The sequence below is a fragment of the Lactuca saligna genome, chromosome 9 (assembly GCF_052625555.1).
Source record: "Lactuca saligna cultivar CGN05327 chromosome 9, ASM5262555v1, whole genome shotgun sequence".
Lineage (NCBI taxonomy): Eukaryota > Viridiplantae > Streptophyta > Magnoliopsida > Asterales > Asteraceae > Lactuca > Lactuca saligna.
The window spans coordinates 7080501-7144147 of NC_136425.1; the positions used below are offsets into that span (position 1 = coordinate 7080501).

Consider the following 63647-nt stretch of genomic DNA (forward strand, 5'->3'; position numbering starts at 1 on the left):
CCAACCCGAGTCCACCAAAAGCCTACTAACCATCACCAAAGAGGTGCTAACTAACTGTTGGGAGGTGTAACGCCCGTGTTTCTGGGTTAGGCATTAATAACGATGTAATAGTATAGGTTAACCTTTATAACTCATTTTGAAATAATAAGAATGTATTATTTGAGTATTGTGTGTTTTATGCTTAATTGTGTGGCCAAATTTCTTCTCTCTCCCTCTCTCTCGTATTACCTCGTTTTACGTGCAAGTTATACCCCCAAAGCCTCGGTATCATCCCGAGACCCGAAGCGAGTCCCAAAGCCCTGAAGATCCCGAGAAACAGAGTTCCCGGGCCGAAACTCTGCCCGCGAGTAGCTTGATTTTTTTGTGAAGGTCTCCCGGTTTCATCGAAGAATTACTACTTGAAGATCTGTAGTGCTGTCCGATAATCATCTTATCAGGTGAGTGTATAGTTACTTTCTTCTAACACATTAATACGAAGTATTTCCATGAAATACGTGCTATATGTTTATATGTTATGTGTTATTTGAAATGAGTATTGATTGAATGTTTTATACATGTTTTATGTTGTATATATATATATATATATATATATATATATATATATATATATATATATATATATATATATATATACAAAGATGTTGGGTAGAACATGGGTAGATAGTGGATGTGTGATGAAATAAAATGATGAGAGGCCTCGATATTGTTGTTGATCTAGTCATCTAGCGGAGTATGGATGACGACCACAGATTCTTTCTAGACAATCCAGTGGAACGTTGGTAGGTTCATAGCCTGTAGGTGTTGTGAACGATGTGCTCACCGGTGTACTCTATCCCCCTCATGGTTACCTTTAAGACATCTACTGTTGAGGAAACCCCTTTGCAGTAATGTCCGTCCCGATGAAAATCCTAGATTAGGTCCCTTGTGATAGTTGTTGTTTTAGGGACGTAAAGTGAGGATAACAGGAATGGGTAATCGGGTTCTTGTTGGTTGGTGAAAATTAAATATAATTATTTATTGTGGGTTAAAAACCCTATATGCTCACCAGGCTCCCAAGCCTGTCCCACTCAGTTTTATCTGTATTACATGTAGTGGCGCGAGAGCATAAGTTGGACAACTTGTGAAGATATTTTGTTTATAGGCCAGTAGTTGTATATAACTGTTGTAAGGCTTATAATGTGTTGTTTATGCTTTTGGTCTGTATCGGAACATGACATCCCGAGTTTTGTCATATATGAAAATATATTTCTTTAAGGAATGCTTTGATAACTTTTATTTATCATATTTTGTTTTGGGAACAAATTCCGCAACTCTTATAAATCAAATGATTACTCTGAAAATTATTTTAAAAGCATAAATTAAATCGGTCTTTTCTGGCCGTGATTTTGGGGGTGTCACAGGAGGTTCCCCGACCGCCTTCCTCTCAGAAGGGGATGCGAACTCATCCTAGTTTCACGCCTGCTTCTGATCCTGAATACCTGAATGATTCTTCCCCACTTTGATTCGACTAAGCTCTTACAACACACAAGGTTTGAAGGATTCCCAATCCCTCTTATCCTCCAATAATTGAATTGCTTATCAATGCTAGTTATCTATTACTAGCCGATCCCAAAATACCGCACTACCCTTGAAGACCAGATGAACACTCCCTGAAATCCTAGCAAAACAAATAACCCCAAAAGCTTTAAAAGATACAATACCCAAATCTTGAAGCCCTCTAAACTGATGCTCGGACTAAAACCTCAGCAATAGACCACTTCCCTTGGCACCTCCAAGAGGCAAGCAACCATAATTTCTAATACTACTAAACCCTGAGGATGCTAGAGAGCTAACCCGCTGAATCCTATACAAAGACCTACCACACAATACCCTTGAACCAATCTCGACCAAAAACCAAAACAACAACTAGACATATTGAAACATGCTCAACAAGATGCAACCCCCTTCTGACCCATTAATGATTCATGGCGTGCGAATGGTATATAAAAATTCTTGAAGATATAACCCAAACATGAACAAAGAATTAAACCAATCCTTCAGATCTTCGCTTCTATCAGCTTAACGGCCTCCCGACCGCCTTTTAGACCCTCAAAACGGCTTCTTGGGGGGTTTATAATAGTAGGAATCAATCTAGGGTGTAAGATCTCTCATTAGGTCTAACTTTCAGCTCTATTTATAGTTTTCTATGTCCACTCGACGAGTTTGGACACCGACTTGGTGAGTTCTTCATTAAAAACCCGTATTCCCCAAGTCAGCGTCAAGAATCGCGAAGATTCCATCCAAATCGATGAGTTTGTTGTGAATCACCATTTTCTTAAAACATAAAAGTCGTCCGAAATTATGTCTAGTTTTCAGAACAATTTGAATCTAGTCAATCGGAGTTACGACTCATGAGATATGGTCAAAACACTGAAGAGGGGTCAAGCTGTCCAACAACATCCTTTTTGTGTCTTTTTAGCTCCTTTCTCCTCCATTTGCATTCCAGCACCTATTTTAACTGCAATTTTACATTTCAAAGCGTATTAAGTAAATTTTAGTTCTAAATAGAATAAAAAATAGTATAAAATAATAAGAAAACATCATAAATATATGCATAAAATAGACGTTATCACTCTTGCATGTGTATGTGCTAGTAAGCTTACTTGGCGGTGCCCGATAGTTATTATGTATGATACCACTTTTGTTATAATTGTATTTTGTATGTTGGGAGAGGCTCTTTATGTGACTTAGGGCGAGGCCCGTTAGACTCAATGGGTGGGGCCCATTATGCGAGTCATGGCGAGGCCTGTTATACTCGGTAGACGACACTGTTATGCGAGTTAGGGCTAGGCTCGTTATACTCAGTGGGTGGGGCCCATAATGTGAGTTAGGATAGGTCCTGTTACACTCATCGGACAGGGCCCATTATATGTTTGATATGTGTGGTATGTGGTATTTGGGGGAAACTCACTAAGCTTCATACTTACGATATTTAGTTTATGTTTTGGGTACTTCTAGTGCAAAGGGGAAGAGCTTTGGGTGCTTGCACTGCACACACTAATTTGTTCCACATTATTATGACCACTCTAATGTTTTATTGTCTAGATAACACGTTTTGAGTTATCAAGGTTATGATGATGTTTGGATAATTGTTTTGGCTATTTAGAAATTGAAAAATATTAGTCCTAAATTTTGGGACGTTTCAAGTTGGTATCAAGGCCATAGTTTGAGGGATTCGGGCATACTCTCGGGTGTGTCTAAACTCAAACTGAGGGTTTGGTAGATTTTTCAAAAAGAAATGTTTTATAAAAGGGGTTTTCTAATAAAAGAAAAAGGGTGTGGTGCATGCAATCGACTGAGTTCAAGTAAGTTTTCCCAAAATACCTATGTGTGTTTTATGATATGATTTGATTTGTGACTCTATGAATCACATGCTAGTTAGGGCTAAGGATCTGCCCAGGATTTGCATGATAGAATGTTGGGAGAGATGAATTTATATTCCGATTACTTGATGCTCGAATGTTGCTTGCTTTGTGCTTTTAGGAGTTTCTATTAACCTCAACTATCTAGTAAGTGAGTATATTAAGTTACATATTGTTGAGACTAGATAAATTTCGAAGGTTAGGTTTTAACTCTATTACGTAGCTCTTATTTGATTCCAACCGTTGTAATGTGAGACCTTTCATTCGAAGAATTATCTGGTGTCGGCGATACATAATTGTATTCGTGAGCTAGTTGGAGGATGTTAGGGGGAGTTCTTTCTGTAACTGGTGGTGGGGAGTAGTATAGTCATTTTCAGGGTTTTGGCCTGGGTGGGATGTGCTATTATCGCCTGGATATTCCCGGGTTGTTTAGTTAGATACATAGCACGTTTCACGTCTCTCAGTTGTAGAAATTTTTGGTGGATGGATTGGCCTGATGCGTGATGCCTTGTAGCCTAAGAGGAATTAGATATTATGCTAGATTTGAAATCTTTCTTGGTAGGAAGTGAGATTGAGATGTCCTCTATTTGACTGTGACTTGGAGTGTTACTGCGCAAACGTTGCTTTCTTTGTGCTTTGTGGGACTCATGATGATGTGAGTTAACTATTAAGTAAATATGTTAAGTCACATGTGGCATAGGTTAAATAATCTCGGAGTGACAAATTTGACCCTACTGCGCAACTATCGTTTGAGTCTAACCATTTTAGGGATGAGTCTTTCAGTCGAATGATTATCTAAGCTTTGATGTATGTGATTGTATTCATGAAGTAGTTAACTGACATTATTAGGAGATCTTCAGTAGTTGATGGCAAGGTGAGGTCAGGAACCTAGGAGAGCCTAGTATGTATTGTAGTAGGTTGTCCTATGTTGTTTAATGATGGGTATTTATTTGAGAATGGGCGTATAAGAATGGATAGGATGGATGCAGACAAGAGTGGTTACTTAGAGGACCCGATATGATTCTTGAGGAAAGTATGGATAGGCGTGGAAGATAGTATTAGGCATGTACTAATGGAAACATAGGATCCATACTTAAATCGAGGAAAATTTGGGGGGTTTAACGAACTGGTTAAGGAAGGTGGCACAGTTTGGCACCATGATTTGTTGGCCTTTATCGGTGTATCGGGTATGATTATCCACGTTGAGGATGGGTCAGATGATTGTTCGGTCCTCAGTGGCTATGTCTTTTTTGTTTTAATGGTGTAGAAACATGGAAGGTAGTTGATTCTAAGATCTAGAGGGCCTTGCTCAAGTAGTGACATTTGAGTCGCGGGACTCAAGAAGGAAGCGAGTGTGATGAATGGCTCGAGGATTGCAGTCGGAGATTAAGTAATTGGCAGATGGATTGGGATGTCACTATCATCGACAAGGGTTATGTACTTCCATCTTTCCGTGACCAGAGGAAAGAGAGAGTAGTCATGTGATTTTTAGGGATGGGATGTAATACCGACATGAGTCTAGAAGATTGTGGTTTTCTTGTCAATAAGTATGGCAACATAAGAATACACAAAAGGGTTTATGCAGTGTAGTTGCTTTGAGATGAGATCAGGGGTCTGCACTCTTAGGACTAGTTAGGTCAAGTGCTAGTTGATTGTTTCAAGAACCAAGGGAATTGAATCAGTAAGAGCAACTTTTGTTGTCTCTAAAGTATATCCTGACTAAGAGAATGATGCTTCTTATAACTAGGGATAATTAACTGGAAGACTGGATTGAGACGTGATATGTCTGCGACGTCCTATGGTAGTAGTTTGAACCCTAAGTGGGGGAGAATCAGCTATTGTGGTTGAAGGATCATTGCTATGTTTGAGTTTATGATTTCAGTAGAATGGCTTACAGGAATTTGCAGTTCGGTATACGGAGCTTCATTTTAGAATTTGGTCAGGAATAAGGTGCAAAGCGAGTTATCATTAGATGTATGTGTTCAGGAATGTAAGAGTTGTCATCACAACAAGAAGATTTTGGATAAGGAGCTTGTTGTAGCCAGTGGTTCCTTTCAGAATGTCGTTGAATAAATCAAGAGGTATTTGGGATGCTCATGTTGAGATCGAGTGCTGAGGGATTCCTCCACTCATTATATAGATTATTATCCATGTTCTAGGGTGGGCAGTATTGATCTGTAAACTAGCTTCAGAGTTTTTTGGTTTAGTCACACATGGGTATTGTGAAAGTAGCGTATTGGGTTATTGGTTAGTTGTCAATGCAGTCTCGATCGTTGGTCTTTTCATTCATCACCAGAAGTGGAGGTTCTTCAAAAGTTTCAAGTTGTGTTAGTTGAATTTTCAATGGATGCGTCGACCTACCATCAAGTTATGTGTGTTTTATATTTTCTTTGGTTTATGGGTAGGGATGAAAGTGGGTCCAAACCTGGACTGAATAGACCCGGACCCAGAAAACCCGAAACCGGTTAACGGGATTTTGTAGAACCGGAAACCGGACCGATATATAGGAACCGGTTCCGGTTCGGTTCCGGGTATGGTTCCGAGTAAAGTGGTATAGAACCGGAAAACCTGGAAACGTCAAAGTGGGTTGTTTGGAACCGGATAAAGTGGGTTTATGAGTGATATCCATAGAGTTCTTGTGCTCCCCACACAGTCGCAGCAGCCATCAGCATCCCAACCCCAATGGCCTCCCTACTATCCTACAGATTACCCTTCACAGTTCCCTCCATATCCTCCGCGTGGTCCTCAATAGGACGGCTGCGCCTCTCTTCAAGCATCGAGGACGATGCTTATTTTAAGCTTGGGGAGGGGCATCCATCCATGCATTATCCCGTTGCATGTAGGTTGCATGTAAATTTTGTACATATTGCATTGCATTGCATTATTTTTCTTTGTCATTTTTTAGAAAAAATTTCAAAAACCAAAAAGATTTTCTTTCTACTCTATTTTTATTATACTTTTTGCATTTTGCATCTAAATTTTTGCATTTTCATTTAACTTGAAAAAAAAGAAGTAAATTTTTTTTTTTTGTTGATCCAATTTCAAGCAGCCAAATCTTCTCAAAACAGTTGAGATGGTAAGTGAGTTGTGTGCCTTGAGATTTTACTTGCTATTTTTATTAAAAAAAAATCTAAAAGCAATTTAATCACACGAGCACATCTCCCGAAGCTACTTGTGCAAAACAGAAAATGAGAAGATTGTCAACACTGGAGCATAACAACAGGTATGAGTCGATTCTTTGGGACATATGACCGGTCTTATGAGTAGTAATGCTCAATTGAACTTAAAATACCAAATTCAAAAGTTCATAAAAAGAATGCAAAATCTCATTGTCCCGCCTTCCAGCGCTCTTAAAAGTCTTTTCTACTCATTCCCTTTTATATACCCTGCTTGAGGACATAGCTTTCAACTATACTTACGGGTTTTTGCATGTTAACATTTAATCCCTCGAAAAATGTCCAGAAGTCCCTCACGGTAATAGACCGTGAGATGTCCCACAATAGAAAAGTCAAAGACGGAAATATAAAGAAATTGGCCAAATAAATAAATTAATAAGAGTGTTATGTGTTAACTTAGTTATTTGTATATGTGTTACATTAATATAAAAAAAAAAAAAAAAAAAAAAAAAAAAAAAAAAAAACTATTATTAAGTTAATCTGTGACCTTTGGGATTCGAACAAGTAAACTCTTAGGGGTGTTTTACACCTAATCACCTAAAGCTGAATAGTTTGGGACTGATTGAGTTGAAAGTTCGTTACACGGGTTCCATAGAAAGTCATGAACTTAATAATAGCAAATAAAGCTAATCTGTAGCCTTTGAGGTTCGGGCAAGTAAACCCGAGGGATCTCTTTAAATCTAGCACACTAAGGTCATTTGATTTGGATGTGTTGGTTGGAAGCCCGTTACACGGATTTCAAAGAAAGTCATGAGCTTTATTTGTAAAAAAAATGTAATTAGAAAGTTTGTACATAGTTGTGTTTATAGTTTAATTAGATGTTGTGTTTAGGAAAAATACTTGGCTGTCAAAAGATTCCCATGGACTTGGATTTGAATTTATGACATTGGACTGAATGTTAATTACTTCGACTGGTGTAAGTGGTTTGAAGTTTGTAACCAATCTGGATAAATATTAGGGAATTTTTAGAAAATATTTTTCAGAAAAAGATTGTTGTTAACCAACAAATAGCTGGAATCGGACATTGTTATATTTTATGAAACAAAGATGGTTGAGCATGTTTTGTCACATATAATTTCACGAGAGTAAGACCATAATTTGTTCCAAGAATTGACTTGATGATATCGAAAAGGAATAAGTGTTGTGATCTTTGATTCTGTTGAGTTGTACTAGGGAGTGGCTAAAATCTTGTCTCTATTATTATATAATATTTTGAGATTAAAGCCAAGTTAACTCAAGGCATGACAGGTATATTCTCAACTATGGTACAAAACAGGGTTAATTGGGTTGGATATATTTTTTTCATGTTTGTTTTGATTTCTTGCATCAAGTTTAAAAAAAAAAAGTTTAACTTTGATTTTCTTTTCTTCTCTTTTATTTTATTTTCTTCGGTTTGAATTTTCTTGATCTTTCTTGAGGACAAGAAAGGTTTAAGCTTGGGGAGATTTGTTAGGTGCATTTCATGTACCCATTTTGTAGCTTTATTTCATAAAAGTACATTGCATATAGGCTTAAACTCATGCATTTTGCATGTTTTTCGGGATTTTTCATGATGCAATTTCATTCAAATATTTTTGTGATATTTCAGGGACTTTTGGAGGTAGGATATTGTTGGAGGAGGTAAATAAAAGTTGCGGACAAAATTTCAGGACTTGCGGAGCACCGAGGAGCAAGATATCAAAGAAATGAAGATTTTGGCTTTACAGAGATTTACACGGCCGTGTAAATTCAAGCCTTGCGTTTACGCGGGCCGTGTAAACGTAGATTTCTGCACAGTATATTTTTGCGTTTACGCGGGCCGTGTAAATGACAGTGTTAATTTACGCGGGCCGTGTAAACGTAAACGTGGGTTTTAAAGCAGTTTTTCACCATTCTTAAAGGGGGGAACCGACTTTTTACTTTGGGGGTCGACTTTTGGAGTAGAGAAGGCGAATTTCTTGAGGATTTTGAAGTTGATTAACACTTGGGAACATTTGATTTCATTTTGTAAGAACTTTAATTTCATTTTCTAGATTTGTGATCTTGTTCTAGCCATGAGTGGCTAGAACCCTAAATTCTCCAACTTTATGTCTTGACATTTGGATGTGATTTCAATCATATGACTTGATGTTTGCTTTCAATTTTCTATCTAGTGAATTTGATTTTTGTCTCAATCGAATGTTTGATTCTAATTGTGATTCTTATTGGCCATTTGAATTAGGGTTAGATCATTCAAGTTATCTAATTGCAAAATCCGTAATTGTTTTGTAAATTGGACTAGGTAACAAGCACTAATCTGATTTCTATTGAATGAAATTAGTGTAAATCTATTCACACATTCTTATGCTCCCGAGCTTATGAGGAGTATTGAGTATTGTTGGGAACATTCACATAAAGTTTAATGCAATCTTTCAACCTAATTCTAAGAGCTTGTTTAGATTAGATTGGTAAGGTTATGATTAATCAAAGAGCTTTTTTTGGTTAATTATTGTGGTGAATGGGAAGTGTTAGAGCTTGTTAACACTTTCAAGTACCAACTTAGATAGAATTAAACAAATATCTTGTCATCCATGGAATCACATTGCTAATTTGTCTTGCATAGAGTTGGAGTTCTCACAAATCCTAAATTTGTTTCATTTAATTGATCATTTACTTATTGCTTTATTCTTTTGTTTAAATCATTGCATACCAACCCCCTATTTATGTGACCCTTATTGTACCTTCCGCAAAAAGGTATAAACATTTGTTCCGTGTCTCTGTGGATCGACCCTACTTACCTTGTAATACATTTCTAGTACAAAGTAGTAGTGTTGAAGGAGTTATTTTACCCCTTAATTTGTTGGGTTTGACACGCTTAACAGTTTAGAACCGGAAAGCTCGGAAAAACTAGAATTTTTTGGTAATTACTTACTACTTAGTGGGTTGAACTTTGAAAATTTTCATATTGATATCTCGACTTTAGGGGATTGCAACTCATTGAATATGAAACCAAAATTAACAAAATTATAGTCAAAAATCATGTACAAACTCTAAAATACACTCTGGAAAAAACCTCATGTCAATCTAACTTTAAACAAATGTGATATGCATGTGTTAACATTTTCACATAATACAAAGTACAAAAACAAATAGTTGAAAAGTTGAAAATTTTCAGTTTTGATATCCCGACTTTGGAGGACTGCAAATCATTGAGTGTTAAACCAATAATGACAAAATTATAGTCTAAAATCATGTATAAACTATAAAATACAAGTTGGAAAAAACCACATGTCAATCCGACTTCAAACGAATTAGATATGTATGTTTTAAAACTTTCACCGAATACAAAAAAACTGAAAAATTAAAAACTTCCAGCTTTGATATATCGACTTTGGGGGACTATAACTCAATGAATATAGAACTAAAAATGGTAAATTTATAGTCTAAAATCATGTAAAAACTCTAAACTACATGTTGGAAAAAACCGTATGTCAATCGGAGTTGAAACGAATGAGATATGCATCTTTTAAACGTTTCACAATAAACCGATTTCGGCCCTAAAAGTGGTTCCGGTTCCGGTTTTTAGACCTGGTCTACCCGGACCCAATGGAACCAAACCTGGATTACCCGGAACCCGGATAAAGCCAATTTTTGAACCCGGAACCAGAACCGGTTTGATACATTCCGGTTCTACGGTGCCGGTTCCGGTCCGGTTTTCCGGTTCTAAATCTCATCCCTATTTCTGGGTATGTTTACCCTCAATTATGGTGTGGAATTTTGGTGCATCACAGGCTCAGGTTTTGGTATCATTTCCATATCACCTTGAGATTTTTCTCGATGTAGGTACAAATTGGTGGAATCTATTCAATTTCAATCTAGATGTGGGATCTTATGTTAATCGTTCACGTAGACGTTTTTGTTAGCGGTTAAGGTTCGTCATTTCATTAAATATGTTAACACCTCACCCTTTGGGTATGGTTGTGAGGAAGAAGAAATGCAGTACATATAGAGATGGTTATGTGCTTTCTTTTGGGGATGCATATTGTGGTAGCTCAACAATTATGGTCAGGAGGAACTTTACATGAATTGAATAAGATAGCATGAGAACACCTGGTCTGAGTTCATCGGTACGGTTCTTAATGATGGGTTTTGGTCATAAGACATCCTATGTGCTCATACAAACCCTAATGTTTGGATCTAGGTTTCTCTATTGTACATGCAAGTTATCCAAGACTATAAACCCTAATTCTAGCATTTAAGTGATCATATTAACATAAGAATAGGTTTATAATGTTACCTTGATTGTTATGTAGCAATAACAATCCCAAATCTCCTTGTATTGACTTTGGAAGGCTTAGAGTCACAATTGTCACTCCTCTAACGGCTTACAAACACCAAGAGCAAATGGAGAAGATATGAGTAGAGAGGGGAGGTTGTTACAAGACAATTCCTTAGATATGATGTCTCTCACTCAAAGTACATTCCTTTGAACATCCTTTTGCATAAAAGTTTCTAATCCAGACATAGATTTTCAATATTCAATTTCCAATATGGACACGCTTCCATATTTTCCATATGACAACTCATTCTTAATAGAATCTTTTCTATTCATAATGATGTCGATATGGTCCATCCAATACCATGCTTCCAACTACTCATAAGCAACCAATCCTCGTCGACCTTTGGATTGTCCTTTGATATTTGTTTAATTATTTAAGTCAAAACCGATTCTAGTCCCTTTTCCCTCTAAATGCGCTAGACATTTGGAAAATTTTAGAATGGTCAAACATTAAAGCATTTGCAATCGATCCTATACCCGAAGCGTATGGGACACGATGCATAATGTTTTATTCGCTATGTTCTCAAATTTCGAATTGTGAAAAGGAATGTCGTAATCATAATCGAAATTTTAAGAACACACTATGTACCTTTGACTAAGTTTGTTAACATTTCTCAGCCTAAGCCTTTAGATTTGAAATGAAGCATACTATTCTCTCCCTTAATTATAGCAAAACAAATATTCCATCCTTACAACCTTGCAAAGAATGACCCTTGTTTTCTATTATTAATATTGCCAACTTGCAATACTTGCCTTATTAATCATACAATCATAACATTTATGCTCCCACTATCATTATGATTATTATAAAACATAACACTTATGCTCCCACTAGCTTTGACATGTATTCAAAACATCTTAACATCCAGAAAAACAATACCTATTGAATTTCTTAAGTTCATGTTTCTAATACTTAATGCTTTGATAATCTTTTATCAAGGCCTCTTAAGCTTATACACCTTTGCCTTAGATAGTTCATATGTGTGTCTCAACAATTAAGACTAATTGCCAAACCTCACAATTCAAATTATGAAAAGGGATATCGTAACCATAATCGAATTCGAGAATGCAATTTTACAATCACTATCTTCTTAAAATCTTTCTTACTGAAAGCATTTCCACACAATCATTTTCATGAAGGAGGAAATCTTATGACACTTAGATTTAAACAGTGTATGTGTTCCTATCCATGTGAATTTGTTAAAACCAAAGTTTACGACAAATTCAAACTCATATGGACCGAACTTTCTTAATCTTGATTTCTTGCCTTATGGTAGCACAGCTTCCCACCACGTCCTCCAAGTAGTTAAGCAACTCACCTTTTCCTATCAATGTACCTTTCATTGATCAAGGCGCCTTGCCTTTTATGCATTCAAAATGAGAACTCATAGAACTCACATGCATAATTAACTCAATTGGAAACAGCACAGAAACAAAATAATGTCAACACGATAGGTTGTAAACCTCAACTCGTGTGCTAGTGATGATCGATAAGGTTTATTTGATTTGTTCTTGAAACCATTCAAGACCATTAAGACTCCCACTGACTCCTTGACATATAAGATTCTCTTGTCAATAACCATTTCTTGACAAAACAAATATTCAAGAGTGAGTGTAGCTATTATCAAAACACTTCATAAATTGGTCCTAGTTGGCCTTTGTCTTATCCAAGACATCACAACTTTCCACATTTGATGAATGTTATAAACCTTCTTAATACTTTTCACTCATTGTCACAATCTTAACTTGAAGACTTGTTATTGGAACGAAGTATGATAGACTTCTTGATTTAACCATTTCTTCAATCCTTGATTCCTCTTCTTAAACATACAATTGTACTATGACTCACTTAGAGGATCAATTGAGATATGGTTCTTAATCATCAAGACCCATTATAAAGCATAAAAGCTACTCTCCCTTCTTCTTAGAATGGAGAAACTTTTATCTTTTTGCCTACTTGATTCTTCTTATTCGTTCTACTATTGATCTAAACCCTTTAATCAATTCTGAATTACACTTAATCTTGTAAGTGTAATCATATTTACTAAGCCTTTAGTAAATCATGACGAATATCTTTGTTACTCTTATGGTGAACTTGATCAACACACAACTTTGTGTACTCGATCTCCTAGTCCTTCACTTGACACTTTGTTAACGAATTTGTCTAATTTCCAAATATGAAATTTCTCATTCATCATGCAACCAAGTTGCATGATTCCAAATTTCAGTCCAATTGAAATTTGGGTGATGAGAAACTCTCCCTATTTGGTAAATTCTCTACATTTCCATAAATAACATAACTAAGAATCATATCCATTCGTTGTAGAAATATGCAAACATCAGTTTTCATAACGATCTCATTGCAAGGAAGTAAACAAATAAATAAATAAGTCAAACAAAATTTATTTTATTTATAAAAGCAGCGGAAAACATTTGTCCTTACAATGCAAAATCCATTGAAAACTATGTATTTCAAAATGAAAATTTCTAACAACTCTATTATAACTATCTAAGCTCAAAATCTAATCTTCAAGTCCATGCGATCAAGATCCATTTCTTGTGATTAGATTCATCTTGCTCTTTCACCAAGCTTCCTTTCTTTTCACCGATCCTGCAAAACATTCAAATGCAATCTTATCACATCATGTATTTGAATCAATGAATAGGAACTTAACGAAGTTAGATAGTGGATTTTACCTGAAGCGCAGTTATACTCTTTGACTCTCCCATCTTTGGAATTGTCAGGCTCTTGGGGCATACTTCTATCCAACGCCCTTTCTCTTGGCAGCAAACGCAGGTCGGTTCTCCCAGAACGTCCTCGGAAGCATGGTCGGTTGACTTTCCCAACAAATATGCTCCATTGCTTCACCAAATCATTTCTGATTCAGCAGCAATGAGCATGTAAGTTAGGTCAATGAGGTTGTCGTCATGATCCATCATATAATACTTTCTTTAGAACTCATTATATGATTCAGGAAGTGACTGTAAAACCCAATTTACAACCAACTCTTTCGGGAATGACACACCCAACATTATCAACCTATCAATGTGTGATTTCATTTCTAGAACGTGGGCACACACGGGCTTACCATCTTCATGTTTCATTTCCAATAGGGCTTTAGTGATATTGAACCTTTCAATTCTTCGATCTTGTGGGTTAGGGAGAACAATTGGAGGAGGTGGAGGAAGTGAAGCATGATTTCTTGTTCCTCGATCGAATCGCGGAATCCCATCTTCATGTGGAATGCTTGTTCCACGAGATTTGGGAAGACCATGGTTGTCGAACTTTGACATCTACAAAACGGGAGAAAACAAATTCAAGTTAGTTGATCGATTAAGTCCTTAATAAATCACCCAAATGAGATACTAAGGCTAGGACCCAACACAATACGCTACAACCTAGAAAAGGGATGCCGTAATCTAGTTGCAGAATATTTGAAGGTAAGTGAATGACGATTCACTAATTTCCACCATGAAAAACGAAAAATAAATTTAAGTTTTAAATCTATGAAAACTCCTAGATCCTTTGAGATTCATTGAACATTTCAATGGCATGTTTAAATCTTGATATGCCCCTCTAGTTTGTGACTGGGATGCCGAGGATCACAAAGCGGGTGTGAATAACCATGCAAACTTACATGGTGCCCTCACATGTTACAGTCACCTATTCGATGTGCCGGTAAACCACACACGCTCCACCGAACTATGAAAAACATTGAGTCACCCTTTGATACCTTTGCTTAGAACCATTTAGTGTGCTGGTAAACCACACACGCTCCACTAACGTCTTCGCAAGGGCACAAAGTGTAATTTCATGGAATTGCATCAATTCACTTTTGCCTAAGTAACTAAGATTGGGAATTTGAAAAAACATTTAGTTACTTTGTATTTCATTATACTTATAATGGAAGGTTTCGTCCTACCCTACCCGTTCGGCTAACGACCCTCCACTAGTCAAGAGTGCGGTGGGTAAAAGTGGATACCCATTCAATTGCCATATTATAGGCAATTTCCTTAATCACCCCTTATAGACCAGCTTCGTGAATGAGGCCTGCTAACGGTAAGACTGACTTTTACTCATACATATATATAATGTTAGACTTTTAATGTTATATATTTAGTATAGGGTGTATTTTACACTTTTAAAATATTAGGTGATCAAATTTAACAATTATACTTTTAATTCAATTAAATTGTAAACCTAAACTTTTATGGATTTATTACACTTATTTTAATTATACACCTTAATTAATTAATAAAACCATAAGGGTGTGATTTGAACTTTTCAAAACATTACTAGGGTTTTAGAATTTAACATTCCTAATTAAACTTTTAATCAACTTTTAAATTCCAAAACTTGAGGGCAAGTTTTGAAACATTTCAAAACATTAGGGTTTAGAATTTAAATATATATCACAATTAAACTATTAATCAAGATTTAAATTCCAAAACTTGAGGGCAAGTTTTGAAACCTTTTTCAAAACATTAGGGTTTCAACTATTTAAATTTCAAAACAACAAAACTTTTGGGTTCAAATTTAAACTATAAAACCTAAAGGGCAAAATATGAAACTTTTCATAACAACAAGGATCAAATAACAAATAATTCAAATTAACATTTAATCACATAATTATCCATATTTGATTTATTTAATGATTTCTTGCAAAACAATTTATCAATTTACTCAAAATAATTAATCAATTATCACATAAGGAAACAATTATCTTATTAATTGAGAAATATCTTCAATTAGATCAAAATTATAGTCAAATATATCATATAATCGGATCAATATTGATCTAACATGATAAGGTAACTATCCATAAGCAAAAACAACAAGAAAACCCGAAATACCCTCCATCTGACGAGTTGACTCGTCGAGTCAAGCCTGGACTCGTCGAGTCAGCATGGACTCAGCGAGTTCAGCTATGGACTCGGCGAGTCCAGCCTCCAAAAACCCAAAAAACGATTTTTCCAGTTATACAATGCATCAATACAATTGAAACCAAGCTAGGCTCTGATACCACTGATGGGTTTTGGTCATAAGACATCCTATGTGCTCATACCAACCCTAATGCTTGGATCTGGGTTTCTCTATTGTACATGCAAGTTATCCAAGACTATAAACCCTAATTCTAGCATTCAAGTGATCATATTAACATAAGAATAGGTTTATAATGTTACCTTGATTGTTATGTAGCAATAACAATCCCAAATCTCCTTGTATTGACTTTGGAAGGGTTAGAGTCACAATTGTCACTCCTCTAATGGCTTACAAACACCAAGAGCAAATGGAGAAGATATGAGGAGAGAAGGGAGGTATTGAATTCGTCCCTAAGAAGCCTTGGGAAGGTCTTCCACGAATTCATTAGCCAAGGGGGTTTATATAGGTGTACAGATAGGGTTTCAGTCATTATCCTTATCTAGTTGCTTGCTTACCAAGCAACCCATAAGATAATCCTTGAATCCTTATCATAGTTGAATTCTAAGGCATTATCACCTTAAATTCGTCCTTCCTATACTTAGGATAACCCTTACCTTATTTTGTAACTATCACATAATTACAATTCAGCCCCTCTAGTTTAATTAATTACACTTGATCACAAAATTAATTCCTAATTAATTATTGACCAATATTAATTAAACAAATATGATTTCTCCTTTAATATATTATTCTTATAACATATTAATAAATCATAATAACCTCTCTCTCTCTATTTATTTCTCCAATCAAAGTTGCTTTGGTGAAGGCAACCCAAAAGAACCATGCACCATCGGGTCAAGTACATACCGCCTATCCGATAGGGTCAAGTACATACCGCCTATCCGATAGGGTTATGGACTTAGACACTAATCCAATACTTAATTGGTTTGTAGCCCTTGAGTTGGAGAAAGAATACAACCGCCTATCCGATTCGTTGGTTGGGTGTGACCATGTTTTCATTTGATTTTGCATTGGTAGCAGCCTATGCTGTGCAAGGATTTATACATGAGAAAAAGGTATGGCATGGGTTGTGTTTGGTTACATTGAAAGGAATGGTGAATAGGTTTTATGTAAGAAAATGGGTTGATGGTTGAGTATAGTTTGACCCGGTAGTCATTTGGTTGAGACTCCCAGGTCTCGGATCGTTAGTCTTATAGCATGGTTAGATGCAGTGTGTTGTTCTTGGGATTCGGGAAACTCGATGACCAGCTGGTTTGGATCATGTGGTCAGGAAAATTTATTTAGAATACTATATTATTTGTGCACCGGAAGTCACGTAATGAATGGCTGCTATGGTGGACCCCATCTTCTTGTAGGTTGTCTATTAGGAGTTTGGTTTCCAGTACGAGGAGTTAGTTCTAAAATTTTGAGTGATTTATCAGGTGGAGGTACACTTGATCTGATGAGGGACTTCGATACAATGTGTGAATTCTTGGATTGACCATTCTTATGCCTGTGGGGGCAGCGAGTTGGTGATGACTTTTAAGGAAGCCAAGAGTATATTTAAATTTTTTGGGAGGAATACACGATCAGAATGTTTGAGTAACTTTTTAGCACGTTTGGTGGTGTCCCTAGTTAGGGACTAGGGCTAGGTTCGACTAATGGATGATCATCAGTCTTAGGGTAAGGTTTCTAAGAACAACTTGATGGGTTCCCGATTTCGGGAAGTATAATGAAGAGGATGGTTTGTGGTTATAGTACTGAGATTCCTTGGTTTTTGTGGCTTTCTCTGGAAGTTGGGTCATGCAGTTAGGAAAAAAATAGTTGCGTTTGAGCATTTTCAAGTTATTGGGTTTCTTGTTGGCAGTTGGGGTTTCCGAGTGATATCACAAGTTTTATTTATAAGATGCCTTGATTTTGAAATGGTTAGAAAGAGTTCATCGAATATATTGGTATTGTTTTAGGAATAGTAATCGAGACACATTTCAATGACAAAATATAATTTAAGTGGGGGAGAATCGTAACATACTGTTTCCTGCCATTTTTGGTCCATGGGCCGAAAGTCGATTGTGTAAAGCTCTAGGCCTTAAGGAGGAAAAGTTTAGTCCTTGTGGAATGAGGTAATGTTAGTTAATAGATTTATCCCTTTAATTGTGTTTTGGGCCGAAGGGTAGAAAGGGAAAAGTCATAGGTCGTGTTCTTTGATAAAATATGGATTTTTGTTTAAGAAGTTTTTAGTCCAAGATATTTAGATAATATTGTAGAGCTCTTCAATAAATTTTTGTGGATATAAAGAACATCGAAAATGGAGCTGGAATGAAGAAGTTAAGACCGTTTGAAGTTAGGATGATTTTTTGGGTCATCCACGTACGTTGGGTGTAAATTTAGTACATTGGGCGTAAGTTGAGTATGTTGGGCATACGCAATCAATGCCCAAACCCTATCTTCTTGGTTTGAGCGTTATTTAAGCTCCTTAACTTCCCCAAACCCACTCCATTCTTAGCCTCCACCTCTCTAACACCCTCTCTTGTAACCATAACCCTAGATTGGGCCTTATGAGCAATAAGAAGGTGTTTTTAAGTTCTTTGGAGTGCTCCTGGTGTACCTTGGAGAAGAAGAAACTCATTGAAGAAGTGTTGGTTGTTTTGGAGCTTGTAGATCTAGACTTTGTTCACCTTGATCTTTCTTTTAGATGTATAAGGTTTGAATCTTGATGATGAAATTTTTAGATCTAGCTAGTTTTGGGTGTTATGAGCTTTGGATCACTTTAAGTTCATAAAGTTTAGATCTTGAAAGTTTGTGACTTTTTATGGATAAAGTTGGAAACTTTATGCGTCTAAACATCATTTTGATTTAGATCTGAAGGTTAGAGACTTGGACTTAATGGATTAAGTTGAAAAAGATGCACTTTTGGGTCCCTTTGAGACTTAAAGACTAGATCTTGTTTTTTGGGACCATTCTAATGGATAAAATTGGAAACTTTATCCATTATGGAACTATTATGAACCATAAAAATGTGATCTTGGCCCTTCCATCCCTTCCATACAAGAGTTTTGATGTCTTATTGGGTAAAGAACTTAGGGTTTTGGTCCTTAGCACTTTATAGCCAAGCAAAGTCATAAAGTTGGAAACTTTATGACTTGGGATACCATTTTAGGCTTAGATCTGAGTTTTAGGCGTAAGGGATTACTGTAATAAGCTCTTAATGGAATTTTGGGATTGGGATGTGTACACTGGGCGTACCTGATGGTACGTTGTACGCACACAATCAGCGCCCCGCTTTTGGTCAACATCATAATACATTGGGCGTACTCTCTTAGTACGAAGGGCGTACTTCGTTGGGAAGAAATATTTACTTTTGGACCTTGACCATTGACATTGACTTCGACTTTGACCGGGGTTGACCAAGTTTGACATAAGGGCATTTTGGATAATTTGATTTATAGTTTAAGATTTGGGTTCCTGTTAATTATATAGGTGACCAATAGAGATAGCTTTTAGAGCAATGATCAGTGCAACTATTCTTTCAGATAGTGAGGTAAGTTTCCTCACCATGTTTAGCGGGTCGAAGGCACCAATGCTGGTCCATTGTTTGTTATGTTAGTATGTTAGATGTCTACTTGAATCTTGCATGTATATGTGCTTGTATGCTTACAGGGCAGTGCCTGATAGTTATTATGTACGTTACTACCTTTGTTATACTTGTATGTTTGTATGTTGGGCGGGGCCTGTTATGTAAATTAGGGTGAGGTGCGTTATATTCATTGAGCGGAGCCTGGTATGGGAGTTAGGGCGAAGCCCACTATACTCAGTAGGTAGGGACCATTATGCGAGTTAGGGCGAGGCCCGTTATACTTAATGGGCGGGGCTCGTTATGCGAGTTAGGGTGGGGACCGTTACACTCATCGGGTGGGGTCCAGTATATGTTTGATATGTGTGATATGTGGTATTTGGGGGAAACTCACTAAGCTTTGTGCTCACGGTTTTTATTTTATGTTTCAGGTATGTGTGGTGCAAAGGGGAAGAGCTCAAGGTGATTGCAGTGCACAAACTATTTTGTTCCACATTCTTATGACTACGTTGATGTTTTATAATCAAGATAATACATTTTGAGTTACCATGGTTATGAAGAGTCTACCCACCACCTATCATTACTCACCACTACCTACTACCCATTTTATTCATATTTGATTTAATATTTGTTATCGTGTATATAATTAGATGTGATTATATATGTATTTCATCAAATATGATTTATACTGAGAAAATTCATTTTTGTCCATATAGATCATATGTGATTAGATATATATAATCACATGCGATTAAATACAAGAGAAAATTTATTGAATTGAAAGAGAAAAAATAAATCTTGCCCAGATAATGATATGTGATTGGATACATATAATCATATATGATTTATATGGATAATATTCATTTATTAGTTCGTCTCACGTATTTAATCACAAGTGATTATATGTATTTAGTCACATGTGATTATGTGTATCTAATCACATATGATTTATGTGGTTAAGATTCTTTTTCGTGTTCTCGATTCAATAATTATTTTTTCCTACTATAACCATATGTGATTAAATTCATATAATCACATGTGAATATATGTATCTAATCACATAGAATTTATGTGGAAAATATTTATTTTCACGTTCTCGATTTAGTTGTTCTTCTATGCTTAATTACAAGATATTATATGTATCTACTTAGATATGATTTATATGGACAATATCAATTTTCACATTTTTGTTCAATAGTTGTTCTTGTATATTTAGTCACATATGATTTCTGTACACAAGATACATTTTCGCATTTTTGATTAAATAGTATTTCTTTTTCCACATTAATCATATGTGATTAATACACACAATCACATATGATTGAATACATCAAAAAGATATTGACTCATGAATATTATCAATATAAATTATATGCGATTTGATACATATAATTACATGTGATTAAATACATGAGTACATCTATTGAATTGAGAAAGAAATAATGAATCTTGTCCACATAATTCATATGTGATTAAATACATATAATCACATGTGATTAAATATATTAGAACAATTATTGAATCGACACAAGAATAACTATTTTCCATACGAATCATATGTGATTAGATATATATAATCACATGTGATTAAATACACAAGAACAACTATTGAATCAGCACGTGAGAACAAATATTGTCCATGTAAATCACATGTGATTAAATACATATAATCACATGTGATTTAATACACAATGCCAATTATTAAATCAAAAACACGAAAATAAATACAGCCCATGTAAATAATATTTTATTAAATACATATAATCATGTGTAGTTATATGTATCTAATCACATATGATTTACGTGGACAATATTCATTTTTGCATTCTCGATTCACTAGTTTGTCACGTGTATTCAATCACATGTGATTATATATATTGAATAACATATAAATAAAATACGATTCGATACATATAATCACATGTGACTCGATACATATAATCACATGTGATTATATACATGAGAAAACCTAATGAATCAAAAACACAATAACAAATTTTTGTAGGTGGGGGTGGGGGTGGTGGCGGCTGGTGGTGGAGGGGTGGTGGTGGTGGTGTATGGTGATGGGTGGTAGTGGGTGGGTGCAAGTGGTGGTGATGGTGACGGGTGGTGGGTGGGTGTGGGTGGCGGAGGTAATTCATTTTACCTTAGTTATTATATGAATCTAATCACATATGATTAAATACATATAATCACATGTGATTATATAAATCCAATCACATGTGATTATATAAATCCAATCACATATGATTTATGTGGACATAATTCATTTTTGCTTTGTCGATTCAATAGTTGTTCTCATGTATTTTATCACATGTAATTATATGTATAATCGTATGTGATTAAGTATATGAGCACAACTATTGAGTCGAGAAGGAAAAAATGCATCTTGTCCACCTCAAATCATATATGATTATATACATATAATCACATGTGATTATATGTATGCAATCATATATGATTTATGTAGATGAGATTCATTGTCACATTCTCGATTCAATAATTGTTCTTTGTCCACTGTAATCATGTGTGATTAAATACATATAATCCTATATGATTATATGTATCTAATCACATATGATTTATGCAGACAAAAAATAATGATGTCTTTATAAATCATATGTGATTAGATACATATAATCACATATGATTATACACACAAGAACAACTATTGAATCGGGAACACAAAGATAAATATTATCCACATATATCATATATGATTAAATGCATATAATCACATGTGATTATATGTATCTAATCACAAAGAATTTATGTGGAAACTATTTGTTTTTGCGTTCTTGATTCAGTTGTTGTTCTTGTGTGCTTAATTACATGAGATTATATGTATCTAATTAGATATGATTTATATGGATAATATTCATTTTCACATTCTTTTTCAATAGTTGATCTTGTACATCTAGTCACATATGATTTCTGTACACAAGATTTATTTTCGTATTTTTGATTAAATAGTTTTTCTTTTTCCACATTAATCATATGTGATTAAAACATACAATCACATATGATTAAATACATAGGAAAAAATGTTAACTCATGAATATTATCAATATAAATCATATGCGATTTGATACATATAATCACATTTGATTAAGTACATGAGTACAACTATTGAATTGAGAAAGAACTAATGAATCTTGTCCACATAAATCATATGTGATTAAATACATATAATCACATGTGATTAAATATATTAGAACAATTATTGAATCGACTCGAGAATAACTATTTTCCATACGAATCATATGTGATTAAATATATATAATCACATGTGATTAAATACACAAGAACAACTATTGAATCAACACATGAAAACAAATATCGTCCATGTAAATCATATGTGATTAAATACATATAATCACATGTGATTTAATACACGATACCAATTATTATATTGAAAACACAAAAATAAATACGGCCCACGTAAATAATATTTTATTAAATACATATAATCACGTGTAGTTATATGTATCTTATCACATATGCTTTATGTAGACAATATTCATTTTTGCATTCTCGATTCACTAGTTTTTCACATGTATTAAATCACATGTGATTATATATATTTAATAACATATACATCATATATAATTCGATACATATAATTACATGTGACTCAATACATACAATCACATGTGATTATATAAAAGAGAAAACCTAATGAATCAAAAACACGATAACAAATCTTTATAGGTGGGGGTGAGGGTGGTGGAGATTGGTGGTGGTAGTGTGTGGTGATGATTGGTGGTGGGTGGGTGGTTGCAAGTGGTGGTGATTGTGACGGGTGTTGGTTTTGGTGGGTGGTGGTGGCGAGTGGTGTTGGTTGGGTGGTGATGATGGTGGTGGTGGGTGGTGATGAGTGGTGGGTAGTGATGGGTGGTTTTGGTGGGTGGTAGAGGTTGGGTGGTAATGGTGGTGGGTGGTGACGGTGGTAGCGGGTGGTAGTTGGTGGTGGTGGTGGGTATTGATGGGTGGTGGGTTGTGGTGGTGGTTAGTGATGGGTGGTGGTGGTGGGTAGTGATCGGTGGTGGTGGTGGGTGGTAGGTAGTGGTTGTGGGTGGTGGTGGCAGGCGGTGGTGGTGGGTGGTGGAGGTGGGTGGTGATAGCAGGTGATGATGGTTGGGTGGTGATGGTGGTTGAAGGTGGTGGTTGTTGGTGGGTGGTGGGTAGTGTTGGGTGGTAGGTGGTAGGTGGTGGTTGGTGGGTAGTGTTGGGTGGTAGGTGGTAGGTGGTGGTTGGTGGTGGGTGGTGATGGTGGTTACGGGTGGTGGTGGTGGGTAGGTGGGTAATGATGGGTGGTGGGTGGTGGTTGGTGATGGTGGTTAGTGATGGGTGGTGGTGGCGGTGGTGGTGGTGGTTGGTGGTTGTGGGGAGCGATGGATGGTGGTGATGGGTGGTAGGTAGGGCTTGTGGGTGGTGGTGGCAGGTAGTGGAGGTGGGTGTGGTTGCAGGTGGTGGTGGCGGGCGATGGTTGGTGGTTAGTGGTGGTGGTGGGTGGTAGTTGGTGGTGGTTGTTAGTGATGGGTGGTGGTGGTGGTGGGTGGTGTTAGTTGGGTGGTGAGTGGTGTTGGTTAGTAGGTTTTTAATTTTTTGTAACTATTTTTTATTAATATGAATATTATTTTATAATTTTAATTTAAAAAAAATTGTGTGGTCCAAATTTGTTATCAAATGTTTTCACGATAAGAAATATACTTGATTGAACGCTCCTATATATATATATATATATATATATATATATATATATATATATATATATATATATATATATATATATATATAGGAATAGGTTCTATGGAAAACAAATAACTAGGCAACATCTACCAGAACAAATAATCAAATGACACGTGTTCATTTCTTTCTTCACAAGTAATGTATTGTGGAAGTTATTGTGGAAGTGATGTGTTGTCATGTTTTCATTGGTTCAAATATGTGTTGCCCTAATCATTCATTTTCCATATAACTCTTACCTATATATATATATATATATATATATATATATATATATATATATATATATATATATATATATATATATCTTTACTATCTTATAAAAGAAATCTAACTATTTCTAAAAATAGATTGATTATAATAATAATATTTTTTTAAGACGTCCAAATGATGAAGCTGATAGTACAACTAGCCATTAATAAAATAATATTAAATTTTAACCATATTTTGAATTCAAATATTTATCATCAAATCTCCTTATATTTCTCAGCAATTTGATATGGTTCCCTCAAATCCCGGATTCATTCAAATTTTGAACCCTTTTCGATATCCTTAAATTTTGCATGTTAATTTAAATATCCCTCCAATCGCAGATACCTCTTTGTTCCCTCGTCTGCTATAAAGCCCACCGTCTAGGAATAAAAAATGACTTCATCTCCCAAATAACACCATAGTTTGATTATTTTGTCTTCGACATGTACTTTCTTTTGTAACATAACATTTTTGTAGAGGAAACATATCACCGAAAAAATTTACACACCCCGCCGCTTTGCGCGGGTATGCTGCTAGTATATATATATACATACTAACTTATAAAAGAAATCTTACTATTATAATAATATTTTTTTAAAACGTTCAACTCTTTAAACGTAATGTACAACAAAACATCAATATAATAATATTAAATTTTAACAACCGTTTTTAAATCCTTATAATTTCAATGAATTCTAAACAAATCTGATTTTCTTTCCTCAATTTAGGTTCATTCAAAATTTGAAATCTTTTTAGCCTCAACAAAATATCCTTAAATTTCGAAATGTTATTCAAATATCCCCTCCTCTTCTTCTCTGCGACCCCTAATCCCTAATTTCAATACTTTTTTGGCTTTTAAGGAAGTGATTGTTCTAATGATGGTGCAGATCGGAGAGGACCCTTCATTCTCTTGATTCCAACATTAATAACTACTTTGTGTTTTTTAAGAGAATAAGCCGACATGTTTGTAGGAATACACGTATATAGAGCTAGTAACCGGTTAATGTTTGTGAATCAGGTAATCTGGCGTATGTAAAGCTTAAGTTTTTTGTTTCATGGTGGTATCTTCAACTGAGTATACCATTGAGAGACTGATTCAAATTAGAAAACTCATTCAGTTAGTTTTTTTCATTATATGTTGGGAAAATGACTTAAAAGCCCAACGAAGTTTTCAAACCGTTCAAAAAACCTCAATCATGTTTTGTCTGTTCAAAAAAACCCAACAAACTTAACATTTTGTCTAAAAAGCCCAATTAAGTTACACTTTCCTGAAAGTCGAATAAGAGAAACAGATGACGTGGCTTATTACCGTATCAGAACAATGACTTGTTAGACCAACGAAGTTTCCAAAACGTTTAAAATACCCCAATCATGTTTTGACTGTTCAAAAGAAACCCAACGAAGTTAAACAAAACAAAATTGGAATTTTCTGAACGGTTTGGAACTTTGTTGGACTTTTTAGACAAAAAGTTAAGTTTGTTGAGTTTTTTTGAACAGACAAAACATAATTGTGGTTTTTTGAATGGTTTGGAAACTTCGTTGGGCTTTTAAGTCATTTTCCCTTATATGTTTTGTGTCCGATGTCTCTCCATAAAAATCCTTAATCATATTTCTAGCCCAGCATCCTCTAATTAACAAAAGGTATGCTCCTTCCTTCCTGATCCTCCATTGTCTGTCATCGTTTTCTATAAAAGCTAACTGAAAACGATCGTCTCTCATCATTCTCGGCTATATCTCTCCACCAAACAAGCCCTTCCATCTATGTCAGCCAATCTCTCCTTATCCCACCTTCGAAGAGAAAAAAAGACCCATGTTTATTAAGAATCCCTTTACGACCCATCTCTCTCTCTCTCTCTCTCTCTCTCTCTCTCTATATATATATATATATATATATATATATATATATATATATATATATATATATATATATCACTCTCACACACAGAGTCAAACCCCAATCGTCTTAGGGCATGAACCGTTGCTCGAAAGTTGTTCAGAGCTAAAAGAAGGGCTGACACCATTGATGGTGTAGTCGTGATGCTGTCTAATCTCCTTTGTATGTATGATTCTGAATTCACAGATCTGAGCCTCTCCTTCAAAACAATCACATTGTTCGCAAGTTTTGACATCTCTAAAGGTAATGCTTAGTTTACTTAACAATGCATGTTTACTCTATAAACTCGACCTTCTGTTCTCAAGTATGTGTTCTATTTCGTAGCCTATTCTCCCTGGATTTAATAAATTATACATGTTTTGTGAAAAGGGGGTATTTGATTGGAAAAAAAAAGTTACCGGTCGGGAGAAAGGAGACAATTTTTTTTTGTCAAAATGGAAATTTGTTTGCCAAATTGATTTTGTGGGGAACAACTTCTCTCACCGTTTGGTCATCCTTTGCTGGAGTAAACAGTGCCGAATTGGATTCCTATTTGAAGATAATGTATAACTATAAAGTTATGATAATCATATTAAAACGTCCCTCAACGTTAAGTTATTTATTAATTTTTTTTTATTTATGATTTTACCTCTCATAATTTATATCCAATCAACAGTGGTTTTATGAGTATAATGTTTTAAAGTTTGAATATTATTTAAGTACGTACTTAATTTCTTTTGTAGGTTATTTTCTCTAACATTCAAACTTATGAGGTAAATTATATATATATATATATATATATATATATATATATATATATATATATATATATATATATATATATATATATATATATATATATATATATATATATATATATATATATATATATATATATAGAGGTTTAGGTTCATTTGAAACCATTCTAATTTTGTGAGACCGTGAGATCAAATCTAAAAATAATTTTAAAATGCAAAATAAATGGAAAAATCCAAAAATTCTTTTTTTAAATATTATTTTCGGAACTTGAATTAACTAAAAAAAATAAAAAAATATATAAAAAAAATTCCATTTTTTTTTTGAAAAATACGTGAAATATTCTAAATAGAATATTACACTGACATATTCTAAAAAATAATTTTAAAATGTAAAATAAATGGAAAAATCAAAAAAAAAATTAAATATTATTTTCGGAACATGAATTAACTAAAAAAAATTAAAAAAAAAAGTAAAAAAATGCGTCTCACGGTCTCACAAAATATAGGTGGTCTCAAATGAACCTAACCCTATATATATATATATATATATATATATATATATATATATATATATATATATATATATATATATATATATATATATATATATATATAATCTGGTGCAAAAGTGAGAACTGAAAATAAAGCCGGCTAGAGATAAAGATATTCATGTCATTATCTAACATATCATTGATAAATATATTTGGTTGGCAAGTTTACATCATAACCTATGTTTTTTAATCATATTTTTTTTTCATTTGTTTTAGAAATCCACGGCGGTTCATTATTTAGGAGGTGCTTTCACTGATAGTAATAGTGTCGGGTCTTATGTTGATCTCGTATAGAGGAACAAGATTATGCATATCACCAAAATCAGTTATTATTTATTTATTTTTATTAATCTTCTTTTACTACAGATCATTTGCTTCACTAGAAAAAAAAAAAAGTAGATAATTTTCACTGTTAATGTATTTTTTGGTGTTTTCTGTTTACGTAGGTCTCAAATTACTAGAATAGGAGGTTGTTAAATCCATTTTGTTCTTCATTGAGAAAGATGATTACATCATCCACTTTGTTTTTATAAACTAAGAGCTTAATTCATGCTTTTAAAAGTTGTTATTTAAATGGCAGGCTTATGACCCATTGAGGAGCTTTATCACAAGACATGGCTGCTACACAGGTAAGGGTAAAATGACCGAAATACTCTTTATAAAATGTGTGTATAGAAGTTTCGTGAAGAATATACTAAGTAAAATATAATTTTAATACAAAAAAAATAATTAATACATGGTGAATATCTGGTTATTATAATCACATCAGGTCAATGTAGATGGGTCTGGGAATAAGCAAACTAAAGGTAAAAAGAGAGGGATTCATGTTAATCACACCAAGTCGGCCCTCTGTTAAGTCTCATATTTCTTCTCCTTTTGAATTTCTCTTACAAACAATTTCCTTGCAATGTACTTTTTTTTAATTTCCATTCATCTGGTACGATAGTTTTGTAAATAGCAACTAACTTTCATTGATTTGAGCATCATACTTTTGTTTAGGGTGCTGATTTTGCCACTAGAAATTTTAATTCTTGCAATGAAAATTTAATATAATGACAATTATACCCTTGATCTAAATTTATAGATATTGAAAGAGAGAGAAAGATCCTAGGGAATCTAGGATACGTTACCAAACGAACAACATTCCATCTTCTTCCTTCCTCCTTCGTGCATGAGGTCGATTGACGTTCACAATATTTACACTCTTGGTAAGTTATTCACCATTGATATATGTAATCAAGAAAAAATAATTATAGTTAGGATGCATATTTTATTTCATGGCCTATTCGTTATTTGCAAACAAATAATTAACATGAGGGAAAGAGTCGCCCCCTCACAGGGGATACTCTGACACTGAAGAAGGATGGATGACTATAGAAATCAAGCAGAGAAGGTTCAATCTGGTGAAAAGGGGAAATATTTTAGAGCTAAAAAATGATTGCAACTACTTTCTTCATGTCTCACTTACCTGAATGATGTAAGAGTAGCAAGCTTGGAAAGTTTTCAAGGATGTAATGTGGCTAAGTATGATAGAAGGAATTTTCTGTGAGATTGTTCCATTAATGTTAGTGGTGAAGCCGACAGGAAAGATGATAGGGAACGAAAGGATACATGGAGACCTGAATTGGATGGATATATGGTGCATGCCAAATCATTCAAAGAGGCTCTATCTAGATCTTTCAGTGGGGGCTGTAAAACATGATAATTCTACCTATATGGGGAATTATTCCAGATATGGTGGAAGTCGATTCGCATCGATCTACGGCAGATGAATTCCTTCAGAGCAACATACTACATGGAGTAGATGGCTCGCGTGGTTAAAAAGATGGGATAAGAAATTTTTTCACAATCAAAGGATTGTTTGGTTAAAGATTTGTGGAAGTACTCTTTCTGGAATACCAATGTCTTATCGATGATTGCTGGAAAGTTTGGAAGGGTTTTAATTCCTTGTAATTAATCTAAAGAAATATATAAAATCTCGGTTGGTAGGGTTTGTATTATAAGCACAAGGTAGGTAGATGGTTGTGATCAATGGACAATGGGTGCCATAATACATAGTTGATGTGTATTAATATGAATATTTTTGTTGCCAAAACATTTTTGTCGTTATTTGATTTACATTAGTTTGATATTATATATATATATATATATATATATATATATATATATATATATATATATATATATATATATATATATATATTCTGGTTGTTAAGTTGTTGATTTTAAAAACTTTTATTTAATTAATGTGTCAATAACCTATCTTGAAAATATTATAGTTGATGGTGAAAAAATAACCAAAGAAAAAAAATAAAGTGTGAAAATGAGGGATAATACTATAAAAAAAGAAAAAACTAATCGTAGAAAAAAGAAAAAAAAAATGCTGCTAATTAAAGGAGCAAAGCTATAAATAAAATTAAAAAAAAAAAAAAAAATCGTAGTAAATTTTTAGGAAGGAATTATAAACGTATCACCAAAAAATGGATACGAATCTTTTGCTCTCATTAATGATTATAACTAAAATAAATCCCGGATTCCTTAGGATTTTTCTCTCTTTTTCAATATTTATAAATTTAAATCAATGGTATAATTGTTTTTATATTAAATTTTCAGTGAAAGAATGAAAATTTCCAGTGATCTAACCGTTTTGTTTATTTTTATTTCATTTATTGTTACTTCATTTATTCTTATGTTTTAATCATAAAGTTAATGCAGATGTCTGCCAATTATGTGCTATTAGAGAAATGAATGATAATTTTTCTCCATTAGATCCAAAAGTTGAAACCAACATGTCTTCATGTATATTTATAAAAAATTCTAACTTTTTATTTTTATTTTTTATAAATTTAATTTCCGTTATGATAACTCTTACTGATAATTGTTTATATATAGTAAACTATTTGTGCAAAAGAATTAATCGTCTCTACAATTTAATTTTTGAAAAATAATATCCGCACCCGACGCTTGGCGCGGGTAAACGGTTAGTGTGTGTGTGTGTGTGTGTGTGTGTGTGTGTGTGTGTGTGTGTGTGTGTCTATATATATATATATATATATATATATATATATATATATATATATATATATATATATATATATATATATATATATATATATATATATATATATAGTATAATGATAAATGTTGAAGCATTCACCACACGTATAACGTTGCCTAAATTTGAAACTAGACAAGTCAATTTCAAACGAAGAATTTTTTTTGTCAATTCTTTGCACATCTTTTCCATTGTTTGTTTTCGTATATAGTGGTGTGGAAAACCATGTCGTACCGAAAAAAAAATGCAAGAACTGAATTGGACGGCACCAAGTCTAAGGCTGCAAAAGGGGAACTTGATTCTATAGTTCAAACTCGAAAGAGAACCATTTTAATTTTTCAAAATTTTGATTTTCGATTTGATTATTGGTTCAAACTTGGATCTTGATTGTAATTCGAAAGCAAAAAACAATCATTTTTATTTTTTAAGCTTAAAACACATGAAAATATATATATATATATATATATATATATATATATATATATATATATATATATATATATATATATATATATATATATATATATATATATATATATATATATATATATATATATATATATATAGATAGGTTCATTTGAGAACACCTATATTTTGTGAGACCGTAAGACGCATTTTTTTTATTTTTTTTAGTTAATTCATGTTCCGAAAATAATATTTAAAATTTTTTTTTTTTATTTTTCCATTTATTTTGCATTTTAAAATTATTTTTAGAATATGTACAGTATAATATTCTATTTAGAATATTTCACGTATTTTTCAAAAAAAATAAAAAAAAATTATTTTTTTTTATTTTTTTTAGTTAATTCAAGTTCCGAAAATAATATTTAAAAAAAGAACTTTTAGATTTTTCCATTTATTTTGCATTTTAAAATTATTTTTTTAGAATATGTCAGAGTAATATTCTATTTAGAATATTTTACGTATTTTTCAAAAAAAAAACGGAATTTTTTTTTTTTAATATTTTTTAATATTTTTTTTAGTTAATTCAAGTTCCGAAAATAATATTTAAAAAAAGAATTTTTGGATTTTTCCATTTATTTTGCATTTTAAATTTATTTTTAGATTTGGTCTCACAATCTCACAAAATTAGAATGGTTTCAAATGAAACTGAACCTATATATATATATATATATATATATATATATATATATATATATATATATATATATATATATATATATATATATATATATATATATATATATCCTCCTATTTTTCAAAATCTTCAAATAATTACTTATTTTGACAAAAAAATTATTCTCTAACATGTCACTAATTTTCGAATTAGTTTTTGTTTTCCCTATTCAAAGCTTCAAATTATCATCATAGGGGTACATATTTCGTAAATCTTTTCGAAAGAACATATTCGAATTTATTTTTTAAAAAGTTCAAATCGAAAAGAATATGAAAGACGTGTTCGAGCTCTTTAGTAAGTTTTGTTAATATATGTTACATTTTACCAAATAATTAGTGAAATTTTATAACTTTTTGCTCGAAAATCTTCATAAAAACTTGTTCAAAAAAATTGTCATGTCCAAAAATCTTATAAGAACATGTTCTAAAATTTAGATAATAATTTGCAAATATTTATTTGGAAATAGTTTTCTACATTTCACATTGTGACATATTGCATGTTGTTTATGCGTGCCTATCTATCAAATCAAGAAAAATGAAATAAAAAAAAAAAAGGTTGGAAAATTCAAAATATACATGCGTTGTATCACAAAGCAGTTTGAAAACAAAAAGTACTTGAAAATAATATTTCACAGTTCAAAAATGTAAGATTTTCGAACATGGTGGCGATTTTAAGATTTAACTTTGGCCATGTAATATTTCTTTATAATATTTGGTCACTAAAGTGAATATAAAGTTATTTTTTTAGGTTTATATTGTAAATGCATATAATTATTTTGTATCTATGTATTATTGACATTGTCGATGTAATTACATTAAAGTTCATTCCTATTGTTAGAACCGTAACGTAAGGAGGGGCAACCAGAGCGACAGTCAATGCCCGACTGCTTTTGGGGCCTTAAATTTATGTCAATTGTTGCAAATGTATTAAAGCGACTAAAACTGATGCACCAATTGCAGCAATTGATTTGAACCGAACAGAAAACGAATCAATTGAAATAAAAAGTAATGGTCACATTGGAATCAACGACCCCGGTGAGTCATGGCGTATGCCTTTTATTTCTTTCAATAAATAAACTATTTTATTTATTTTTCTTATTTTACAAATAATAAATAAACATGTTATTTAATTCTTTATTCTACAAGTGTTCCGATAATCGATGAACCATAAAAATTAAATTGGAAAGGTGTTTTGTTTTTGTATTATTTTAATTGTACAAAAATTAGTGTTACGAATAATCGATATATTTCAAAAGATTTGTTAGTACGATTTGTTGAAACAGTTATAAACAATATTCTTTTTTGTATTTTTGTTAAAACTAATTCGAACCGAAAAATTAATCTAAATATTAGAAATCCAATTTAAATTAATTTTAGCTTTTAGCAAGTTTTAAATAATAAACAATGTCATTAACAAAACTTATTTTAATGTTACTATTTGTTTCAAAAATACAATATTAATCGCATTACACATATAATAATATAAAATAAAAAAAAAAAAAAAAAAAAACATAATATATGCCAAAAATTAATTAGTCAAAAATTGAGAATGAAACAATATTTCAAAGCCTAAAAATTTTGGAAGGGTCGAAGGAAAATACCCACGACACCGGAAAACTGCCAGTGTCGCTACTCGCTAGGCGTTGTCGTTGTCGTCGCGTTGCAAATTAATGTATAGGAGTTTACGACTTTACTGTCGACTCAAACCATTTTCCCTCTGGTCAACATTCAAAGCAATATTGACGTCCATTACAAACAATCCTTAACTTCCGACTACGCAGCTTATAAATAGCTTCATCACTTTCACCTTAATGCTCATTCCTTCTTTAATTACCACCAAAATTAAATCAAACAAAAGAGTTACCGGAAAATTGCTTGGTTAGCAAAGAAACACAGCAAGCATGCAAAAACAAAGCATTAAGGTTCTTGAAGCAGCTGCAATGGCGTCACTGGTTTTATGGTTGACCATGGTAGACCCATGCTATGCAATAATAAACAAGAATCAGCCAGCAGTTCTTCCACGTTTGATTTTACCATCGCTTGATCACTCCGGTACACGCAGCCCTGGAAATGGATGCAATCACAGTGATAATGGTGGAAACCATTGCATAACACCAGTCAACGGAAAGGCCTTTGCACGTCCTCATGAGGGTGGATCCGCCACCAACCGGAAAATGATGAGGCAGGCTATTGGAGCTTCGGATCAGATCTGACGTAGAAGCTCTATACCGTATGAGTATATGTTAAAACATGCATGCTCCTGCGCATGCATGATATAACTAATAACGTTTTGATTTCATATATTATTATTATATATTACTATTCAATTTTTATGATGTAAATCATTGTGTTACGGATATAAATGAATAAATGATGCTTTCCACTCGCAGTAAGTCTAAAATAGAAAATCACTTGACTCACTAACCGTATTTAATTGAGCTATTTAAACAATTTTGGGTTCACGAATAACGATTTACCCAAAAAAATAACGGTTTTAACATGTATACAAATTAATGTTGAAATGACTAAACTCAAATCGGTCATTCTTTTTTTTTTTTTACTAAAAGCAACTTATACTTCAAGTTAGTCAATATAAACAAGACATGAGTAAGTTTATGTTGTACAAATGAGAAAGAAAAAACATTTATTTATAATAGAAAACTCATGAACCAATTTTTTTTTCTTAGAGTCGATATGGGACTCTTTAATCCCAGTTATGATATGTTTTCTATTGTCTATAGTTTAATCTCACTTATGATATGTTTTCTATTGTCTATAGTTTATATCTTTTTATTTCTACGTTTTTACCAATCACATTAAGATAGGTCATTTAAAATATTTAAGGTAGATCCTAAATATGTTTTGTATATAACTTGTTATAAACTTTTTAATTTTAGGTGGGTCAAGTAACCCATCTTCCCATAACATAGCCTTGCCAATGTCTACTCATATATATTTGTGCTCATTACCAACAGAATGACAAAAATCCGTAGCTATTTCATCACACCTCTTTTCAATTGTGGACACAGAAATTTTCTGACACTAAAAAATAATAAACTCTATATTTTTATAGACATTATTACCAAGTTGAAACGGAGTAATGGACCAGAACCCCCAAGAACAACTTAAGTCACCCATTGCCTCCTCTCCAATTACCTTCAAGATGGTTTTTTTACAATAGATTTTCATGGAATTTTTAGATATTCTATCGGTATGCAATCCATCCGCAAAGTGAAAAATTAAGGAAAAAAAAAGTTAAATATAATTAGAATCAAACTTTTTACCTATATAAAATGAAGAAAAACTAAAATTAATTCAATACATTAAATCCAATTTAAAAATCAAATATAAATCTAAAAATTGTCCGATACATATTAGACAAACATATATAATAACTATTAATATTTGTGAGTATAGACTAACCTGTTGGATGTTTTGATAACCAAAATATAAACGCGGAAGCATAAACTTTGGATTTTTTAATCTCGAATATGATTAAAAGAAAACTTAAACATGAAAGACCGATTACATACCTGATTTCATTATGATCTTCGGATTTGAAGAACTAGGGTTGAGTTTTTCAGTTGATCTCAAGAACTCTCTCTAAATCCTACAGCAAACCCTAAAACGAATTTCTTGTATGTATTTTCGTATATTATGATTTGCTCCTCATGACATGTATATATAGATGGAGATATACCCTAATGTAAGAGATGGTAAAGATCTTGAAGATCTCGAGTCAAACAGGAAACTCAACCCACAAGGTAATTAATATTCTATAAATCGGTCCATCAACTATTTATATTCTTACCATAATAATTGGATTTAATATGTAACACCCATAAAATCATGCCAAATTAAAACTTTTTCAACACACTGAAAAACCATTTAATCATTACATAATTTGTTTTCAAAATAATAATCATCAGAGTATCCCAGTTTCCAATCATAAAACATAGCAACGGCAAGAGCGATACGATTAGGTCTTCGCCTTCCCTCGATCAGCAGAAGTACCTAAAACAACAAACTAAAACTGTAAGCCTAAAATACCAACGCCATACTAATATAACCATAACATATAACAAATACAGAACAACATGCATAATGAGCCTTCAGCCTGACTGGACTGCCTAGTAAAGCCTACAGTCTATCTGGACCGCTCCCGAGCATTTGCATTACTGGACCGCCTTGCAGGGCTTGCAGCCTATCCGGACCGCTCACCGGGTATGTTAGCCTACTAGTTGTCATTTGTCATCGGACCACCGTTCGATCTTTATTAGACCACTGCTAGACTAACACCAAATACAATGATATTTTTTTGATCGTATTCACAGCTTAATAAAACAAACATTATAGCTCTCGTTTCTTTTGTAATACTCAGCCAAATATAGAAAAATTAATAAAAAAAAATAGAATTATGCCTTGACAAATTCAATTTTCTCTCTTTTAAATTGTAGATTTAAAAAAATGTATCGTTTATAAGAGATATTTACAGTTTAAATAACATATGCACACTTTAATAGGCATATTAATTCACTAATAATCAGTTTAATATTTTCATGTATACATTCATTCATATTTTAACACATATTTATATAATATATACAACTTTATACAGTCCATTTTTAGTTTAATACATAAAATTTACAACATAATCCAATCCATTATATACTAATTCACAAAATCAAATAAGTCAAACTCAAACTCTACCACCACCACTAACTACCACACACTGCCACCAACTACATGTGCCACTTTCGCAACCATCATTCATTCGAAATCAGATTTGTATATAAAATTATGCATTCATATTTTAACATAAAATTCATTAAAATTCCACAGCTTAATATAATTAATTCACAGTTTAGTACACATAATTTACAGCTTAATATAATAAATTTACATTTTAATACACAAAAATTATACATTTATAGCTATATTCTCAACTTAAAACTTACATGTATAACTTCAGATATATATATATATATATATATATATATATATATATATATGTGCGTGTGTGTGTGTGTGTGTGTCGGTACTTCTTTCAAATTTTATTTACATAAATATTCACAATTCAAATTTAAATATTCACAAATATTCAGATCTGTGTATAATGCTTCTTTCATCTCATATTTCAAAAGCAAAAAAATAAAAATATTCAGATCTGTGTGTGCGTGCGTGTATATGTGTGTGTGTGAGAAAAGTGAATATACCATTAATGATATATAAGCTTAGGTACCTAAAATCATCATACTACGTCGTTTTGTGTCATTTATGTATTCTAATTGTCCAATGTTGTTATAATTCAACCTCTAACTTGATTTACTTCTAATATTTTTATAAATTTTACATTTATCTTCCTCTTACATAATTTTCATTTTCAACTATAATGTATATAACCTAGTAAATGTTTGGCAAAAAGATATGATGTAAGAGAAAGATAATAGTGAAATTTCAAAAAATTTGAAAGTAAATCAAGTTAAGTGTTGAAGTTTAAGAACATTATAATGAATATATCAAACAAAATGACATATTATGGTGGGTTTTGGTACCTAAACTTATATACCCTTAAGGGTATATATATATATATATATATATATATATATATATATATATATATATATATATATATATATATTGAAATTATAAAAAAATGTTGATTGGGGACAAAATAATGAAAGGCAGACATTAAGATTTAGTGGATACGTAGCAAGTACGTGTTAAGAGGTGAAGATCCCCTCGTACCTCCCTCCACCCAGCAAAACACTATCCATATTGCATCTGTAAGGCCAAGGCATTTACTTACACATACAAATGCAAATGCAAATGCGTTCACGTGGTTCCCCTCTGCTGCCTGCTATTATATTCTTGGTCAGTTGGTCCCACAGACATACATGATCATCCATTATTACCATCCAAAATTTACTCTCATTAAAAAGAATGTTATGAAACGCAAACCACCACTGTCCCTAACCTTTCACCATCATAATAATAATAACTACCCTTGTCAAAATAAATATAAATATGAAATTATGTACAACAACAAGTCTTGGGATTTGTAGATAGACTTTGTTGTTTCATTGAAGAGAGTGAGGGAGAATCCCAAGAGAAAGGTGTCCCTGTTTGTTTGATAATTATTAAAATAAATGTCATCCTTAAAGAAGATCACAGGATGCTGCTTACCTTTTCCCTTACTTGTGCTTTTTTTTTTTTATAAGTCTCAAGCTTTAAAACCAGAAAGACAACATCAAGAAAAACAGAAAGGGTCCTCTATCTCTCTCTATCTATATCTATCAGAGCATCAGGTGGATAATAACTTTAAAAAAACAAAAGCTGTATCAGAAGATCACATCACAGAGAGATACAAACATGCAGCAACAACTCATGCACCAGATGCAGCACCGCCCCACACCCACAGCTGCCTTCAACACCACCACTATTACTACTGATCATATCCAACAGGTCTCTCTCTCTCATAAGTTACAATAGTGGCTACTTTTTAACTTAATGGCTGTTTTTAAATTGATTTGTGCAGTATTTGGATGAAAACAAGGCACTGATCTTGAACATTCTGGAAAATCAGAGTTCAGGGAAGTTCAGTGAATGTGCAGAGTGAGTCTACTTTTCTTTTCTTTTCTTTAAATTGTATTCTTCCTCCAATATTATATGGACATAAATATGCTCTTTTTATCCAGAAACCAAACAAGGCTACAGCATAATCTCATGTATTTGGCTGCAATAGCCGACTGTCAACCAAAGTCATCTTCTACTCAACTCCAGGTTATATATATATTCTTTTTTATATATATATATATATATATTTTGTGTTGATGATACGTATAGTAAGATGCTAAAGATGGAATGTATACACGAACTACTCCATGCAGCAACAGCAATTGCAACAGATGGTCCCCAATTCCCATATGCTGACTCAATCACATACAGTGTTCCCTCAGCAACCACCCTTTGCAATGATACAGCAGCAGCAGCAACACGTGTTACAGAGCCAGCTTGGCATTCAGGCCCCACGAAGCGGAAGTGGGACCAGCATGGAAGGTCAAGGATGTGGAGTTTTTCCTGATTTCAGCTTTGGGGAAGCAACAGCAACATCAACCTTTTTGACAGCTAAAGATAACAGAAGCATAGCTAGTAGTACTTCTAGTCATACTCATGAACATGAACATGAAGGTGCACACGACTTTCCACAAAAGAAAGGAAAATTAACCACAACAGCAACTTAAACGCTATCTGTCTCCAAGTAAGAGACAGAATTCAGTTAGTTTTGACCCTGAGTTGACTTCTTTTTTTAGATGTACTAGCTCTACCTGGTTTATGTTGTAATAAGATGGTTTACAAGAATGTGAATTCAGATAAATACTGTTCTATGAGTGTCGCCATTAATGGTTTGTTTTAGGAAAAAGAAATTAGTAAAGACTTGAATCATTAAATAAATTTATTTACCAAGTATATACACGATGACAACATGAAGCAAACATACATTTTCTTTATGATTGATTCGACAACATAGCATGCTGTACAGTGGTACAAGTAGTGATACAACAACAAAACTTATATTGTAGTAAACAGAAATACATACATACACTAGGGCCATCAAAGATATGAATGGAGTGATGGAGTCTAGTTAGAGTCGAATAGTGCACATAACTGCAGTTTTGAAATCTAAAGGTTGTTGAAATGGTGGCTTGGTGATTAGGGTTCTCCATGTCTTCTTCTGAGGGTGGTATATTTGGAGGAATATAGATGCTGACCTTTTATTGCGTCTCAACCTTCGGTTCTCTGCTGAATCAGATCCATTGTAAAGGACCATAACATGCAGCTCACTGTTTAGAGCAGTGAACCCCATTGATGACTCATCTGTTGCTCTTTTTGGCACACTGGTTTCCTTCCACCAATGGTTTGAAGTCATGTCATACCTGTAACCATGTTGGAATCATGCAAATGAGATTCCATACGACTTGAAATCACAATGTTAGTGTAGAAGGTGTGAATGGATACAAGATACCTGAATATATCATTCTTGTCGAGCATGAAAATTCCAGGAGAACCTCCATTGATATCCTCAACAATTGCAATTCTTCCAAGCTGCCTCCTCTCTCCTTCTTCCCACATATCCCCAAGCTCTCTCCACTTCCCAACCCCACCATTTTTCAACTGCATCACCACAGCGTCCCTGTAATACTCGTCTACAGGAAAAACACCCAGAATTGTCCTTGACTCGCCATACCCACCCATAACCCAAAATTCTTTCTCTTCATCCACATTCCCCACCATAAACCCAACACATCCTGCTCGAAACCTGGGCAATCCATCCAATGCCACCCATTCATTCCTCCTAATGTCATACATCTCCACAGAGCTCATCCTGCTTCCCGCAGCACCAAACATGGTGTGCCTGGACCCACCGCCAGCCACAAGAATCCGGTCAGTATTAGGGATTGCCGCACAGGCAAAGCTCCCACGAGGTGAAAGCATGGGAGGAAGAGAATCCCAACTTTGTGTCACAAAATCATATCGAAAAGCCGCAGAAGAAGGGGATGGGCGATCCAGCGGGAATGATCGGGTATCAAATAGGGACCCACCAAGTACATACAGGCGAGAATCATGAGAAACAGATGTGAAATTACAGAGACCATATACGTGAGGATTACATGGCATCGGAGGAAGATAACACCAGGCGAGATTTTGGGGGTCGAATAGGTAAGGCGAAGAAATGGAAGGGTCTTGAGGGAAGATACAGAGGATGTGAGAGCGTTTTAAGAGAGGGATGTGTTTATGGCGGATTGAGCGTAGGGTTCTCGATGAGAAAAACTGTTTCCATGATTTACAAATGGATTTGAGCCGCCCGTGATGAGAGAACGGAAGAAAAGCAAGAATCAAGGCTGCTAAATCGTCCGGGAGTCCTGGAATTAGGGTTAGGGTTGGATTTTGTGTATGAAATTCTGCACCGCTAGTGAATGAAGAAGATGTCAATGGAGGAGGCATGACAAATGATAGAAACACTCTCTATGAAAATATCCACGATGTACATCGATTATTAACAGTAAAGAATTCAGAAATATAATCGAATGTCTGGACAAGGGTGTATCTACGGGTGAAAGAAATTAACCTTCGGACAGGGGAATCGAACCTAGAAATGCAACCTTAATAAATACGAAAGACAGTTTGCATACGTGCATAAAGAGGGTCGGCCGGCGGTGGCTGACGGGAGGCGGTGGCGTAAATCTTGGCCAATATAGCTTCGCGCAAAGGTCAGCGGCTGCTATATGGATTGATTGGGTACTAAAATTCGTTGGAATAAGTTTCTGGATATATTACGCCGTTTGGTACTTCATGACGTTGACGCCTTTGCTTCTGGCGAGTTTTCAAACGGTTCATTTTCAATCTAATTTACAGGACGAATTTTTTTAAAAAATAAAAATAAAATTTTCTAATAAAAGAATAAATGGAACGAAAGGTTTTGAAGAGTTTTTATAAAGGGCTGATCACAAAAATATGATAGTAAGATCATCCTTCAAATCTTATGATAATTTAGTAAAATGGTTATTTATTTTCTTAATATGATTTTTATAAATTACGAAATTGCTTTATGGTTGTTCTCCACTGAAATGAACTACAAATTTTCATTTCATCATATAAAGATTTTATAACACTCATGCCCCATGTTTTTGTAGAGTTTTGTACCAAGGGACGGTACTTTTAAAAACTATTTAGTGATTAATAGTATTTTGAAATTTAATTACTAAAGGTTCGTTTGATATTTTCTAACTAACTTAGAGTTGATTGGTTTAGAAGCTGATTGAGTTAGAAGTTCTGACTGAATTAACTTCTGACTGAAACTTGTTGTTTGATCTTGCATCTAACTAACCATACAAAATGACTATATTACCCTCACCCAACATTTCCATAAGAACCTATTTTCATTATCAACCATAAGAATCATGCATCCATTTTTCTTCTAGTATAATAAAAAGAAAATACACCAAATTTTCACATTTTCACAATAGCCAAATTTTACTGAACACAGGAAATATATACAAACCAAAATTGCAATCAATGTAGCAACTTTGAAACACAAACAAGGCAAGAAAATAGTGTTTACACAGTTGGCTACTTTTAGGATGTATGTTTGAGAATCCAAAGTTTTTATCTTTATTTCAACATTAGCTGCAAAAGTGTTACCCTAACACCCAAAATTCATAACATCCTTACCAACATTATTGCCCTTCACGGATGCATTGAAGCAATCATCGGATGAATCCTTTGGTTTGTAGCATCCACCAAACACCAAATCAGTATTCCATTTGAATTATTCAGCTCAAACACCCAAATAACTCAATCTGTTGTCAGGGAAATCTAATGAAACTATCCTGCAAAAATTTCATCAAAATAATCAATCCTCCTTCAACATCGAATTCTAGCCATTAAAACAAATTCGAAAATCAATTCTAAATACTTAAGGAAGTTTCAATTTTGATTCGACATCATCAAAATATCAACACCATCGATTCATTCGAACCATAAAATTCATTTCAAAATATATTTATCCACGGTGGAACAACAATATCGACGGTCCAGAAAATTGGTTCCAATATCAAAATATTATTACAAAATAATTCTATCACAAGATTTGATTAACAAAGAATAACATAATAATCGAGAAATATCCAAATTGACCATGTCGGGTCGGGTCAAGTACATACCAAATATAGTTATGGACTTAGACATTAATCCAACAGTCTCCCACTTGGATAAGTCTAAAACTATTATTGCGTATGACTTCAAGAACCGACTAGCAATCGTAGCTCTCAAAAACTTCTATCGAACTCTGACCTTGTAGATGAACTCTGACCTTGTCAATGACTTGTCCATTAGATAAGGGATCATATATTCCTCCATTCTAGATATCATATGGACTGAGACATGGATTATAATCATTCTCTCTGTCCATTTGTTGTTTCCCGATTTCAGATTTATGACGACTGACTAATTGAACAAATCAAATCAGTCCTGGCCCGGCCGAGCACTTCCATTTGTCATCATCAAATCATCGAGGGGCCCACAGATATCACTTTTATCCCGAAGGTAAAAGGAATGGATAAACTTTGACTCATATGGCTTGTTCTACTACTTGTTGAATCATACACAAAGGCACGTTTTATAACACCGAGTTACCGAATGCGTTTTCGTGCAATAAATGTACAACCAACTCATAGTAACAACTCATATGTAACGCCCGGGTTTCAGGGCTAAGCATTTTTGTCAATGTAATAGTCTAGGTCAACTCTTGTAACTCTTTTTGAAGTAATAAAGATGAAATATTGAGTATTATGTGATTTTATGTGTATTTATGTGTTTATTATTTAATTATAAATGTATAATTAATAAAGAATAAAAATGAGCGTCAAAATTAAAGTGTGAGATAATCCCGATATCTCTACATAAAGTTGTAGAATATGTCTCAAGGTTTCCGTACATATAAAGAATGCCGATATTCGAGCTATAACGAAGAAGTTATGGTCCGCCGAAGTTTTACAGCAAAACCGGCACGGCACCGGGAGACGTAAATAGTGAATTTATGATAGAAGACTATTTAGCCTTAGCAATCTAAACAAAAGTCGTAGAATATGTTAAACTAAGAACATCGATAAAAAGAACGCCCAAATCTGACTTTGTATGAAGAAGTTACCATTTTTCGAAGTTTCGGAATAGCAGTGTACAACCCGAAATTTGAATATTAGTGGTGGTTGTCGAGGCCAACACAAATAATAACCCTAATTATTACACACTAAAATAGTGTATAGTGGTAAAGGGATCGAATCCACGGAGACTGGTTCAATTTGATAACTCTATGAAAAATCTCTTTGTAAAATACTTGGAATATGACAATAAATTAAAAATGGGGGTTTTGATGTTTTGAAATACTTGAAACAAACTAGAATTAACTATGATTTAAATAGACAATTGCAACAAAAATAAGAATTTGATGTAAAATCAATAAGGGAAAGATGGTTGACTTAAAGTTTTCTCACTTTGACTTTTGATGAACATATCATTAGAATTCAATGGTGCAATGCTTGTTTTAAATCCTCAATTTGGCTATAGTAATCCAAGGAGCTTGAGATTACCTAGACTTTTCTTAATTGTTGAAATGGCTAGAGAAGCTCATAACAATTTCCTTAGTCAAAGTCACTAATTCCAAATAGCATGTAATTAGTGAAAGTCAACTAGCATTAAGAACCAAAAAGTCACCAAATCCAAGAGGGGTCAAATGCTTTCACCACCATGTTGGAGGAAATGTTTTTATGATTGTGTGAAGCAAAAACAACACAAAAGTCATTTGTTGCTTGCTAATTTGAGGATCCTTTACTTAATCAAGAAATTAGCCAACTAATCACCACAAACACATTTAAACTCATGAACTAAAACATACAAGTAATGATAAGATGTTAAAACACAAAACATTTCCATAAAGATTCAAGAACATGTTCATGGATTCTTCAACATTCAACAAAAGTTCAAAGGATTAACCAAAAGTCAACCAAGATTAGCTTAGCCAAGCATGGCTAAACCCAAAGAAACAAAGTTAGAGAAATTTGTACCAAACATTAAGCAAGAATCAAGAGGTAAAAATATGATGTTCTTCAAGGGTTCTTGGCCTTCAAAAGTCTCCAAAACTCCAGAGAGAATCTTCAAAAATCGGGTGTCCAAGAGTATGCAAAAGATGGGCACCAACCTTCCTCAAATAGCTCAAAAGAAGAATTTCCGAAACTTCCCCTGCAGGAGGTTGCGCAACCCGCGTGCTCTTGCGCGGGTGGGTTCCGCGGGTGGTCCCTGGATGTAGCATCTTTGAGGTTTTGGGCCTCCATAGCTTAGCCCACTTGGCCCAGGTCGAATCCAATCACCTCCTAGCCCATTTTCTTCAAGTTTTTCTTCATTTTAAGCCCAATTTGACCTCTCTAAGTCCTCCAAAGCTCTTGAACTCGCCCGATTAATAATTTACGTACGCTTGAATATTCCCCCGCATCTTGCAAATTTAAAGTTTATTTCTCTCCAAGTCTTCAAATAATCATCAAGATCACTCTATGCATCATCTCCACTACCCATCAAGCCCAACGTCATTTTTGTCTACCAAATCTCATCGCCTCCTATACGTCCCGAACACTCCCGCTCCGCTAGACCCGAAAACTTGCAATTATGCTCACAAGATTCGAGAGTACCCGAAATAGTCATAAAATAACAAAAAGGAAAATATGCATGGAAATTATCTAAATTATGAATGAAATATGCTAAAATAAACTATAAAAAGAAGTAAATAAAATGAAGCTATCAAATCACCCCAAGCTTAAACCTTACTTGTCCTCAAGTAAGACAAGACTAAATGAACTTGGGATGAACTACCCTAGAAATAAAAAGAATGGATAGAACCATGGAACCTGTTCGACGTTAGTCAACATGGTCCGAATTGATTTCGCTGCTATCTCACAACTTTTTCATCCGATGACAATGGAACCATAAACCACAGCCAGGACAACTCCTTTAGGTGAGTAAGGAGGGATGAGCAGTCGCAGCCTCAATGGAACATGTATACAATGAAGAACATCTGTAGTAGGGAGAAAGCAACTGGATGGGCTCGGGTGGAGCTCTTCTTTAAGTGCACACTCTGATCTGTCGGTTTCTCTCATGTGTAACTAGGTTTAATCGCTCGGGCACCGTTGTAGGAATCAGTTCACTTAGTGTTGGCCCAAACCTCCCGTAGTATCCGACTCGACAGTCTCTCTAACATCACCAATTTGTGAGAAAGAAAAGAAAAGAAAAAAATAACAACTCGATCTATATACAATAAAACAGACCTATACAAATGAATATCAAACGTCGGGTGACCAAGATGTTGGAAAATTTGTTCAATAATTGAACCGGCCACCTATCTAAGATAGTTGCAACTGAAAATTTGCATGCTTCATTTTGTTTTTGTTTTTGTTTTTGTTTTGTTTTTGTTTTGTTTTGTTTTGTTTTTGTTTTTTTGTTTTTTTTTTTATGAGAAAACCCTTTGACTCAAAATTTGGTTCCCAAAGGTGTGTAGGTGGAACCGAAAGGGTAATGATATAATCCGAATGGCCTAAGTGTGAAAATGACCATGTGTGGAGCATAAAGATGTAATGTAAGCTCCTTTTCAAACTTGTGGTTTTTCAAAGATAATGAAAATGTCCAAATGTGGACTAAAAGACTCTCTAAATTCTAAGAAAATCGCAAAAAGATATGGTAATGTAAAGAGACCGGATATGGATTCTACTCGGGGACAAGCACCAATGCTTCATCCTAATAGTTCAAACATGATCAAGTGTGATCCTCTCCGCGGTAGTGACCGCAAGGCTAAGAACACCCATTGCTATAGTATATCCTACAGTTGTTAGTATTGTATGCTTAATTCTTCATGAAACTACCTGGCCATGATCACTTACCCCTTTAAGCTACCAGCATCTGATCCCAAGTATGAAATCCCAAACTGCAGCTAGTGGTCCCGATTCGATGGGTGAGATAGCAACAAGATCCTGGACCAATAATGATACAATAACTGTGAACCTATTCCATGGCATCCAAGAGAGGTGAGAATAAACAGACAACAAAAATGCATGAATGCTAATGTCTTAAGCTAAATGTTATGCAAAAATAAAAAGTAGAAAAGAAGAAAATAAAATCTTTTTGAAATTTTATAAAATAAAAAAAAAATGAATGCAAATTAACTTAAACTAATATGTTATGCAACCTAACTAAAAATGCATGAAAAAGAGTAAGAAAAAAAGGGAAATGCCCCACCCCAAGCTTAAGAACAAGCATTGTCCTCAATGCTTAAGGAAAGGGAGGAAAGGACCTAAATCGGAGGGTCGGGCGGCGGGAAATGTCTGTGGCGGTGGTTTCGTGAAATTACGACCGGTAGAACTCCGCCAATCTTGAATTTTCAAGCGAGGTGGGTGCTGGAAGGTTATATGAGAGGAATGGAGTGGGAGGTCAAGATGATTAAATGAAGAAGAAGAGAAGTTGAACATTTTAATCTATGGGTCAAAAAGGGTCAATTTCGGTCAATGTTGGTCAAGAAAAGTCAAAAGGTCAACTCATTAAAACCTTTGGTCAACACCTGGTCAAATAATAGCCAAAAATAGCCCAAATTGCCCAGCACAGTGCGCGGGTCGCGCAGTGTAGCACGCGGGTCGCGCAGACCTTGCAGTTAAGTCTTGGGCCAATGTCGCTTCATCACACCTGGCCGCGCAACCCACCCGCGCGACAGCACGCAGGTCGCGCAACCCCCTGATCCTGATCTTCATTTTTGCTTCATTTTTCTTCGTTTTTCACCCGTTCTCGCTTTGGAAGGCCCCAAAAACCTAGAAACTCTTGATTTCTTCAAAAACAATTCTTTTGAATCCCAAAAGCATCTTCAAAAGTCATTTATTCAAATTAAAAACACAAAAACACAATGCTTTCCAAAAATGCCATTTTTTAACGTCTTTGGCGAGACGCCTCCAAACTTCACTTTAACACTTTGGGGCGTCTAAATGGACGACATCTTGGACATTTGAATCAAAAACTTCATTGAATGGCTTCAATCGATGTCCATTAACCTTGTAAATTTTCCCCATGTCGACATTTTTTAATTTCCACACCTCCATTGAGACTCTTTTCTTGTATTTGACTTTCTTTTTACGGGAGAACCATACCGGACTCAAACCTTTGATAATAGCAATCATCCAACCATATTCTTTCTTTTACTTGTTCATTAAGGTGACCAACTCTTCCTTCTTTGACAGGCGTCTTCTTTCTTGTGATACGTATCCTTTGAAGAGTCCGACAAATTTATCGCTTCCATCTCTTGTGGTTGGTCTACCAATGGAGTTAGTTTCTTAATGGTAGTGGGCGGCTCAACCTCTCTTTCATTAACCCCTATCACTTCCTCTATAGTTTCATTGTCAGCTTTTTCAATTTCTTCTTCTTCTTTGACAACCTCTTCCACTTTTACTTCTTCTTCCTCTTCTTCATATAACACTCTTGGGCCATCAAAAATTTTCTCATCATTCAAAGGAATGGAACATGCACTATGCGATGGGCTCTTTTCGGATGGTAATTTGTCTTGAGCTTCCATTAAACTAATTGATTGAGCAATTTGTGTTATTTGTTGCTCTAAGCTTTTGAGGCTAGCTTGGGTTGTTTCCTGAAAAATTTGGGTAGAAGTGGCAATGCTTTTAACAATGTACTCTAAGGACATGCTTGGCGTTTCAGTTTGTTGAGGAGGGTAAGGATAGGGTTCTTGGAACAGTGGAGTTGGTGGGTATTGGTTATTTCCCCAAGTTTGGTATGGGTTTTGGTATTGGTTATTTCCCCAAACTTGGTTGTTGTCCCACCATTGATCATGTTGAGGTTGATCATAACTCGATTGGTTTGACAAATAGTAGCTTCCCTTCTCTTGCACGTCTCCCCATTCTCCTTGTAAATATGAACACATGTCGGAATGATGTCCATTTTGGGCACAAAAATCGCAAAGAAGAGGTGTGGGCTGCACACTTTGGTCACTTTCAATCATCATAACTAACTGAGCTAGCTCAGAAAGTCGCTCTTCGGTGCAAGGAGTGTTCATCTCCGAACCATACTTCTTTTTTTTTTTTTTTTAATTTCAGGAATTTAAATTTGAGTACCTGCACAATGAGATCTAGGCATAGAGAAACAAATTGATTAAAAATAAACCAATCCCCGACAACGGTGCCAAAAATTTGGTGGTTGTCGAGGCCAACACAAATAATAACCCTAATTATTACACACTAAAATAGTGTATAGTGGTAAAGGGATCGAATCCACGGAGACTGGTTCAATTTGATAACTCTATGAAAAATCTCTTTGTAAAATACTTGGAATATGACAATAAATTAAAAATGGGGGTTTTGATGTTTTGAAATACTTGAAACAAACTAGAATTAACTATGATTTAAATAAACAATTGCAACAAAAATAAGAATTTGATGTAAAATCAATAAGGGAAAGATGGTTGACTTAAAGTTTTCTCACTTTGACTTTTGATGAACATATCATTAGAATTCAATGGTGCAATGCTTGTTTTAAATCCTCAATTTGGCTATAGTAATCCAAGGAGCTTGAGATTACCTAGACTTTTCTTAATTGTTGAAATGGCTAGAGAAGCTCATAACAATTTCCTTAGTCAAAGTCACTAATTCCAAATAGCATGTAATTAGTGAAAGTCAACTAGCATTAAGAACCAAAAAGTCACCAAATCCAAGAGGGGTCAAATGCTTTCACCACCATGTTGGAGGAAATGTTTTTATGATTGTGTGAAGCAAAAACAACACAAAAGTCATTTGTTGCTTGCTAATTTGAGGATCCTTTACTTAATCAAGAAATTAGCCAACTAATCACCACAAACACATTTAAACTCATGAACTAAAACATACAAGTAATGATAAGATGTTAAAACACAAAACATTTCCATAAAGATTCAAGAACATGTTCATGGATTCTTCAACATTCAACAAAAGTTCAAAGGATTAACCAAAAGTCAACCAAGATTAGCTTAGCCAAGCATGGCTAAACCCAAAGAAACAAAGTTAGAGAAATTTGTACCAAACATTAAGCAAGAATCAAGAGGTAAAAATATGATGTTCTTCAAGGGTTCTTGGCCTTCAAAAGTCTCCAAAACTCCAGAGAGAATCTTCAAAAATCGGGTGTCCAAGAGTATGCAAAAGATGGGCACCAACCTTCCTCAAATAGCTCAAAAGAAGAATTTCCGAAACTTCCCCTGCAGGAGGTTGCGCGACCCACATGCTCTTGCGCGGGTGGGTTCCGCGGGTGGTCCCTGGATGTAGCATCTTTGAGGTTTTGGGCCTCCATAGCTTAGCCCACTTGGCCCAGGTCGAATCCAATCACCTCCTAGCCCATTTTCTTCAAGTTTTTCTTCATTTTAAGCCCAATTTGACCTCTCTAAGTCCTCCAAAGCTCTTGAACTCGCCCGATTAATAATTTACGTACGCTTGAATATTCCCCCGCATCTTGCAAATTTAAAGTTTATTTCTCTCCAAGTCTTCAAATAATCATCAAGATCACTCTATGCATCATCTCCACTACCCATCAAGCCCAACGTCATTTTTGTCTACCAAATCTCATCGCCTCCTATACGTCCCGAACACTCCCGCTCCGCTAGACCCGAAAACCTGCAATTATGCTCACAAGATTCGAGAGTACCCGAAATAGTCATAAAATAACAAAAAGGAAAATATGCATGGAAATTATCTAAATTATGAATGAAATATGCTAAAATAAACTATAAAAAGAAGTAAATGAAATGAAGCTATCAATTAGATCGAGTGATTTTTAGCCGACATGACCTAAACGAGAATCGAAGATCTCGTTAAGAGTAGCGTAACGAGAAAAAGATGGGCGAAAACGGATGTCAGATGAAGAAGTTATGAGGATTTAACGGACCAATCCTATCCCGACCCGTTGATAATATAAAATTTAAAATCGAGCCAAAATTAGCTGACGGACCCTAAACGAAAGTTGTAAAGTACGTTCCCACCTTCGCGTGGATATAAAGAACGTCGAAAACGGAGCTCGTATGCGAAAGTTACGAATTTTTAAAGTTGAAGCATGAAAATGTGAAACCTGTTGCGAAGCTGATGACGTGGCACAATCCCAGCCATCGCTTGCGGCCCACGGTCTTCGCTTCGGATTGACACGCGCACCCTTCGCATTACGCCCCGCGTACCTCCAGCCTTATCCGTCCGAGTCCGAGTGCGAGCCAGCTGTTGCGAGCTGGCAACCACCTCCGAGCTGTTGGATTAATGTCTAAGTCCATAACTATAATTGGTAAGACTTGACCCGACCCGGCATGGTCCATTTGGGTTGCATGGCATCATGCACTTGGATAGACTATAATGAGAGAAATAAGACACTTACGGTTATTAATATATTATAAGTTCTAGTATATTAATAATAAGAATAATGAGATTATTTAATTAGTATTGATCAAGAATTAATCTAGTATTAATTAAGTGATCAAAAGAAGACTAATTAAATATATGGGTTGATTGTGTAAATCATTCATTCTTATATATGTGGGCTTGTGATCCAAGATTCCTTATGTTGGACTAAGTCCATGGGGTGACCCATGGATACTCCATGGAGGTTAAAACCCATGGAGCATAAGGAATGGGTAAAGTCATGAGTTACATGGTGTAACCCTAATAGCCACCATATAAAAGAAACCCATGGCTCAAGAAATCGTGACTATGACTAACACTATGTGTATGTATGAGGGCTACACGATTTCATGAAGTGTTCTAATTTCTCTCTAAGTTATTCCAAGTGCTTATGGTGTTGTGTGAACCATTTGAGGTGTCACACTTGGGGCACTAAGCACTCAAGCTTCATGAAGACAAGCACCATTAAAGAGGTATGTATTCTATCTTATTATATTGATATTTTGTATGCTAGATTAGGATAATACCTTGGATGTTCATATTTGCATGTATAATAGAGAAAACATAGATCCAAGGTATTTAGGGTTGCATGTACACTTAGGAGTGTTAGAATGCTCATAACCCAACAGTGGTATCAGAGCCTAGGTTTGTTTTCTTGTTATACCTGCAATAGAAGCTGAAAAATCGAGTTTTGATGCTGTCAGCCCAGCTGACTCACCGAGTCCATGAAGGGACTCGACGAGTCCAAGGCAAAATGCAGCCAATTCGCCGAGTTGAGTTCATGCACTCGACGAGTTGGACCCCAGACAGCATATCTTCGAGGTTTTTGGCTAGAAATGGACTAGGAACATTACCCTAAGGTGTTTTGAACTTATAAACTTGTTTTTAAATGTGGTAATGTTCATGCTAATCCATTTTCAAGATAATTGTCAATAGATTCATGTTTTGTATTAGTTTAAAGGTTAGACTAATTACATGAAAAAGTTTGATTTGAATTATCTTGTTCTTATGAGTTGCTTAGATTAATAGAAAAGTTGAGTGAAAAAGTTGTTTTCAATCCAAATTAATCTAAGAGTTGAGTATAAAATGTGTTTGTGTAACTTATCCTTAAGTTACATGAAGAGTCACATTAAAGACTCATAAAACTCATAAAGTTGGCAAAGGTTACAAAAAGATGAAGAGTCTTGTCCTTAAGTTATGGAGGTTCAAGAGTCACTTCATTAATAAATAAATAAATAAAATATGTAACCTTAATTAATTCCATAAGTTATAAAATAAAGAAAAAGGTTAATTCTTTATTAGTTTAATGTCTTCCATAATTTGTCCACAAGTTATGGAACTTGAAGAGTTTTTGGATTAAAACTACTTTAAATACATAAGTTATGGAATTAATTAGTTTTGAATAGTTTCAAAACTTGCCCTCAAGTTTTGGAATTTGTAAAGTTTTCTCTTATGAATACTTTAATTCCAAGTTAGCCCTTAGAATTTTAAAAGTTAAAATTCAACCCTTATACTTTATAATATTATAAGTTAATAATATTTATATGTATATGAGTAAAGTCGGTCTTACCGCTAGTACGCCTCATTCACGAAGCCGGTCTATAAGGTGGGTATAAGGTTGTTGCCTATAAAATGGCAACTTAATGGGTGTTCACTCTCACCCACCGCTCGCTTGACTGGTGGAGGGTCGTTAGCCGAACGGGTTTGACATGACTATAATTCTCCCTTCATTAAAAGTATTAATGATAAATACTAAGTAACTAAACTTTTAATAATACCCAATCTTAGTTACTTAGAAAAATGTGAATAAGGTGCTAATCCATGAAATTACACTTTGCACTTTGTTTAAGTCGGTTAGTGGAGCGTGTGTGGTTAACCGGCACACTAACTCGTATTTAACAAGGTAGGCAAAGGGTAACTTAATGTTTATCATAGTATCGATGGAGTGTGTGTGGTTAACCGGCACATCGATTGAGGGATAAACACTTAAGGGTACCCAGTAATTTGCATGGTTACTTCACACCTTGTTTTGTGATCCTCGGCATCCCAGTCACAAAACCTGAAGGGCACACTCGAGATTGAAACATGCCATTGAACAGTTCAATGAATCTCAAAAGATCTAGGAGTTTCAAAACCAATTAAAACCTAATAATACATTTCGTTTATCTTGGTGGAAGTTGGTGAATCGTCATTCACCTACCTTCAAATTGTTTTATAGCTTGGATTACGGCATACCTCTTCTAAGTTATAAAATAGTTTGTTGGGTCCTAGCCTTAATATTTCATATTGGGTGTCATATTAAGGACTTTAGATCAACTATCTTGAATATCTCCCAAAAGATGTCTGGTTTAGACATTTATGATCTTCCCAAATCTCTTGAAACAAGCATTCCTAATGAAGATGATGTCCCATGGATATCATACTTCTTTTTCCTCCTCCAATTATTCTCCCTAACCCACAAGTTCTTGAAAAATTTAAGGTCACTCGAACCCTATTGGCAAGACAAGGTCTAGGTGTGATCACATCTTGGAGATGTAGTCACATATTGACAAGCCGGGAGAGTTGGGTGTCAATGTCTTGAGAAAGTTGGTGGTTCAATCACTTTCTAAGTCACCTAGTGAGTTCCTTTGGGACACCTATGAAATAGACTATGACAAGACCCTAAATGATCTTATATATTGTTAAGATCAACTTCCTGAAACTTTATGGACATTGACAATGGTGACACTGGAAATACAGAAAAAAACATTCTCTTCCCAATGGAAAGGGATCGGCCATAGTCAACTCGGTTGAACAAATGGTAAAGAGAAAAACTAAGTCTGTGATAATCCCGTGTACCATTATCAAAGGATCCATATGTTTATATTGCCAAAGGAAGGGTCATTAGTTGCGAAGCTGCCAAATTTACCTAAGGATGTTAAGGTCAATAAGATTGACTCTACTTCAGGTAAAGTCCACTATCTAACTCTGTTAAGTTTCTATTCTGAGATTCCTGATACATGATGTGACTGGGTCACATGGTGATGTTTTAAGAATCAAAGAAAAAGTAAAGGAACTTAAAGAAAGAATATGTTGAATCTGATCGCATAGATGGATTTCTATCGCGTAGTTTGAAAAATCGGATTCTTGAGCTAATTCTTAGGAGTTATGAGATATTGCTAAAGAATAGATAACAACAAGTTTTTCATATGGGTTGTAAGGATAAGTTTTTCCGCATAGTTTTAAAATAAAAGAAAGTTTTTGATTTTATTTATTTTAAAATATCCTTACAATGGCATTTGAGGAAAAATTGTTGCTTATATGATTCCATTAATAGCAAGAGTGGAAATATGAAATTGATTCCTTCATTTGTGGTAATGTCTAAATTTACCAAACAAGGAAAGATTCTCATCATCCAAAGTCTCAATTGGACCGGGACTTGGAATCATGCAAATTCTATAGCATGATGAATGAGAACTTTCAAGTATTGGAAAATTAAGACTAATTACTTATTCACATGAATGTGTGAGTCAAGTAATGGACTAAGGGGTCGAGTACATAGTCATGTGCACTGATTAAGTCCACCACAAAAGATGTAAGGCTATTCGTCCTAGTTTACTAAAGCTCAGTAAATATGATTATACTTACAAGCTTAAGTGTAACTCTGAGACATTGGAAAAGGTTCCAATACATGGCAGAGCAAATAAGAAGAATCAAATTAGGCAGAAGGATAAAAGTTTCTCAAATCTGAAAAGATGGGAGAGTACTTTAGTATCAGTTTTGTGATCATCTTAATGATTAAGAAACCATATCAAAATTAGTTCTCTAAGGAAGTCTTAGTGCATTCGTATGACTAAGAAGAAGGGATCTTGAATTGTTGAAATGGTTAAATCAAGAAGATGAGTCATACTTCGTTCCAATACAAGTCTTAGAGTCATACTCCAAGATTGTAATTTGAGTGACATGTCCTTAAAGAAGGTTTAAAACACTTGACAAATGTAAGAGTAAAAGTTTTCTACTCTTGTACATTTGAAATTGGTAAGTTGTGATGTTTTGGATAAAACAAAGACCAACTTAGGCCAATTGTGTGAAGTGTTTGTCTTGATTAGAATCCACACTATCTCTTGGATGTTTGACAAGGGAGTCTTATAGGTCAAGAGGACAGTGGGAGTCTTAAAGGTCTTGAAAGTCTCAAGAACTAATCAAGAATAAAACCTAAAGTTCTTCACTAGCACACGACTTAAGGTTTATAACCTATCGTGTTGACATATTCTGTGCGCATTCCAGTTAGAGTTGGCTTTGCATATGAGTTCTTAGAGTTCTCAATGTGTTGCACAACAACTTGGAAGCAATGGTAGGCCCTTGAGCTACCAGGTGGCAAGAAATTAAGATTGAGTTCACTCCATATGAGTTTGGATTTGTCATTATCCTTGTCTTGTGACTATGGTTTTGACAATTCACATGGATAAGAACTCATACACCATTAAATCTAAGTGTCATAAGGTTTCTCTCCGATTCATGAAAATGATGGTGAGGAAACACTTCCACTAAGTAGATTTTAGCTAGATAGCAATTGTGATCTCAAAGTCGTTAGTGGAGCGTGTGTGGTTTACCGGCACACTAACTTGGACTTGTGAGAAATGGCAAAGGTCAAAACGATCAAGACTATGATTACGGCATCCCTTTTCATAGTTCTTAAAATTGTTTTGACACACCCACAAGCTATCTAAGGAAGGTGTATGTTTTTGATAAAGTTTTATCAAAACAATCTAGTATCAGAAATCTGAACTTTGGTAAGAAAGTCAATAAAGTATTGATTTCTAGAAGTCCAGTGATTTCTGAGTACATGTCAAAGCTAGTGGGAGCATAAGTGTTATGCTAATAATCATCATGTTTGTGGGAGCATGATAATTACGATAAGTATTGCAAGCTAGCAATGTTAATTATAGAAAACAAAAGGTTTCAATTGGGAAAAAGTTGTTTTGCTATAATTAAGGGAGAGGAAATTGTACTTCATCTCAAATCTATAAGCTTAGATCGTGAGGTTTTAATCATTTAGTCAAGGATATATATGAATTTCATGTTGGAATGGCTCAACATAAGGAAATTCTGTATATGGGTCCATTATTTGCGTTCTTAAATTCAATTATGATTACGGCATCCCTTTTCATAACCTGAATTATAAGAACTTGGCAAATAGAAATGGAAATGTTATAGCAAAAGACTGGTTTAGTCTTTATGTGAGACATCATGAATCGTGTCCCATATGCTTCGGATATAGGACCGGTTACATGTGCTATATTCATCCTTTCTAAAATTTTCCAAATGTCTAGGGCATTAAGAATGGAAAAGGTTTAGAACTGGATATGACTAAAAGGATTAAACAATTGTCGAGGACAATCTAAGGCTTACCAAAGATTGGTTACTCAAGGACAGTTGGAAGTATAGTGATAATTCTGGAAGGACCATATTGACATAATCTGTAAGGAGGCAACTCTTGTTCAGAAGTGATAGTCGAAATGGAATCTGGAAATGTTTCAAAGTTAGAATTTTCAATCTGTGTAAGATTAAGGAAACTTAATGCAAGAAGGATGGTTCCAAGGACTTGATCTCCTTTGGAATGCTCTGTAATGATTGTCGTTAAGTCTTTCTGACTTTGTGCATAATCATTACAAGAGGATCGATGCATATAAGTTTAGAACCTAACAGATTTCAGTAAATGGCATGAATTTGGAATTCTTGCATTTGCAGTAAGGATTTGGGAGTGTGAAAAGAGAATCATTGAAGTTATGTTCATTTGATCTAGTTCACAAAATAAAGATCATAGTCAAACATATTATGCATACTTGGTGTATGGCATGACTATTGTTTAGAAAACATAGTGTGCATGCTTGGATCATGGGACAACTATTGTTTTAAATTCAAGAATAATGTTGATAGCTGAAACAATATACAATGAATAATGTGTAATCATATGGTGATAAATAAAAGGAGTTTTATTTATATTCATAAGTTCTGAGACCATATTGGATTCAATTATTATTGTGTTTCACTTTGCATGTTTTGACTTCCCGAATAAACTAGGTTATTCTTCCGGAATGACTAAGTTATTTAAACCATCCACAGTCGGTCATATGTTGGAAGTAGATATGAATTAAGACTGTCATGGGTTGGCTTGTAGAGGTCTAAGATGTTGGACAAAGGGCTACAACACTCATGAGTGCTCATAAGTTCTGAGTATTGGATTCAACCCGCACTCATTGGAATCACTTCATGGATTTTATCACGAGTGATCATGAGACGATAATATCTTATATTCTTCAAACCTAGAGATATGAGTTGTTACTATGAGTTGGTTGTACATTGATTGCACGAAACTGCATTTGGTAACTCGGTGCTATAAAACGTGCCTTTGTGTATGATTCAACAAGTAGTAGAACAAGCCATATGAGTCGAAGTTTATCCATTCCTTTTACCTTCGGGATAAAAGCGATATCTGTGGGCCCCTCGATGATTTGATGATGACAAATGGAAGTGCTCGGCCGGGCCAGGACTGATTTGATTTGTTCAATTAGTCAGTCGTCATAAATCGGAAATCGGGAAACAACTAATGGACAGAGAGAATGATTATAATCCATGTCTCAGTCCATATGATATCTAGAATGGAGGAATATATGATCCCTTATCTAATGGACAAGTCATTGACAAAGATCAGAGTTCATCTACAAGGTCAGAGTTCGACAGAAGCTTTTGAGAGCTACGATTACTAGTTGGTTCCTGAAGTCATACGCAATAATAGTTTTAGACTTATCCAAGTGGGAGACTGTTGGATTAATGTCTAAGTCCATAACTATAATTGGTAAGACTTGACCCGACCCGGCATGGTCCATTTGGGTTGCATGGCATCATGCACTTGGATAGACTATAATGAGAGAAATAAGACACTTACGGTTATTAATATATTATAAGTTCTAGTATATTAATAATAAGAATAATGAGATTATTTAATTAGTATTGATCAAGAATTAATCTAGTATTAATTAAGTGATCAAAAGAAGACTAATTAAATATATGGGTTGATTGTGTAAATCATTCATTCTTATATATGTGGGCTTGTGATCCAAGATTCCTTATGTTGGACTAAGTCCATGGGGTGACCCATGGATACTCCATGGAGGTTAAAACCCATGGAGCATAAGGAATGGGTAAAGTCATGAGTTACATGGTGTAACCCTAATAGCCACCATATAAAAGAAACCCATGGCTCAAGAAATCGTGACTATGACTAACACTATGTGTATGTATGAGGGCTACACGATTTCATGAAGTGTTCTAATTTCTCTCTAAGTTATTCCAAGTGCTTATCGTGTTGTGTGAACCATTTGAGGTGTCACACTTGGGGCACTAAGCACTCAAGCTTCATGAAGACAAGCACCATTAAAGAGGTATGTATTCTATCTTGTTATATTGATATTTTGTATGCTAGATTAGGATAATACCTTGGATGTTCATATTTGCATGTATAATAGAGAAAACATAGATCCAAGGTATTTAGGGTTGCATGTACACTTAGGAGTGTTAGAATGCTCATAACCCAACACGAGCTACCCCCCGCGTAGCACCACCGAACGCCCAGCGTAGCGAGGCCCTCGAGCCTATAAAAGGGGGCCGAGGCTGCCCTCATTTTTCATACCAAAATCCTTTCTCTCTCTACAACCCGAAACCACCCATAAGCCCTAGTTAAACCCCTAGCACCCTAGGGAAGCCCCGAGGCTTCCGGAGTCCCGAGAAAAAGGAGTTTTTCGGTTTCAAAACGCTGCTCCAATTAAGTTCCGGTTTTCAATCAAATTCGCTGTAAGTATGCTACGCTTACGCATTTTTTAATATAGCTTTCAAATAATTATAGGAATGTTATTAGGTCCTTAAAATAATTATTTGGGCTATTATTATGAGTTATATTGAGTGTTATTAACGCTTATATAATAATAATAATAGTCAGATAATTAATTTGCCGCGGTTATCATTAGACTAAACCCTAGTGGTATCGATACTAGGTTTTATCGAAGGAATATCATTTTGAGAGTATTGAAGCGCTGCCTGAGTGCTGAGTCACCACCTAATCAGGTGAGTGCATAGTTACTTTCAACTTACACATAGATATGAAGTATTTTATATAAAATACGTGCTATGTGTGCATATTATCTGAATACTTGCTATCTATGCTAGATGAACGTTGTTATACATGTTTTCAATGATTTAAACTGTATATGTATTTTATATCTACGAAAAATGTTGGGGTAAAACATGGGTAGATGTAATAGGTGATATGTGATAAAATGATGAGAGACCTCGATGTTGTTGTTGTTGATCCAGTCATCTAGCGGAGTATCGATGACGACCACGGACTCTTCTAAACAGTCCAGTGGAACACTAGCAGGCTCGCAACCTGTAGGTGTTGTGAACGATGTGTTCACTAGTGTACTCCATCCCCCACATGGTTGCCTATTAGGACATTTATTGCTGAGGAATCCCCTTAGCAGTAGTGTCCGTCCCGATGATGATCCTTAGGCTAGGTCCCTTATGATAGGTGTTTAGGGACGTAAAGTGAGGATAACAGGAACGGGTAATCGGGTTATTGTTGATTGATGAAATTAATAAACTTATTTATTGTGGGTTGAAAGCCCTATGTGCTCACCAGGCTCCCAAGCCTGACCCACTTAGTTTTATGTACTACAGGTAGTGACGCATGAGCATAGGTGTGATGTTTTGGACGAGGGATTACGGATATAGGCATGTAGATATGAAATAATGTAGTAAGGCTTATATTGTACTGTTTATACTTTTGATCTGTACGAACATGACATCCCGAGTCTTTTAATGAAATACATTTCTATGGAAATGCTTTTGATAAATCTTTATCATATTATTGTTTGAGACAAATTCCGTAACCCTTTTATTAAAAGATAACTATGATTTTGAAATAAAGTATAAACAAAACCGGTCTTTTCTGGCCGTGATTTTGGGGATGTCACATCATATCTCTAGGTTTGAAGAATATAAGATATTATTGTCTCATGATCACTCGTGATAAAATCCATGAAGTGATTCCAATGAGCGCGGGTTGAATCCAATACTTAGAACTTATGAGCACTCATGAGTGTTGTAGCCCTTTGTCCAACACCTTAGACCTCTACAAGATAACCCATGATAGTCTTAATTCATATCTACTTCCAACATATGACCGAATGTGGATGGTTTGAATAACTTAGTCATTTTGGAAGAATAACCTAGTTTATTCTGGAAGTCAAAACATGCAAAATGAAACATAAGAATAATTGAATCCAATATGGTTTTAGAACTTATGAATATAAATAAAACACCTTTTATTTATCAACATATGATTACACATTATTCATTGTATATTGTTTCAGCTATCAACTTTATTCTTGATTTTAAAACAATAGTTGTCCCATGCTCCAAGCATGTACACTATGTTTTCTATACACTAGTCATGCCACACACCAAGTATGCATACTATGTTTTTCTATGATCTTTACTTTGTGAAATAGATCAATTGAACATAACTCCAATGATCATCTTTCACAGTCCCAAATCCTTACTGCAAATGCAAGAATTCCCAATTCATGCCATTTACTAAAATATGTTAGATTCTAAACTTATATGCATTGACCCTCTTGTAACGATTATGCACAATTTCACAAAGACTTGGCACCAATCATTACAGAGTATTCCAAAGGAGATCAGCTCCTTGGAAACATCCTTCTTGCATTAAGTTTCCTAATCTCACACAGATTGAATAATTTCTAACTTTGAAACATTTCCAGATTCATTTTGACTATCACTTCTGAACAAGAGTTGCCTCCTTACAGATTATGTCAATATGGTCCTTCCAGAATTATCACTATACTTCCAACTGTTCTTGAGCACCCAATCTTTGGTAAACCTTAAATCGTCCTCGACAATTGTTTAATCCTTTTAGTCATATCTAATTCTAGACCTTAGATTATGTCAATATGGTCCTTCCAGAATTATCACTATACTTCCAACGGTCAAGAACCGGTATCCGTTACCTAGGATCGATGATCTATTCGATCAGTTGCAGGGGGCATCTTGGTTCTCTAAGATAGACATGAGGTCGGGTTATCATCAGATGAGGGTTCGGGATGAAGATATCCAGAATACTGCATTCAGAACTCGTTATGGACATTACGAGTTTGTGGTGATGCCTTTTGGGCTCACCAATGCCCCAGCTGTGTTCATGGATCTTATGAACAGGGTGTGCAGGCCGATGCTGTATCGGTCAATGATCGTATTCATTGATGATATTTTGGTATATTCGAGGTCTAGAGAGCAGCATGAGGAACATTTGAGGGAGATTCTTGGAGTTCTGAGATCAGAGAGGTTGTATGCCAAATTCTCTAAGTGTGATTTCTGGTTACGAGAGGTCCAGTTCCTAGGGCACCTTGTTAACCAAAATGGGATATTGGTCGATCCGGCCAAGATCGAGGCGGTGATGAGATGGGAAGTGCCGAGATTACCCACTGAGATCAGGAGCTTTCTGGGATTGGTCGGCTATTATCGGAGGTTTATTAGGGATTTCTCCAAGATCGTCGTGCCACTTACCAAGATGACCCGGAAGGGTGTTGCATTTTCATGGGGTCCGGAGCAGCAGTCCTCATTTGAGACCCTTCATCAGAAGTTGTGTGAGGCATCGGTGCTCGCACTCTCAGAAGGGATGGAGGATTTTGTGATATATTGTGATGCATCCATATCTGGGTTAGGGGCAATGCTTATGCAGAGGGGGCACATTATAGCGTATGCATCGAGGCAGCTGAAGCCTCATGAGTCGAGATATCCACCCACGACCTGGAACTGGGGGCTGTGATGTTTGCCATCAAGATTTAGCGACACTATCTATATGGGGTTCGGTGTACCATATACACGGACCACAAGAGTCTGAAGTACTTGATGGATCAACCAAACCTGAATATGTGCCAGAGGAGATAGTTGGATGTGGTGAAGGATTATGATTGTGAGATCCTGTACCACCCGGGCAAGGCTAATGTCGTAGCCGATGCGTTGAGCCGTAGGGTGGAGAGTTCCCCGATCCGAGATGGTTGTATGAGTTTGACGGTGATGACTCCGATATTGGACACCATCCGAGGGGCCCAGGCTGAGGCTGCGAGACCGGAAAACCAAAAGAGGGAGCGGGTTGTCGGGCAGGTATCAGAATTTGTTACCGATGGTCGGGGACTTATGACATTTCAGGGTCGGATTTGGGTACCGTTTGTAGGTGGGACGCGTACCATTTTGATGGAAGAAGCGCATCGATCGAAGTTCTCGATCCATCCTGGGGCTACTAAGATGTATTTCGACCTAAAAAAGGAGTATTGGTGGCCCTGTATGAAGAGGGATGTTGCATGGTTCGTCGAGAGGTGCCTGACTTGTCGTCAGGTTAAGGCCGAGCACCAGTGTCCGCATGGTAAGTTGTAGCCGTTGGAGATTCCTGAGTGGAAGTGGGAACAGATTACCATGGAATTATCACCAAATTGCTAAGGACTGCGAGAGGGGTCGATGCAATTTGGGTGATTGTGGATAGATTGACGAAAAGCGCTCATTTCTTGCTATCAGCTAGAGCTCTTCTACAGAGAGGTTGGCGAGTTATATGTGAGGGAGGTGGTATCGCGGCACGGGGTTCCGATGTCGATCGTTTCAGATCGGGACATACGATTTACTTCCAGGTTTTGGAAGAAGTTTCACGAGGAGTTGGGTACGAGGCTGCGTTTTAGTACCGCATACCACCTGCAGATGGACGGACAGAGCGAGCGGACGATTCATGTGACATCCCCAAAATCACGGCCAGAAAAGACCGGTTTTGTTTATACTTTATTTCAAAATCAGAGTTATCTTTTAATAATAGGGTTGCGGAATTTGTCCCAAAACAATAATATGATAAAGATTTATCAAAAGCATTTCCATAGAAATGTATTTCATTAAAAGACTCGGGATGTCATGTTCGTATAGATCAAAAGTATAAACAGTACACTATAAACCTTACTACATTATTTGATATCTACAAGCCTATATCCGTAATCCCTCGTCCAAAACATCACACCTATGCTCATGCGCCACTACCTGTAATACATAAAAACTGAGTGGGTCAGGCTTGGGAGCCTGGTGAGCACATAGGGTTTTCAACCTACAATAAATAAGTTTATTAATTTCATCAATCAACAATAACCCGATTACCCGTTCCCGTTATCCTCATTTTACGTCCCTAAACACCTATCACAAGGGACCTAGCCTAAGGATCATCATCGGGACGGACACTACTACTAAGGGGATTCCTCAGCAATAAATGTCCTAATAGGCAACCATGTGGGGGATGGAGTACATCTGGTGAGCACACAGTTCAAATAAACACCTACAGGTTGCGAGCCTGCTAGTGTTCCACTGGACTGTCTAGAATAGTCCGTGGTCGTCATCTATACTCCGCTAGATGACTGGATCATCAATAACATCTATAACGAGGCCTCTCATTATTTTATTTTGTCACACAACAACTATTACATCTACCCATGTTTTACCCAACACATTTTGTAGATATAAAATACATATATAGTTTAAATCTTTGAAAACTTGTATAAAATGTTCATCCAGCATAGATAGCAAGTATTCAGATAATATGCACACATAGCACGTAATTTATATTAAATACTTCATATCTATGTGTAAGTTGAAAGTAACTATGCACTCACCTGATTAGGTGGTGACTCAGCACTCGGACAGCGCTTCGATACTCTCACAATGATTTTCCTTCGATAAAACCTAGTATCGATGCCACTAGGGTTTAGTCTAATGATAACCGTGATAAAGTAATTGTATGACTATTATTATTATTATAT

The 63647-nt window shown here is 35.0% G+C and overlaps 2 protein-coding genes and 1 long non-coding RNA gene across 3 annotated transcripts; 2 read left to right on the plus strand and 1 right to left on the minus strand.

Annotated features, from left to right (window-relative positions):
• Nucleotides 1-26310: 26310 nt before the first annotated feature.
• Nucleotides 26311-29636, plus strand: LOC145017777 (uncharacterized). Its single transcript, XR_013666662.1, has 3 exons — nucleotides 26311-26507; nucleotides 28133-28181; nucleotides 28322-29636. It is a non-coding gene; the product is annotated as an uncharacterized LOC145017777 (long non-coding RNA).
• Nucleotides 29637-37822: 8186 nt separating this feature from the next.
• LOC145015588 (GRF1-interacting factor 3-like) lies at nucleotides 37823-39130 on the plus strand. The gene is made up of 4 exons (XM_078974060.1): nucleotides 37823-38209; nucleotides 38283-38359; nucleotides 38443-38527; nucleotides 38635-39130. Exons 1-4 carry the CDS (start codon nucleotides 38117-38119, stop codon nucleotides 38986-38988), a joined length of 609 nt encoding a protein of 202 aa, XP_078830186.1. The 5' UTR covers nucleotides 37823-38116; the 3' UTR covers nucleotides 38989-39130.
• A 101-nt stretch (nucleotides 39131-39231) lies between these two features.
• LOC145015587 (F-box/kelch-repeat protein OR23-like) lies at nucleotides 39232-41091 on the minus strand. Its single transcript, XM_078974059.1, has 2 exons — nucleotides 39771-41091; nucleotides 39232-39681 (listed from the first exon to the last, which is right to left on the minus strand). The coding sequence occupies exons 1-2, from the start codon at nucleotides 40748-40750 to the stop codon at nucleotides 39390-39392; spliced, it is 1272 nt and encodes a 423-aa protein (XP_078830185.1). The 5' UTR covers nucleotides 40751-41091; the 3' UTR covers nucleotides 39232-39389.
• Between the last annotated feature and the right edge of the window lie 22556 nt (nucleotides 41092-63647).

Excerpts from the sequence above, each read along its gene's own strand:
- LOC145015588 (XM_078974060.1), top strand. The coding sequence starts at position 38,117 with ATGCAGCAACAACTCATGCACCAGATGCAGCACCGCCCCACACCCACA. Across the intron at positions 38,210-38,282 it reads CTACTGATCATATCCAACAG|TATTTGGATGAAAACAAGGC; the intron begins GTCTCTCTCTCT and ends TGATTTGTGCAG. Across the intron at positions 38,528-38,634 it reads CATCTTCTACTCAACTCCAG|CAACAGCAATTGCAACAGAT; the intron begins GTTATATATATA and ends TACTCCATGCAG.
- LOC145015587 (XM_078974059.1), bottom strand. The coding sequence starts at position 40,750 with ATGCCTCCTCCATTGACATCTTCTTCATTCACTAGCGGTGCAGAATTT. Across the intron at positions 39,682-39,770 it reads GACAAGAATGATATATTCAG|GTATGACATGACTTCAAACC; the intron begins GTATCTTGTATC and ends ACATGGTTACAG.